The sequence below is a fragment of the Protopterus annectens genome, chromosome 4.part0, assembly GCF_019279795.1.
Source record: "Protopterus annectens isolate FY-2018-M chromosome 4.part0, PAN1.0, whole genome shotgun sequence".
Taxonomy (NCBI): domain Eukaryota; kingdom Metazoa; phylum Chordata; order Ceratodontiformes; family Protopteridae; genus Protopterus; species Protopterus annectens.
The window spans coordinates 814,784,246-814,856,334 of NC_056733.1; positions in this window are offsets into that span (position 1 = coordinate 814,784,246).

Consider the following 72,089-nt stretch of genomic DNA (forward strand, 5'->3'; position numbering starts at 1 on the left):
TTCTAAAATTACAGTTCTATGGCTGACCTTTGATTATTGGAATAGATGTGATATATCCAACATTTCAGTACTTAAAAATATTTACAATTTACACTTCACAGATATGAATTAGCATACCTGGACAGAATTGATTTGTGGTCAACATTGGGTGTTAGGGTTAGAAATATTTACATGGCAGAATGCTAATGTAAGGCAAGATATAAAAGTTGGTAAGTTAGAATAATACAGGATAAATATGTATAGGAAACCCTGTCGAAGAAATGCCTTCTTACATAGAACTAGTATGCATCCCCCACATATATATAAAAATGTGGTGAAGAACCAGGCATCAAGATGCTCAAGATTAACTAGTAAACAGGAAACTTTTGAAAAAGCCTTAATGGACACAGAAAAGGATCTATCAGACAGGGGTTATAGTAAAAAAGATTTAGAGAATTTAAATTATGTGGATCGAACAGGTAAAGGACGTCCATACATAGAAGGTGTTGAACAACAGAGTAATAATATGGTAGTTCACCAGAAAAGAAATAATACGACTGGAAAAAGAGTTAGTATTCCTTATACAAACTGTAATAGAATGATAACATATGTTATTAGAAAAAACTGGGGAATTTTGAACCTAGATGAAGAGATTAGTAAGATAGTAGGTCAACATCCGAGTTTTAGTTATAAGAACACTAGGTCTTTGAAGAGACTTCTATGTTATGACCACAAACAGACAAGAACATTTTCAGTAAAAAAGGGAACTTTTCCTTGTTACAATTGTAACCAGTGTCAATATATATTTAATAGAAATACTTTTATACATCCTGACACACAAGTATGTTATGAGTTTGATTTTTATGCCAGTTGTGCTTCCAGAAATGTTGTTTATTTAGGTGTTTGTCAGAAATGCAATATGTATTATGTTGGTAAAACGAATAGAACATTAAGAGAAAGAATTAGGGAACACCTATATGCCATAAGTAAAGAGAATGAGACCAACGCCCTAGCCAAACATGTGATTCATAATGACACCACACATAAATTTAAGTTTATGGTTCTAGAACTGATACATACCACTACAAGGCTAGGAAACACCAGTAACTTTACTGAAAAAGAAGAGAACAAATGGATAATCAGACTACAAGCTGATATTAGACATGGCCTCAATGATAGAGTTTCTCTAAAACCCTTCTTGAAAGATAGACCATTGAGACACTAACAACACTCCTTCTTCCAAACAGTTCTTCACTCGCATATATAAGCATTTCTCATTCAAGTATACATATTGCATCTAATTCACACATTTTAACACTTATATTTTAATAAAAATACTTACACGTATTTATACATATATGTGATTATTACATACACATATATGTATATATATATATATATATATATATATATATATTTATATATATTTTTATATACCTATTTTTACACATATATCTCTTACACATATGTTAAATTTCCATTATATATTAAATATTACATTTTCACTATGTACTCATATATATGTATATATATATATATATATATATATATATATATATTTTTTTTATACATATTCATATGTTTACACATTATATAGAGGCACATATAGAAGCACATATAAATATACATATAGATATATATATACATTTTTATATTTTCATACATTATTATATTTTTATATTGAATTTTATATATATTTATATATATATATATATATATATATATATATATATGTATGTTTGTTTGTATAAAGGCATTTATGTGCATGAACATATCATTTTAAGAACTTCATGGAAGCTCACAGTAGACTTAGAATTTTATTAGTCCACATTTGCTCACTATAAAGATAATTCTATTAATCAACAACAGTTTTTTACAAAGATTTTTCTAAGACAATAAAATTATATGCTGAAAATTAGAATTAATTAGCTAATTAACTTTCAGAGATTTCATTGGCTTAAGAAAGTGTTAGGTAGAGATATAATGGTGATTTTACTTTTTATTTTCATTAAAGTCTGAAGAAGCGCCCTGTGAGGCGTGAAAGCGCTTACTTTTTACAATAAAGGATATATCAGCTTTTTAAGTTGGCTTCGATTGTCGTGGTATGCTTCTAATCTCTCTCTTTTTTCTACTGGAAGTTTGGCTTAAGCAAATTTTATGACAGAACAGATATGAACTCAGAGTAAACTGAATTAGATGATATAAGTGCTATAATGAGGGCTAGTTTAAATGTTCACCTCTTTAGTTTAAACAAAAAAGTATACTTGAAAGAAACACTTACTCGTTACTAAATGTTTTATTGCTGGGCTTTTATTAACCATCATCTCTATGAAAGTGGCATTTATTATTTTTTAAAATATTATCTTAGCTTCCTTTTTAAACATTCTCTTAGCTTCCTTCTAAAATTAGAGTAGTTTGTTTCATACTGGCAATTTATTCCAATTTGCTTGGACTACTTTCCCAAAACCACTCTTGCCTATTGTTAATATAAAAGATGATCTATGCAGTGTGAAGGATTATTGTACATTATACATTAAAATGTACAGGGAGGCTTTTGCAATTAGTCTGTCAGCCAGATTCATTAAAGCCTACATGGTCCATTTACACAGTTTGTGTGTCGAGGCACATACGCACACAGTAGCACAATGGTTTGGATTCAGTAAGCAGCATGGCCTCCTGAGCAAACAAGGTAAACACTGTGACATGCTAATTACAGCATAAGCAGCTGAATTGTATGCTAATCAACCAATTCAAGATGGAGGAGCTATTCAACAAGCTATAAAGCAAGTGTGTAGACTCAGTGTTGTTTTTTCCTGTGAATTCCAAAGCCTATTGGAATACAGCCACAGAAAGGAGTCTACAAGAAAAGAATGTTAGGGAACACTGTTGCTTTAATTTATGTGTGTGTGCAGCAGGCTAATGTCTATGCTGCTGCTGATGCTAACAGATCAAGGTGAAAAAGGAGAACAGTTTTCAGACCCAGTTTAACTTATCACAATCTACATGATGTAGAAATTGTAGACCACTACAGGGTGGATAATACTTTACAGGAACTCTACAACCTCTATCATCCTTAACACAGAACCAGGGCAAACTGAGGAGAACCCATCCCAGAGGAGACAAAGGTATGTATAGCACTTAGAATCTTAGCTATAGGTACCTTTCAGAGACCAACAAGGAACATGCTGGGGGTGTCACAGGCATCAGCATCCAGGATCCTTCATCATTTCCTGAACGCTATGCTCCAACATGCCAGTGACCACATATATTTTCCCCATACTCATGAGGGTAGGGGCAGAAATATGCAGGAGTTCTACCCTATAGCACACTACCGTAAAGTATTGAGTGCCACAGATTGCACACATATAGAAATTAAGGCACCACCTGAGGAAGAAGGAAGGCTCTACATAAATGGAAAGGGCTTCCACTATATTAACTGCCAAGTCATGAGTAATGCCAAGAGAATCACCTCAACTGTGTGTGCTGGCAACCCTGGCAGTTACCACAACTCACATATCTGACACACCTCCCAACTGTATCAGATGTTTGCTAGGGGGGCATATCTCAACAGGGTCATTTACTGGAGGATGCAGGTTATGCACTGGAACTGTGGCTGATGACATTGTTCAGAAACACACACACACACACACACACACACACACACACACACACACACACACACACACACACACACACACACACACACACAAAACTACCCCACCATTAACTGGGAAAACTACTCATGTACCAACTCTTTTGCTCAATGTTTTCTGGAATTCATAAATTCCAGTGCCTTGGATCAACTTATCCACACCCCCAACAGGGGTAGCAATATCCTAGACCTGGTCATTACCAACATGGACGACCAGTGTTCCACACCAGAGGTCAAGTCCTCATTGGTCAAATCTGACCACAAGCTAATCACCCTAGATATCCACATCCCACCCCCACCCCCCCATTAAGGAAACAACCGTAAAACATTTCTCCAAAGCCAACTTCACACTTCTCAAGACAGAAGTGGCAAACTTCACAACACACATGCAGATGGGCAATAGAGGTACGACTGCTGAATCCTACACAAATACACTTTATAAGTACTTACACAAGTGCATGGATCATGCTATCCCTAACAGAACCAAGATGCTATCTTCCAAAAAAAGGAAGCCAATCTGGCGGTCTTCTGCCATAAACAAACTCTACAACAGAAGAAAGAAACTGTTGCAAAAAGGAGTAAAATCCCATGATTGGAGGAACTCCCTGGTCAGCCTCAGTAAGAAGCTGAGATCCCTCATAAAATCCTCCAAAGTTAGTTATGAAAACAAAATTGCCACTGATTTTAAAGACAGCCACAAAGCATTCTATAGCTATGTCAAGAATCTCAATGGCAACACTCAGATCTGCTCTGAGTTACAGCACAATGGCACTAAATATACAAAACCAACTGATATTGCCAACATTCTGGCAGATAGGTTCAGTGCTAACTTTACCCCACCCCTCTCACCCCCTAAAGGGCCCATCTCTATACTGGAAGAATGCAAAGTTCCTGTAATCACGGCTGCACAGGTAAAAACCTCACTCTCCAAACCCAAGAACACAGCATCCATGGTACCTGACAACATCCCAGGCTGCATTCTATACAAACTACAGAATGAACTGGCACCCCACCTAAGTACCATGTTCAGTCATAGCCTCACCTCAGGCTTTGTGCCCATTGAATGGCGCACTGTGACGGTTATCCCACTCCACAAAGGGGGAGCCGTGACAGATCCTGGGAACTGCCACCCCATTAGCCTGATGAGCCTGGTCTGCAAGGCCATGGAACATATCATCATGGAACTCATAAACAAAGACATTGGTAATCTCCAAACTCTGGACCCCACACAGTCCGGGCTTGTAAAAAAGCAGATCATGTCTCCTAAACCTGATAGACTTCTTTGAAGCCGTCACCAAAGCCATAGATGAGGGTAAGGTGGTTCACACAGCCTATCTAGATCTCGCCAAGGCTATTGACACCACCCCCACTCTGGAATTATAGATAAACTCACTAAACTAGGTATAAATCCCTATGTCACAAGATTGGTTGCCAACTGGCTTACTGACAGAACCCACACTGTGAAAGTAGCAGACTTCAAATCCGACTTCAGACCAGTGACAAGTGGAGTACCACAGGGTTCAGTCCTGGGTCCTCTCCTGTTTGGTATCTACTTCTCTGAAGTACAGGCTAACACAGAAGGTCTTTGGCTGACTATGTTCACAGATGACTGCAAACTAGGAGCCATAATCAAAACTCCTAACGATGTAGACATCCTACAAAAGGGTCTCACTGAGACAGATACCTGATGTCAAAGCCATGGCCTCAAGCTCAATGCCAAAAAGTGGATTGTCATCCCCTGTGGTAAAAACTCTATACCCATGAACTACTACATATGCAGTAGTCTACTTAACACTGAAAGTGGGATAAGAGACCCTGGGACACAGGAGGACAGTAGTCGCTCCTTTGATAATCACATTGCCATAATGGTCAGGAAATCCTTCTATGTAGCACACCTCATCACAAAAGGTTTCTCATCCAGAAAAAAAGAGGTCATTGTTCCCCTCTACTCATCACTCATTAGACCCATTATAGAGTACAATGCCCCTTTTGGTATGTACCTCACAAGACATCTACAACAACTGGAAAGGCCACAGAAATACCTCACAAAGAGGATTACTGCCTCAAACAGATGCCCTACGCAGACCGTCTTAGAAAACTCCAGCTTTACTCCATCGCATATTGCCTACTCATAGGCGATCTCTGCCTAACATACAAAGCTATGTCAAACCCAGAGCTGTTGGACATGCTCCACTTAAAGAAATCCCAATCCCTCCGAGCTACATGCTCTAGGGACCTAAACCTTGTCACCACAATAAACAGAACATGCTGGAGGAATAGATTTCTGTCCCAGAGACTTCCCATACTCGGGAACAGACTACCTATCTATGTCAAACAGAGCTCCTTATTAGCACTCTTCAGGAAAAATCTTGATGATTGGATGGGAGATGGGAAATTCACCCCGGAGATCACTTCTGTGGCTCTGCTTGACAGGGGCACAAGAAAATAATTTTCTTGGGTGGCGAAAGCCAGGGTACTTTTTTGGCTAGGCTTATATAGGCCCTAGGGCCAGTAGCCTAGTACCTACCTATGAACCTATGAACCTACACACACACACACACACACACACACACACACACACACACACACACACACACACACACACACACACACACACACTGAAGAATGCCATAATGAGGCACATGCTCAAACCAGAAATATCATAGAGCATGTATTTGGGCTGCTGAAGTCATGGTTCCAGGGCCTAGATACATCTGGGGAAGCCCTGCAGTACAATGCATGCAGATGTACTGAAATATTCACAGTATGTGCCATGCTACACAGCATCATCATGAGAAAACAGCTTCAGCAGGATCAACAAGGGGAAGGAGCCCACATCCCACCACTAATGCCAATGTCAGCAGAGCCACACACAGATGACGAGTGAGTGGGTGTAGGCAGATGTAAGCGTGCTCAATATGACCTCACGCTGGTTAAGAGACAACACATAGCCCACTCACTCACCACCTAAGGGCCTAAAACCTTCCTCTCATACATATAGTAACATTGAAGCAAGGCAACTCTCACAACCTTTACCTCTCCATGTATTGGCTGTGCACTGCTTGTATCAGACAGAGTCAACCCTGAACTAAAACTGTTGCAACTGCTGGATTTACAAGGTATGTACTGAACCTCTGGTGTAATCTGTAATAGTATGAATGAGTGGCATATCCTTGCATTTCATTACTCACTAGTGTAAGCAAGTAAAAGATGGGGGGTTTGTACAGAAATGACCTTGACATGTAACAGCAGATACTTATTTGACTAATATGTGTCCAATATTAAATAGTGGGTCAAAGGCATCAAAGATTCATACAGTTATACCTCTCAAAAGTAGTGATGGTCACTGCATGCCCTCAGTTTGACAAGTTTGGAGTCAACTCCAACACCCCGGTGCAGGTGCTGAAGCATCTGGCTCCAAAGTACTTGAGGCCAGACAGCTCAGAGAAACCATCAGAGTTGAAGATGCCAAAATCTTCAGATATGAGGGAAATGATGCCAAGATTCTTGGATCTGACAGCTCCAAAATGGAAGGATGGATTGGAGGAGAAATGATAGGTGGTGTGGTTCTATGCAGGCTCTTTTATCCAGATGGAGTTGGAGTTGAAAGGACACCCATTTGAATTTCTGCCCTGAGGAACTTCCTCATCATCGTATCCATATCTGCTTTGAATAGGCTCCTGGAAGACTGAAAAGATGAAGCAGTAGAAAAAGGCCTTGAATCTCATCGAGGAGACTGGACTAGAAATTGTGAAGGGAGTCTGGATGAGACAGACTATGAGATCAGAGTTGGAGAAAGGATCCAAGCGGATCTTTTGGATCTTAACTTCAAATCCGAGGCAGTCAGATCTGATTTTTTTTAAAGTTTAGCTGGTGGATCTGTAGATGGGGCTGAAGACAATACAGAACATTGAGCAGAAGGGCCTGGTAACAGAATAGTCCTTATCTTGTTTCTTGGGGAGGGTTGAGCCCCAACACCCATTGATGAATGTTTAGAGGGAATTAGACCCTTAAGTATCAACTTGTTTTTCCTGTCTATTAGTGCATGGGAGTTGAAACCCTTGCATATATCACAAATAACATCTAGGTGCTTAGGTCTTAGACAATATACACACTCTGTGTGGGCAACTGAACTGGAGATTTTATGCACGCATGCCACACATTTCTTGAAGTTAGACAACTTGTCTCTCATAATGACAAATTAAATCTAAGTAAAAGGAAGAAAAATATATTTTTAGGGAAAAGGGTAAGGAAATTAAAGAAGAAAGAATTACCAATGATGTTAAACAAAGAGTGCTATAAAAGTACAAGAATTAAAAGAGAACTAGCAGCTATGGTATTAAGAGTACTCAAATATTATGAAAAAAAGAAAGACCAATGTCTGTAACAAATTGATAAAGGGTAATAAGGTAAAAAATAAAGTTAGACTTACTAATAAGTGAAAGTTAGCTGAAAAGGTTAACCCAAAGCTTGAGAGCCCACAATCTATGCCTGATTGCAATGGCAGCAAACCAGATCTGAAGTATATTAGGTGGCTGGGGCACCGTGAACAAAGGGAGAAGCTTGAGAACCCAAGAACTCCATGATCTGGAAGTAGCAGCTGAGCCGGACCCAAGGATTGGATCCGATCCCAACTGCTGAGGAATGAATGAAAATGACACCATCAGATTCTAAGTTTTGTGGCAGACCATCAACCATCATAGCGTAATTTTTCATTCATAGCTATTATATCGTTACATAAAATCATGTTACAGGTACAGGTGGTAATAGATCTTTTTTTCAACATATGCATGCTGGTATACGGTTTCAAGTCCCAAATTCTAACAATAACATAATCCAGTGTTACCTTCTCCACTATTTTTCATGATTTGAAAATAAACTTAAGGGTTTGTCCTACTCCCCTTTCTCATAAAGATAGGTTTAATAAGTGAATAACTCTAATCTTCAGGAATATCCCCATACTTATACAACCTAGTAAATAATAGATATAATGGTACTATAAGTTCTTGCTGAAGTGTTCTCAGGTCACTATTACTAATTCCATCTCCTCCGTGTGCTTTGTTTGGATCCAGATTGCATAGTTCTTCACTGTAATCACTGGGTGTAGCAATTTCAATGATCAATGCTACTTTTGTCTCTTTTTCTGAACTACTATATCTGTTTTTCTCACATCTGTTTTACTATTGGTAATGGGTGATCCCATCTGATATAAACATCATTGTTTTCTTTAATACTCTGTGGCTTATGTCAGAAAATCTTTCTATGTGGCACATCTCATTACCAAGGGTTTTGCATCCAGGAAGAAAGAGGTCATCATTTCTCTCTACTCTTCCCTCATTAGACCAATCATAGAGTATAATGCTCCATTTGGCATGTACCTCACTAGACACCTGCAACAGCTGGAGAGGCCACAAAAGTATCTTGCAAAGAGGATCCTAGGCCTTAAACACATGTCTTACATGGACAGACTCAAAAAACTCCCAACTATTCTCTGTCTCATATCATCTACTAAGAGGCGATCTCTGCTTGACTTACAAAGCCATGTCTGACCCAGCTCTGTTAGAAATGCTACATCTAAAGAAATCCCAATCCCTCCGCACCACACGCTCCAAAGACCTTATCCTCATTATCACAATCAACAGAACATGCTGGAGGGACAGGTTCATAACTCAGAGACTACCCATGCTCTGGAATACACTTCCCATACATGTCAAGCAAAGCACCTCACTAGCCCTCTTCAAGTGAAATCTTGATGAGTGGATGGGAAATAGAAAGTTCACCCCGGGGATCACTCCAATGGCTCTACTTGCTAGAGGCACTGGGAACTAAAGACTGGTGGCACAATGCCAGGGCACTTCTATGGGCTAGGTTTGTAAAGGCGCCAGGGCCATTAGTCTAGTACACACCTATGAACCTATGAACCTATGTATCCAATGCTTCTCAGCTACTTCAATATTACAAATTTTGCACAATCTCAAATGTTGCAGTCTTGCCACATTATTATGCCTTTCATTATACAGTCCTTGTGCCATTAGTGTATCACATCTAGCAACAAGACATGCAACTGTTTCCAATTCTGTTTTACAAAAACTTTCATTTGTCTGCTTCTCCCACATGTTCAATGGACTTTGTGAACCAATGTGCTCATAGTCCACTATCCTGGGCAGCCAATATTAACCTTTCATCTTTTGGTTTAAATTCACCTCTCTTTAACCATTCCTACATTTAGTCCTGACTGACATGAGGTTGTTCCAAGAGTTTTCTGTACTTGCAACTATATTTATGCATTTTCCACATTTCTTACCTTCTCATCTGATCCTTCATCTCATATTCTTTCTTTTGTGTTTTGCCATATTCAGTTGCTGCCTGATTTATATCTACTTCTGGTTTGATTTCCATTCCCGCTTGACATCAATATGCTTCTGCTAAACTAAGCAAAGGAATCATCTTAGACCTATTCTCCTTATGTTTTAGGTTCATAGGTTTATAGATTAGTCCTAAGCTAACTGCCCTTGCGAGCCATTTTAAGCTTAGCCAATTATCCCTTGTGAGACTCAAACCCTGCACCTTGTGTTTGTAAGATAAACACCTTAACCATTAGGCCACTCTCCCAACCCCTAGTTTTCACTACATTAGGATCTTGTGAGGTCAGCAGATATGTATTCAGTTGTTCAATTGCAGATCTATACAAGTAATCAATTTCGAGTAAGCCCAAACCGTCTTCATAACGGGGAACATATAATCTTAGTATACCTTGATTTTTATAATCATTTGATAAGCATGAAGCATTTTTCTTGTTTTCCTGTCAACTGATCCAATACCTTTTGGGGCCAGTCAATCACTCCAAAAGTATAAGTTAGGACAGGAAGAGTAAACCGGTTTATTGCCTGGTTTTTGTTCCTAGATGTCTAAGCTGTTTTCAATATTAATTTTTGTCTTCTAAAATATTCCTTACTAAGTTTTATCTGAATTTGTTCATGTTTAATGGTCAGTTCTTCATGAATTCCCAAATATTTATACACTCCCTCTTGCTCACGTTCTTTTATATCATACTCCTGTTCCAAACTGATATTTTCTTGGTGCTGCAGCTTTCCTGCTTTAAAGATTGCTTTGGAACATTTATCAAGGCCAAATGACATTCTTATATCATCTGAGAAAGTTTTGACCACTTATTATTGTGCTTTCAGTTCCTCATCTAATGAACTATATAGTTGTAAATCATCCACAAAAAAAAAAAAAAATGAGAAATCTTTACACTTTGTTGTTTTCTGAGAGCCAAATGGTAGCCGTGACCTAATTTGTTAAGTAGACAGCTTAATGGGTTAAGGGCAAGACAAAAGAGGAGCGGTGACAAAGAGTCACCCTGGAATATGCCCCTTTGAATTGTTATCTCTCTAATAATAATTTGTCTTTTATCGTAGCTTAACTGCAGATTGGTTTGCCACTGTTTCGTGGTCATTATAATGTAATCGATCAGTGTAGGGTGTGTTATACATTTATAAGCTCTCTTTTATCCACAATGTTTGATGTTGTCAATTTTTTATAGTATATCAATGACATACTTAGATTCTCCCCCTTTTTAAAGTTTTCCATTATCACTTTAACAACAAATGATCTGTTGTTCCATGTGACTTTTATTTGTTACCCTTTTGTTCTAATGCCAAGATTGAGTTTTCTTCTAAATGACTATAAACTCTCTCAGCATCTGTTCCAGTGTACAGTTTATACATCATCGAAAGGCAAGATATTGATCTATAGTTTTTAGGATAACTTTCAGTTTTGCTCTTAAGGAGGAGTATTGCTTTTTTCTGTTGTTAACCAAGTTGGTGTCTGCTCAGGGTGAGCATATAAACATTTCTTACTCATAGCTAAATCTTGATGTAAAGATATTAATACTTTCAGCCAGAAGTTAGGTACTGTATCTGGGCCTAGGGTTTTCCAATTAGGAGCTTTTTTTAAATTTGTTTCAATTTCTCTGGCCGGTACTTCATCCCATTTCATATCCTGTACATTTAAACTTTTTATTATTTCTTTTATTTCTTCTATCCATTCCACATCTTTGTTATATTTCACAGGATCGTCATAGATATTTCTCCAAAATGTGTCTATTTCTTCTTTGTTTGGTGGTGTTTCAGTTCCCTTTGCCTTGTTTCCCAATTCTCTATAAAGCTTTTTTGGATCATCAGTAAGTTGCATGTTTTGTACTTTTCCTTTATATTTATCTGCATATCTTCTAAGTTGCTCTGCCTGTGCTGATATCTTTAGTTTATTTGCAATAGTATATGATAGATCCTGATCTGTTCTGATACTGTGCATTGCTTTTATTACGTCTATTGTTATAAGTATTATTGCTGATCTTTTCCCTCTTATGTACTCTTGTAAGAGTGACACTTCTTGTCTTAATTGCTGTATACTTTTCTATATTTCATACTTCAAAGATGGCATTTGACTTCTCCCCTTCCTTTCCATTATTGCCTTTTGTTCTTGTGGAAAAACTTAACCTGTTATTAATTTAGTTGCTCAGTATTATATGCTATTTACTTCTGTTATATCGTATGAGTTTCTATGCATAGTCCTGATTAATGTGTTCATTTGTTTTATCAAACTTCTAACATTTTGGTTCTTATTGCCTTTCTGTAGTCTATTTCTTTCATTGATCTTAATATGTTTATCCACCTCTATTAAATCAAGCAACTCTTCCCTTAGATCATTTCTGCTAAACTGAGGCAGGGTTGGCTCATGGTATTGGACTGCTGGGCTGCAACCTCATCCACCTTTCTTCAAAAAAAAAGGAAAATCATTAATTATTGAACTTTACACACTAGTAGCAGTTTTAACTGCAAGCTAGTGTGTAATGGCAAATGCTTGTGTTCCGTTTTAAAAATATATATATTTTTGTCTTTGGACTGTTTTAAAACCAGTCTGGATTGGGAAGACCACAGGCAACAATGAAGATGCCCAGAAGTCATTGCAGTTTTAACACCAGGAAATAGGATGCTGACCGGACTGTGAAGTCAGCAGCCTGTCATATAATCTGAGTACGTGTGTGACGCAGCTGCTGATTAGTCCTGTTACTCTCGTGTTCTCTTCCTTCTCTTTAGTTGCGAGGGAGAGATCGAGAGACTGGAGAGATGAGCAATGAGCAACCAAAGAAGAGAAAAGCAGCAATCGGAATGGATTAGTGTTTAAACTTTAAGGTAAGTTTTCAGTTTTTTTTTTTTTTCTGGCAGGGCCAACCAGATAATTTCTGCATTTCTTTTTTTTCTGACAGGGTCAACCAGATTATTTCTGTATTTAATTATTTCCTAGCAGGGTTGACCAGATTATTTCTGTATTTAATTATTTCCTAGCAGGGTCGACCAGATTATTTCTGTATTTAATTATTTTCTAGCAGGGTTTCCCAGATGCTTGTTAAGTCTTGGTGCAGTCTCCTGTATAAATTATCTCTCTGACACCCTGGGCCTGTAGGCTGGTAGGGTCAAGCAGATAGTAGAATACTGAATCTGTAGTGAGATGTGAGTTTTAGGGGCAATTTGTAATGTTTTTCTAACAATATCCTGACATAGTCAACCAGATACTAGTAGGTAGTCTTATGTGTTTTGGGGGCTGTTGAGAACTTTCTGTTTCTTTTTTTTTAAATATAATATTCTGGCAGGGTTAACCAGATACTATGAAGGCAATGTGTTTTGAGGACTGTTGATGATGATTTTCTATTTCTAATATAATAAACTGGCATGGTCAACCAAGTATTAGTGACTGAGCACTTATTTTATGTAAACTGGTAAGCATGGTCAGGGTTGATCCCACTGTAACATTGCTTTTCCCCTTTCTAGTTGGCCCCTCCCCTTTCTAGTTGGCCCTACCCATTCAGCTGCCTCCTGCAGCCCCCCCCTTTGACTTGAAGTCACCAGATGCCACTGAACTGAGGGCAATTCTTTGTTCTCCATTTCCTGTGGGCATTCTACAGAAAGTTTCAGAACACTTTCCTGTGACATATTCTTTTTAGTTTCATCCTATGTCATCTATTGTTTTTTTTTCACATGGGAACTCACTGACTTATCACTCCACAACATTTATTGCATCAGAGTTGCCACAGTTTCCTGTTCCTTCCTTTGCTGTGCAACTCCAACTGAACTTTTATACTGCTTTCCTATTGAAGTCTCCAAAGTATCTTCATATGGCAACTAATCAGATGTTTCCTGCTCCACTGGTTTCCCCTTAATTTGGGAATTCATTATTCTATCCTGATATGGTGTTATCAGAGTTAGATTTTCGACAAGAAATCCTTCACTTTGCAGGTAATCCATAACATCAGTTTCTGTTTCTTCAACGTTTCCATTACCAATCCATCTTTCTGCTTTGCCTCTTTGATTTCTTATTTTTTATATTGCAAAATTTTCCATATCTGGATGCCTTTGTCTGTATTTCGCTTCACATTTCTTTGGCGCTGTTCTTTTTGTATTGATTCATTTTGCTTTCTCCTTTGCATAAATATTGCATCATATGAAATCTCTTTTTCTTTCCCATGTCCATATTTCTACTTCAGATGTCACCTGCTGCTATTGTTTCTCCTTACTTGGGGGATTCTCTGTTCCATCATGCTGTGACATAATCCATGTTAGACTTTCTACACTACATCCTTTACTTTACAGGTATTCCATAACTTCTTTCTTATTTTTTAACTTCTTCTTCTTCTTCTTTACTAATCTTCTGTTCTACATCCCCCTTTGCCGTCTTAATTTTGTATTGTGAAATTTTCCATATCCTGGTGCCTTTCCTGTATTTCTCTTTCAATATCTTTGGGGCTGCTTTTTTATGTTGATTAATTTGGCTTTCTCCTTTACATAAATATTGCAGCATATCAGATCTCCTTTTCTTTCCAGTGTCCACATTTCTTTTTTATACCTTTCAAAAATCTTTACATTTTGTTTTAAAGTTTCACAGTTCCTAAATCACTTCTTTTTCCAAATGGCCAAAGGTTTCATTGTCTATATAATGTTTTTTCATGAATCTATTGTATTAAGGAACACACATTTGCATTTGAAGCTTTTGACAGTTTTTCTTGTGCAAGTATTTTTCTTTTCTCTAATTTCTCTCTTCATCTTTTTGTATATCTTCTGTCCAGAAATTCATGGCTTCTTGCATAATAGTAATAATACAGAATTAATTTCTTATCCTCAATAGTCTAGCCTATCATCTTTATGACTCTTCTTTGGCCTATCGGTTTTTGTGAATTTGTAGACTACTACTTTCTTCTACAGTGGGGGCCATCAGCCCTCTAAGCCTGGCCTAACTCCATTGTAGGAATGTTTCTGTGTCTTGAGGATTCAACACTGTCATTTTTTTCAGTCCTGGCACCAGTGTGCCTAGGGGGTTGGGCATATTTTTATCCTGTGACTTGTGCACCTAGCTGTTTATTTTATTTTTTAACCTACTTCTGTCCATGATAGATGTTATATATAATACAGTCCATACATCAGTGTTGTCTTGATGAGATTTTGTACAAAACAGAGTCCACCTTGTAAAGGTACACACCAAGACTTGAGGATGAACTCAATTCCAGCAATACTACTCTCTGTCACTTGCCAATTTTATCATCTCGCCATTTGAACCCCCTAACTCTTTGAGGTTAGAGTAATCAGTCTATAGATTTTAAAAACAGTAATCTGGAAGAGCATAGTATTTACCTGAAGTTTACTGCTATTAATGGGAGACGATACATAAGCTTATACATTAATACATTTCTTACTAAAACTTTTCTGTGTTCTAAAGAGACATGATTGGATAAAATGTAGCTTGATTTAGGCTTTGTTGTTACCCTTGCCTGCCAACAGTTCTGTATGATAGAACTTAATTAAGAAAGAGATGTATGTATTAGCTACGGACTTTTATCTCTAAATGTTTTCTTAATCAAACATCTTAAAGAGATTTTCTTAGCTCCAAATTTGTTTTTTACTGTTTATGGAGAGCATTTTTTCCTTTAATCCAGTTAGATACATTGTTGTCATTCCATAACATATTTTCTAATGAGTAAAGAGTCAGTTAGGACATATGTATGAGAATATCATCCATATATATTGTCTATTCAATTCTCTAACCTCTTTCATGGAAAGTTCCAACTCATCCCTTTCAAAGTAGACCAGGATACCGTATACTTTCACTTAAGTGGAGAGACACTGAATCCCATCTGTATCGGTACCATCCTGTAATTCATTTGTTGAAAGCAGTAACCTTTTGCATGTATTTAACTGTCATTTATACTGAAGACAGGAGCTCACTAACCGTTACATACTTACCAGTCTGCATAAGAGTATTCGCAAAGTCAGCCATATAACTCATCATCATAGGTAAAAGAATCGCCCAGTGTTATAGATTTTCACATGCACAATAGCAAAGTTAAATGCATGCAATAATCCACTTAATAATATTAATGGCATCTCCAATCTTAGCTCCAGGAAGGCAAAAAACTGTTTGTCTGCTTTTCTAAAATATGACTAATTAGTAATATGTTGCAGTGATGGGCTGTACATTTGAGAATAAGCTTGCTGGAGCTCTTCAGCAAGTGAAATGCATACTAAGAAAAAACATGATAAAAATATCAAGGAGGAATGTGAAAGATTTAAATAATAATGGGTTTCATAAAATAAGATAATAATACAAAAAGGAGAGTTAGTGTATCTAATCACAGAGTTTTACATTATGAGGGTTTTTCCAATATGTTCTTGTCTGATTTTAAGAATAATTTAGAAGATGAGTTATTAACATCTTTCCTTTAGACTGGTGTTAGTGACTCCATATGTGCTACATGGTGGCTTGAGGAACATGTGCAACAGAACTAGATGGCTTAGGAGAGTAAACACATTACATGTCCACTAGAACTATAGGACTTGGAGGGAGTGATCAGACTAGCACCTTAGTTCTGTTGGAGTTAGATATGTGCTCACTGACCACTTTGAATGTGGAACTTCAGTTCTAGTTTAAGTAATACATATCTCACTACTGGGATCAGAGGTCTCAATTAAAATTAAGTTGTTTGTGCTCATCAAGTAATTTAAGAATTAAGAGCTGAGTGAAGAAAGGTGAAGATAGCTCAGGTGTGCTTCAAATTGCCTGGTCTTGGAAAGAAAATGAAGAATTAGGATATGGACTCTGGGTTGTGTTCAAAAAGTTATGGGGTGATAATTTTACCACCAGTCAATGAGGACTTACAAACAGGCAGAAATTCAGTCAAAAGATCAAATGCAGGTAGGTACAGTGAAACTTTGCATCCTATGCTATAGTTTTTTAATGCAACAAAAACTAGATGAGAGCAATATAAGATGGGAGGAACTGCTTGAGTGATGTACCTTATTAATAAATTCTGTTTAAGCATTTTATCTGGAGAGATTGGCTATGGCTATAGGTATCTATGAGTAGTTAGAATTCTGGACCTATGGAACACAGTGAAAGGACCCATTAATTTAAACAGGTAAAGAGGATTGTCATCACAAAATTGTATTACTGTAGCCACTAATAACAGGCAATGAAAAAAGATTAAGCAGAAATACATTTTAAGTCCAATTAACAGAAAAGGATGGACAGCTCCAAAGCAATTGGCTTTAAGAATGCAAGAGGGAAAATGGTGGGTGAGTGGCTCATACAAGAAAACAATTTGATCCCTGAAAACCAATCTGTTTGTTTTTCTCACTGAACAGTCAAACTTGTGGCAGAAGTAGTTCAATTTTATCTTTCTCAGGAAAACATGGGAATGGTTTTGTTTCTTCCTAAATAAAAAATTCTAGTTTCCAGCTCCCCTCCCTCCACAATTCACAAGTAACTTCCATTTTGTATGACTCAGTAAATGAGACACAGACTTTGTTTACTTTACTAAACGACTAAGTTTTAATATTAAATGGAAAATAACTTTGCATAAGACCACACAAGAATAGCACATTAAAATAAAATATCACACTATATTAACAAAAAACAAAAACTAAAAAAAAACATGCTTTTCTCACTGAGAAGTCTGTGATGGACAGAGGATGTCAGTAATTAAAATGTTCTCCAACTGACATCACCCCTCAATAAATCCCTTAGTTTCCTCCTTTCTAACATATTACTTCTCCTAATAGATGACCAAGCTACTCTTAAACAAATTGTGTTGGGGTGCATAACTAGGCTTAAAAAAACTGCAGTGACCATTAACCTAGTAAGAACTAATGAACCTATGAACATATGAACCTATGAACGTACGAACCTATGAACCTATGAACATATGAACCTATAAATGTATGAACTTAAGAAATGTATGAGTTTATGCTGTGGAAGAAGCTGTTCAAGTCCATTTTCCCAGAAAAAAAGCTCTAAATGTTTTCTTTGTTCCTTAAGCAAAATGCAAGTCATCATCAACTCCCAGAAGTCACAAGAAATTGACTACATCTAGCTTCTAAGATTCTCTAAATGGAACAAAGATGTTTTCTTCCCTAATCCAAAACTTTTAGTATGGAACAGAAAAAAAACTTTAAATAACACACTGCAATAAAAGAGCACCCTGAAGTTAAACAAGAATGCAACAAGAGCTGCTCAAACTAAGACATCTGCTTTTGTCACATAGCAATCTATCATGTGGTAGAAGCTGTTTAAACATAAATGTGATACTACATAACATAGAAACATAGAAGCAATGCTAGGCAATAACCGCCAAGACCATAAGAGGCCTAGCCATATACACCTTTATGTATACACATTTAAATGTTCTTTCCACTCTTTATGAGTACTAAATCATGCCCAAATACAAAATCAGACAAGGCTGCACATGATAACCCTGATGCATGTGCCTGTCCACCTATCTAATCATCAAGACTAACCTTAAAGGCAGAGAAAGTGGGTTTATATTAAAAAACAAACTTTCAAAAGTTCGAGTGTCATATAGTTGACACCATATGATCGAATTTTTGAAAGTTCGAACGTTTAAATGGAGATCTCCGTACAGTGCAGAATGAGAAGATTTCCCTTTTCTGCACTGTAATACAATCTCAGAGTTGGTATATTTAAAGAGTGGGGGGTGCTGGGGGACCTGCGCCCTGCTTAAAATGTTCAGGTAGGTTATTTGTGTAGTTTATTTTTTTTTATTAGATGTTCTAACTTTTAAAAGTTTGATGATATGGTGTAGACCATGTGACAGTCGAACTTTTGAAAGTTCGATTATCTAATATAGACCCAGAGAAAGCAGTACTTTGCTTTACCTGCATTAGTAAATTATTTACTGAGCTGGAAATACATTGAGTTAGGAACCTATCCTTCCAGTTTTGTTTATTTGTTGGTGTAAATTTAGGTCATCAGTACTCAAGATTTTATTGCCACTGGTTTTACAGTGCAATAGGAACCATAATAGGAATGGGAATGGGAGTCGGAATGGGAATAGGAGTAGCAATGGTGGGGAGAATAGGAATGGGAATGGGAGTGGGAATAGGAATAGGAATAGGAATGGGAGTGAGAACAAGAATGGGAATGGGAGTGGGAATAGGAATAGGAATAGGAATGGGAGTGAGAACAAGAATGGGAATGGGAGTGGGAATAGGAATAGGAATAGGAATAGGAATGGGAGTGAGAACAAGAATGGGAATGGGAATGGGAGTGGGAATAGGAATAGGAATAGGAGTGAGAACAAGAATGGGAATGGGAGTGGGAATGGGTCCTTCTTGTATTGAAAAAGTGAGACACAGGCCACTTCGGAGCAGTCAGTACATTAATTAGTATATTTTATTTTATTTTATTTTATTTTTGGTTAAAAATCACTGGGGCCTTTTCAGTTGACTGATATGCCTGTGTTTGTATATACCAAAGGGGACATTGTATTCACTGATAGGTCAGATAAGAGAACAGTACAGTGGTGAGATGACTTCTTTGATTTTGAAGATAATCCCTTGGAAATTAACTGTGCTAGATAAAAGGGCTTCCTGAATGTAATGGAAACATAATTGAATGGGAAAGAGTTTTTCACATAAATATACAGGTTTCTTATAACTGCATCTGTCTGATGAGAAGTACCACTTATATCATATGAGGTGGGAACACCTCTTTTGCTGAACACTCCTATGCTACATGTTTTTGCATTTAGGTTGAGACTATTTTCATTAAATCAGGTATGTCCATATTCTAGTCCTTTTTGTTGCAGTTTAGTAGGATGAGCAGATTACAGTACCTGGCTTACAGTCATAAGCCAACTCAGTGAACCGCACTTTGGAGCTATTGGCTTGGATATCTGCAAAATAAATCTCAAACAGGAAAAGGTCCAGCATTGATCCCTGTGGTACAATACCTCACTCATTACAAGTTGCAATACAGCCAACAAAGTAGGAGTCTGCATTACGTTTTCTCTAACTTTTCAATAATACCACCATGGGGAAGAAAATTAAAAACCTTGGCCAAGTCAAGATAAGCCACATGCACAGAACGACCACTGTCCATAGCCTCTGTAACCTCTTCAAAAAAGTTTACTAGGTTCAAGACACAAGACATGCCTTACACAATCTAAACTGAGTGGTGTCTAGATCAGTTAAGTTTGCCTGCATCACTATAAATGAGTTCTGTTTTGATATATTCCATGTCTTTGCATATGAGTCTGGTGCAAATGATGGGCCTATAATTACCTGATAAGTCTAAAGCATTACAATGAATGCTGTACAGGTGACCATGAGCTCAGTATGGCACTATAACAAGTGAGATGCATGCTGAGGCAGAACAGGATAACCAAAATAAAATGGAGGAATGTAAATGATTTTAAGTACCAATGAGTTTCATAAAATGAGAGAGTAAATCAAACTAGAAAAGATAACCGATGGAGAAACAAGATATGGTTTAAACTCAGCAAAGTCTATACTGCAACTGAACTTTATGGAACTTCTTCATTCCATATGACATGAAAGGCTAATCACTGTACTTAGTTCATTACTACTTAAAAATGTATACACTATATCTAACATCCTACCCCCTTTTATTAAATCTACAAGTGTGTGGGCATGTATGCATGTGTGTATATATGTATGGTTTCAATATATTTAGTCACATATTTCTTTAGATCTTGCTTCGTGGATTAATTATAACCACTACCTGTTACTGTAATGTGTATGCCACACCCTAACTCCACCGTTGCTGCACATACTTTGTATTTTTACCTTTTGCTTGTATTTAGAGAGCAGGACACCTGATTTACTGTTGAAACATTTGCTTCTCTTTGCATAAAACAATGTCATAAAATTTGCCTGTCTGTTCAAAATATGATATGCATACTATACCACTAGTCTTGTTCTTGTTAATATCATATATCCTTAAAGATCAAAGCACAGTTATTGTTTCAATACTGTGCAAGTTTCTCAAACTGGTGCTTACTTACTATTTGCACATGTACCCGATTTTCTCCTTGACATAATATGCCTTCTATATTTCTATCAGGGTATTCATTTCAGTATCTGAAGCAAAATTTGAATTCTGGACATTTTACTTTACACTTCTGATATATATATGTTTTTTTTTCCAGGGCTTCTATTGCAGATAGGTTTTGAATAGTTGCTTCCCATGATGAGCATACATAAATGAATGAAAGAACGATATAAAGGAACAATTACATAAATCCCCAAAAAAAGTTTCTTTATTTAGTGATATGGGTTTATTCAACACACATCATAATAACATTTCAAAGCAAAATCACTACAACATAATGAAGTATTTTAACTAATGCCTTAGAATAATTCCCACTTAGACTACTGCAGTGCTGAAACTGAGTAACCTGCATCTTTTTATTTTGTACGATTTGGGAACATAGGAGACACTCTTTAGTCTTTTTTTTTTTTTTGCAAGATTGCTCAGTGCATTATGATGGTGCAATTCAAAGACTTCTGTAGTATTAAAGCAGTAAGAAAGCTCTGGAATCTAGCATTAAAGTAATGCTGCAGGAAAAAGCTGCATGCATCTGCAGCAATCCAGGTCATAGCTAATGCAGATTAGTCATGTGTACTTCCTCAGAGCCTTTCACTTGCAATTGAATAGCTCAAGAGAGTGATTCAAAGATAAGCTCTGCCATACAATTTGGGGAGTGAAGCAATAAAAATGTACACCATCTTTTGATGGTACATACTCATCGATGTCTATGGCAGCAGCAAGTCTGCTAGCACTGTAACAGGTCAACAATGAAATGCTGTTTTGTGTGTGTGTGTGTGTGTGTGTGTGTGTGTGTGTGTGTGTGTGTGTGTGTGTGTGTGTGTGTGTGTGTGTGTGTGTGCACATCACTGTTCATGTGTATTGGTACTTGCGTCCATGTCTGTAGGCTCCTCTGCAACAGAGTTGCATGGGTTGGTACGGGAACACTAGCAATGCTACTTATAACTGTTGTGTGTTCAATTTAGAGACAAGCTAATAAGTCACATATAAGATCTTGCATGTCTCTGAATTGCCCTTTATCAAAGAACACTACAAGCTCACTAGCAAAGCCTTACATTCTCTGAATCCAACTCAGAATATCTTATAGTCTGTAGTGACAATTTGTAGGCTATATTATTGTTTAATAGTCAGTATGTAGTGATCCAGAATATTTAATACTTTCTTGGAATATACAGTATTATAGTTTGATGCCTGTTTGACTGAAGTCTTTTTGTTAACCAGAATTGATCAAATAGGACACAATTAACAACAGAATGCCTATTGTTTCTTTCCAGCTACTGTAACAATCTCTGAGACCAAGCCTTGAGCAAAGTCACTTTTTATCGGTCTTGGCCTGTTCAGTAAATTCAGCTTGACCAAATGGGCTTTAATCAAACAAGTGCTGATTAATCATCTGTATAATTTTTTATTAACCTGACTAATAAAAATATGATACATTCTGGCAAACTCAAAACTAATGAGGAATGTAATAAAAGTAGAGAATGCCACAAAGGAATGATGTTTGTCGTTTAGAGGGGGGCAGCTCGGTTGGCGGATGTAAAATGAGAGAAAATATGAAAAGGTGATATACTTCAAAATAAAGATATGTTTAAAAGAATCATCCACTGAGGAAAATGCAGTTGAGGTCTATATTAGAACATTGACTTTTTAAAACGTCGAATGTTCTAATACCGACCGCTATTCAGCGAGCGCTGACAATATCGAACATGCAGAACAGCAAATTTTTTCCCCAGGGAAAAAATTTGCTCTTCCGACACACATACACACAACACAAACACACCAAACAAACAGCAATCCACACACATACACCTAAAATCCTACATCTAAACCTACACTAAACTGTACACACACCACTAGCTATCCACTTACTTTAACCCAAACCCTAACCCTAAGGTCTGTCATTATCACACACTCACCTCACCCGCGCCCTAACCCTAACTCACCTACCCTGCCCTAACCCTCACGTTCACACAATCGCACATGTACCTGACCCATGCCCTAACCCTAACTCACCTACTCTGCACCCTAACCCTCACGTCCACACAATCACACACTTACCTGATCCCAACCCATAACTTTCCACCAGAGTGCTGAACATAGCGAAGCCACAGGAACGGCCAACCGAATTCCTTCCCTAGGAAGAAATTCTGTGTTCAGCAGCTTGGCTATTTTCAGCATTCGCTGAATAGGGGTCAATATTAGAACATTCAAAGTTGTGAAACTTTGATGTTCTAATATAGACGCATACAGTTGGTCTGCTTATCCTACAGCAGTAACGGCCATCATCAGCACTACTTGCATACATTTTTAAGTAACATAAAAAATAGCATAAAAACATATGTCTTAAAGTATATCTTTACACGTATATGCACCTGACTGACATGTAGTATGGTAAAACGTATGCAGGTTGTATAATACTAACTAAAATTTAGACTGCTTAAATCAAGCAATATTCAAAGTAATCCAGGCCCCATACAACAACCCGTTACCTCACTACCTTACAGCACTCACCCCACAAATGGTATATTCCCATTCCTATCTAAAGGCCTTAAAGTGCCTGCAAAAACACAGGTAGCCTCAGCAACAAATAGGCTTCTCTGAAAGCCTGGATCAGTGCCCAAAATTCACATATACTAGCTTTATCTGAAACGTGGCTGGAGAACAATTTCTGCACATCCTCAGAACATCTTCTGCCCCTCCTCATACACAGTATCAAACTATAAAATACTTTTTTTGATAATAAACGAGACACTAGACTAGAAAGTGGTGTCATGCTCCTTATTAAACTTAACCGCACTGCATCCTAGCTGGACTCAACAAATGGCAGCCAAACCAATGACAGAGGCCCAATCTGGACAAAAAATGCCATCACTCTAGGAAACCAAACTCATCTTACAGTAGCTGTTATTTATATCCGCACTCCCTCATCTCTGTCTGATATTAAAGTCACTCTGCGAGAAATCTTCCCCAAGGATTACAGCAAGAACACCATTATATTCGGAGATCCAGCCTACAAATCTTACACCCTATATTATCACAGGTTGCTCTTTTCCAGAAAATAAACTAGTTTTATTAGACCAACAATTAGACAACATTAATTCCTCACCACTATACCTCAATAGTGAACCAACAACAGCCTTAGCACCTTTTACAGATACTCTTATCTATACTTTTGGATTCACTATTCCCAACTACTATAACAAGAATTAGAGGGCATATTTGCCATTGGTTAATAAATGATATAAAAAAGCTCATAAAGTTAAGAAACAACACCTGGACAATATGGAAGCAAAACTAGCTAGATGAAAATGTATGCCAAAGGTGCATCTCTTAGCAGAAACAAACTAGAACAGCAACCAACTCAGTCAAATCTCAGTAGTGGCAAAACAAACACATGTCAGCCTCAAGTTCCCCCAAACAATTCTGGGGGGAACTAAAACAACTTACAGGACAGTCTACAAATAAAACACACTCAAGCTGTACTTTAGCAGGTGATTCTAGATTTAACAGTGATTACAAGCATGTTCATATATCATCCATTCAAGATCTATTGCTGAATGTCAAGTTCCCCAGCTCTGGAAAAAAGCCTTTATTATTCCACTTCATAAAGGTGGTAATAACAATAATATCACAAACTTTTGACCTATCACTATCTTATCCCCCATTTCTAAACTTCTCAAAAAATGCATCCATCTACAACTTCTGCCTTACCTCATAAACAACCAACTTCTAAGCCCTATTCAACATAGTTTCAGAACCGGCCACAGCACTACCACAGCTCTCCTCTCCTTCCTAGAAACCATTAATAAGGCCCGTGACACTGGCCACATCATGTCCACTCTCCTCCTTGACCTCTCTAAGGCATTCAACACTGTCTCTCATAACCTTCTTTTCACTAAACTCTCCAAACTAAATCTATCCCATTCCTCTATTAACTGGTTTACCAGTTACCTCTCAAACAGGCAACAAGCAGACAGATGTAAAAAAAAAAACCTCCCCTTTTCTCAATAGTACCACAGGTGTCCCCCAGGGTTCAGTTTTAGGCCCCACTTCTATTCAATATATTCATAAACGATTTCTACCAAGCCATCCCAAATTCCAACCTTGTCCAATATGCCAACGAATCAACAATAATCTGCTCTGCCTCTTCTATACCCACCCTAGTTAAATTAACCCAGGATGCCTTCTCCTCCACTGACCAATAGATGATGGACAACCATCTAGCACTTAATGCTACTAAAACAAGACTCATGATATTTACTGCTTCCAAAACCACCACCGTAGATAAAACCTCATTCTCAGTCACCAGTCAAAATAATACTCCTCTCGAAATAGTCTCTAATACTAAACTACTAGGAGTCCTGAACAATGACCAGCTAAAGTTTGGTAATCATCTACAAGTAAATATTCAAATAACGCACCAAAAATAGCCATGCTTTACCACCACGACTGTTACATCTCCCCCTCCTCTAGGCTCACTCTTGCCAACACTTACCTTATCCCATACGGTGCCTCTATCCTTACTAACCTGCTATCCTTCCTCAAGACTAAACTCTCCTCTTGCTATAATAAAATTAAAAAATTTGCAACCGGCCATAGATCCACTTCCCACCACTGCACTGCGCAACACCAACTGAATTGGCTTGAGCTGTCCAATTACCTCATCTATATTCAACTTGTCCAAGCACACAAACTTATTTTCACCTCCTCTATCTGTCCCTCTCTTGCCACCACCTTTAAAATGCACCAACCAAATAGAATTTTGAGATCTAATTTCCAAAATCTAATTGAACTGCATTAACTTGCCTATCCACCAGGCAAAAATCAAATGTCCTTCTCTCTAGCAAGCAATTGGAATTCCCTCCCACTTCCCATCCGCATCACCAGCAGCCTCTTTTCATTCATAAACTTACTTCACATACACCTAACTTCACTATGGGAATGCTTTTACTCCCACCCCACATAATTTCCCTACACTATAGCTACTTTCTATAAGCTATAATTCACAATAGCTTCCCATTGTTTTGTACCCCTAATAAATTCTAGGAATTAGCATAACTCTTAGAATGGTGCAATTCATTAACTTAGAAATTAACTGCATGAATTAGTATAACTGTTAAAAAACTTAGACTGCTTCTGTTATTGCATTGTGCTAATATGTTAAACTGTTAAAAACTTTGACTGTTTGTAAATATTACTCTTATTGCATTGTACTAATATGTGCACTGTTCTAATATGTGTTTTTCTATATCTTTAATTTTGCTTCATTTGTGCACATTACATTTCTCTAATAACTTGGACATCCACGGTGGTGCAGCGGTAGCATTGTTGCCTCACAGCAAGAGGTTCTCCCATTTGATTCTCGCCTGGAGTGTGGGAGTGCCTTCTGTGTGGAGTCTGCATGTCCTCCCCGCAGTTGGGTGGGCGTTCAAAAGACATGCGTAAATGGGCATGCCTTTGTTGAAGGTTGGACGTCAAGCTGGAACCTCAGCGTTCGTGAAAATCTACTGCCAATCATTAGCGTACCGGAGTTCCGCTGTGGTGACCCCTGACCGAGAAAAGCCGAAAGACAACAACAACACATTTCTCTAATAACTTACTCTTATGTTAAATCTGTAATTTGTAAATTTCTGGAGCTTTTCTCCCCAAGACTCCATTGAAAATGGGCTCTTCATGGCCCAATGGACTATCCTGGCAAACAAACTATAAATAAATAATAAATACTAAATAAATATAGCCAACCCATTTAATAATTTAGTAGCAAAAATGCCAATTTGTCTACCAGTAGTAGCACACAACTCCAACTATAGCCTTTGGCTGAATAAGTTGCCATTTTCCTCTTTAAAGATCTCTACAAAGAAACAAATATGCTATTAAAAAACCTTAAAAGCACCTCCAGAAAATCTTCTATACTTTACCTAACCTCCTTAAGGAAAGCTGGGAATTTTTTTTAGCCATTAACCTACATCTTCACCCTATCACTCAGCACAGGTATAGTGCACCACCATTGGAAATGTGCCATAATCACACCCCTCCCCAAAATATTTCCTGCCAAAATCACTCAGAGAATGTAGACCTATCTCTACATTATATCCACTTGCAAAAATATTGGAAAACAATCTCTACAAACAACTTTTCAAACATACAAATGACTATGGACTCCTATCAGACAAACACATTGGATTCAGAAATGCCATCAACACTAATATATCTACATCTACAGTCAGTGGCAGAATCAATTTACAGCAACATGTATTCTGATCTTTTCACAGCTGGAATATTTGTTGATATGACCATGACATATGAAACCATAAAACACAACCTACTGTTTTCAAAATTAAAAAAAATTGAACTTTTGACAAAATACTTACAGCTGGTTCAATAGCTATCTAGAAAGCAGGACATTTCAAATCCTTGCTAATAACCAGTTTCTGGCAATGGAACCCCCAGCAATGGAACACCACAAGGTTGAGTACTAAGACCCCTGCCTTTCTCATTGTTCATTAATGACCTCTCAGATAATCTGTCATCACTGAATATCATTCAATGTGCAGATGACATTCTTCTGGATAAAGAAAAATCCTTTCCAAGGCTAAAAATCCAAAAAGACAATCCTTCTCAAAACTATGCCATTAGGCCTAATGAAATAAACTACTGATAAATTACAAAGCAAATAATATTACGATATTTGCATCTCCCATCAAATGCCAAAAACTCACAGATATTACTATTTATGACAATAAAAACAAAACAATACCCATAGTCTCAGAATATAAATATGTAGGACTTACCCTGGGTCATTTTTTTAATTTCTATGTACACACTAACATAATAGTTAAGAAAGTCCTTTCTCAGCCTAAACTCTGTTATAAGATTACTCAGCGTGTACAGCCATAGTCAAAAATATACTTTTAACTGAACTGGAATGTGGACTGCCCTTTGTTAACTTTCATTTTGCCCATAATACACACCATCTACAGACTACAGTAAACAAAATATGCAGATATGCATTAGCAGACACAGCCGCCCATGCATTATTCTAAATGAAGTACGATGGCTTCTCAACTGAAACAGCAATGCAGCTTCGGGGCACCTTGATATTTAAGCTATTAAAACATAGATATTGTCCTCCCCAGAAGGAAACTCCCTCTTAGAATGCAAGTATACACTCTAAGGTAACCTCAGCAACACCATCATTCTAAACAGACCTCCTTTCTGACTGTTACAGAGGAGCGGGCATTTGCCAGGATACTGCTAGCATTATGGAACAGACTCTCACCTGAAATTAAAGCTAAATACTTCCTTCATTTGCTCAAAAAAATTATATCTGATTACCTCAAAGTGGAAGTGACTTGCAAACGTTTTTTAATCCAAATCTTTGTTACACAATATATTCAATGCATGCAAAGCATAAATAAAAAAAATGAAATAGAAACAAAACTGAACATCAAAGCACCAACAATTCCCAACATAGGCACATATAACCATTATGTAAATAATTAAATTACACTTAAAGGAAGAACTTCAGAAAAGCCTTTCCAAGACATCCAGTTAGACTACTCCCCTCTCTCTCACCAAAAAATTATTGCTAAGCCAAAAATACAAGTATAGTCTTCAACTCAGGCGTATCTATTAATTTGTTTAGATAGGTGAGTTAACAGTTGGGTCCTCTAATGGCTCATAAATGCTGTATGGACACTGGGTGATCAAATATTCCCTTACTATTATGCATAGTACATAATTAACTGTTTTGAACTTTGTGCATATTTACTGTGTCTTGAATTTGGTTTATTCCCACTTTATATTCTATTTACATTACAGTTGAACTGCTCGGCTCTTTGATGTATATTTACTGTATGTTCCTCACAGGTCATGGCTGAAAGTTGTTAATAAAGCTTAGTTATGTCCACAGCTGCCTCTAAGTCATCTCCAGAAGGGTGTGAATAATTGTTCTTGCACTTATACAGAGCATTCTGGGTAAGTTTATTAGAAATGTCAAATATATGTTCACATATATCTTGCCTCCATTTCCTACCTGCCTTAGCCACATAAAAAAAAAATCAAAGTCATTTTATTGGACCACATAAATTACCCAAGAAAATATGAAAATACAATGTTATTAATGTTCAGGATTGGGAGTCCCCCATATAAGGAAAACAAATGTATATCGGGGACACACATCTGGCAGATATTAAAACTTAGAAAAGACTGTACTATTTTTTTCAGCATATAACATAATAAGTAAACAAGTGAATGGTTTTACAAATGTTATTGAAATCTCCATTTTGCACTAATGTTTCTAATTAACTACTGCCCATGGATAGGAAATGGCAATTTGAAGTAAATACCTGCACAAACAGAAACCTGAATGCAGATATTTCTATTAAACTTGTACTGATGAGCATGATAACTAAGAAACCTGTGGTCATATGACTTGTATTGATTTAGTTTACTTGTTATTTTATTCTGTGATGTCACCCGTCTATGTAAAATGGGTGGGCTTTTTTCTTTTTTTTTAGCATGCCTGAAGGAGAACATGTAAGTTTGAAAGTTAGCTCTTGTTCACAATAAATTAATTAACCAGGTTATTTGTAGATTCTTTATTACTTTATTATCAATTCTCCTTTTAGAGAGTACTTAACCATCCTTTCTCTTCAAACTAGGTTCTGCAATAAAAGCTAATGTATGAAAATGATTACACATAAGAAAATCATTATTGAGCCCTACTGAATTAATTGGTCCCTGCCTTCCTATACACACACAGGTGGCCACACGTATCTGACATAGGGTATATGCGCTGAATGAAAACATAATGACAAAAAAAAAATGGAACCTGTCATATAACCATAGATATTTGGAAATTTGAAATGTTCTTTTTATATCTTATACTTAATGATAGTTTTCAATTTAATAGTTTGCATTTGAACCAAGAAAAAGGGGGTTATTGAACAACCAATTAATAGGTAAGGATATAATGATGTCATAGTAGCCGTATTGTATTCATTGACCCATGCTGATTAATAGGTTAGGAATGCAAGTAAACACAGCTTCAGAATCTTACTGGAAACTGATTTCTCTCCCAGCTTGTATAGCAACATAATGTCCTACTCAGCAACTATTTTATGGTGTGTATTGATTGCAGGAATACAGTTACACTCCTAGTAAAGCACTATACTTTCCTAAATAGCTGGAAATACTACACAATAAATGAAGGTTGCTGAGAACTGTGTTTTGCTCATACAGCAGTAAAACTTTTTTTTTTTTTTTGCAAATGAGTCACCTACTTTCAATTTTAATCCACAGTTTTCCTTCTTTCTTTATGGGATAATAAAAGGGTTGACTAAGAATTAAATGACTATGAATAAAATGCATATTTCATGAATTACCTTTCTTTCAGTATAGCAGTTACCATGAAACGGAAATATACAGTTATTTCTGCAATTAATGATACATTACTCATTGCTGAAAGAAATGTACTCTGCATGGAACAGATTTTACATTACTATAATTTCAAGAATCCTTTGTTGGCTCTAACCACACAGTTGATTAAATGCTACATACAAGAAATGGAGTGTTTGATTACTTGAGTCGGACTATCAATCTCATTACACTTAGAATATTGTAGGCTGACTATTTCTCCTGTACGAGGCTTGACAATGGTCAAGCTTGAATAGCCTGCAAGTTACACCATTTAATTTTTGTCAAAATATGCCTTCCCCTTCCAGGTCCATAACACAATATTCTGTAAAACTGAATGAGCTGAAGAAGAAGAAGAAGGTTATTTGACAAAAGTAAAATAATAACATGAAAAGAATTTAAGAATGCATTGGTCTCTGTTTTCAGTTTATGGAAGTTATGGAGAAAAAGATAAGCATAGGGGGCTAATGAAAAAATTACTAAGGTCTCTGTATTTAATTGTTTACAGATTTTGGAAAAAATATAGTTTGAGGTGAGCACAAAAGGCAGGTAGCATTTAACTGGGAATGGGCAAACCTAGGAAAAGTTTGAAAATCTATGTGAAAAACACATAAAGCTATGAATTATTTTAGAATAATGGAGAACATTGGTAAACAGAGACGATAAGGATGATTCGAGGATAGTTTGTACAGAGGCACAATTTATTAAAAACATTTAAGAGTTTTTCAAATAATTGGTGCTGGAGTACAAAGTTGGCATAAATATTGTCTCAGAGACTTGAAATCGAGACATGACTGGATTATATGGAATGAGTTCTACAATATGAATAATCGATCTACGGACGAAAATAGTGAAGAAGTAGCCCAATATGCATAGGAAAACACTATGTATATTGTTGTGAACAGTGAAAACTTAAACAACCTACAGTACAGAAGTTATTCAAGTCAACAGTCTTCTTAAAGCCTGGCTCAAAGTGAGCATTGTTATCTTTTATACATCTCCTTATTTACAGAGTATTAAGAAATGAGAAATTATTTCATTGAGGGCAGAAAAACATTATACTTTCAAACCTAAATAAGGTTCTTCTACACAAGTAATAGTATTTGTTAGAGAGTAGTCTGACAATCTGCACAAAGATTAAAACTTTGAACTGTCAGCTGTAATCCAGGATAGAAAGTTGGATTCCATCCACCTACATTTGCTTACTACGTGGCTGTGCAAATCACTGAACCAGACAGTGGTCCCATGTTTCCAGTGAAAAGAGATATTTGTATCCAGTGGACTTACCTGGTTAACAAATGAAAAAAAAAAAAAAAGAATTCAAAGACTGTGGCTACAGGGGGCCAGTGATGAACTAGATGTTGTCCCAAACAGGCAATTCATGGTAGAAGGCTGAGGGGAGACACTCCAAGCTAGCAATATCAGCCATGTTTGCAAAAATGAATGTAAGAATGGAATGCAAACAAAATACCTGAGACAGAAAGCAGTATAAAATATGGATTGTATGGACTAATTATAATGAACCTTTAAAGCTAGTTATGGCTTTGGATGATGGAACTGTGCTATAATTATCAAGGGACTGAGATATTAGTATTAATAGATGCATGTACAGTACAGAGTGAAGATTACATTACTGAAGAACTGGAAATGATAGGGAGTAATGGATGTCACAGTTCGGGTCTGGCAGTATCAAGTTACAAATAAGCAATTTGTTATCATTAAAATGGGCTTTTAAAGTGTTTTAAATGAGGAAATGCAAGGTGAGTTTCTAAAGACTAGAAACAAGGAGTTGCAGATGTCTGAGCCAGAAATACAGAATGCATTGAAAATAGAGGAAAATGTATGTAGAGAGACTTGTAGAATATGCTGGGATAGTGCTAGAGGATATAACTGTCTTGAAGGAGTCTTATGAGAATATACTTTTTACTGGTGAGGGCTAATATAACCTTAGCGATTTGGATAGGTTAATAATGAAATATTATTTTTCATTTCTTCAAGATTCAGTGCAGCATAAATACAGCTATTTCCTCAATATGAAATGCATCATAAATGCAGCATCTAATCTCTATAACATCACTGGCACAAAATGTCATAAAATGTTTAAATAATGCAAAACCCAAAAAAAAGAACAATTACAGACACCCCACACTCTCAATCTTTGAATTTATTAATTCAAAGACAATAAAAAAACTTGTTGTAAAGAGAAAAGTTAATTTACTGAACAATTCACCCATTATCTTTACTCCAAACTGATTGACCTCAGAGTGAGTATTACACATAAAACACAGCATATGCAAAAAAAATATGACGCAACAGATTCAATATTCGGTAAACCCAAAACATAACCAGAATGCACTCAAGCCTTCCAGTCTCCATGAAACAAGGCACAACAAACCTTGGTATTCCTGCTGGGACTTTACATCAGCTGCTACAAGATATGCTTAAAGGTGAACTGACAGACTGCTGGCTTTCAGTAAGGTTAGGCAACAGTGTTCAGTTTTTGGAGAAGAGTATAAGAAACAGCATATGCTTTGTTTAAACATGCTTGCAGTTTAATAATGGTTTAAAGAAGCTGGAACTGACTTTTAGGCAATAAAGTAAGGTAGACATTAGATAGCTGCTGATGAGAAGTTGATGAGTTTCCACATGCAGTAAATATTTAATGTGAAGAGAGTCACTTCTTTCAGTTGAATGGCATAAGTCATAGGAAAAGTATAAAAATATAACAACGAAGCAGTAATAAACAACAAGAATGGATTGTACCAAATAACACGAAAAATGTAAATAATATAAATTCTATCCATTGGTCAGCTCATCAACTAATTCACAACCATTCTCAAAAGATAGTAAGAATTCCAAATATAATTTCCATTAAATTTGCAAAGGAGAACTAGGTCTAAGATGACTTTCAGTTCACTGCATAGCTGCCATTTAAGCCAACATCATCTTATCTGAATATACCTTACCAGTTTCATCAACAATATCTAGCAATGATACAAGTGCCAATATCTTACATGTTGCCCCCAGTTTTTAGAAAAGTAATACTGTTTTCTCCCAACCCTGAAATATTTGGGAACATAATTACCACCAGAGACACAGGCCAGCAAGATAATTGTCACAATACCATCAAGTGAGCTCTACTCTATACTCCATCAAATTCCAGCAGTAAAAAGAATGATGAATGGCATAAAACATTTTTAACTGTATGAGCACATTATATTACTAGAAAAGGGGGATCTATATTGGATTACCAGTTATACTTATTTGTTCAAGCTGTTCAAAGCTGCAGAGAGACTGGCCTTCTGCCTTTTGCCCTGCTGTGATATTGGAATAAGATAAGTGTTTATTTTCAATTGTTTTCTGCAATTCTGCTTTACTACATATCTATGTAATCTGTACAACTGTTTTTTTTTTTTGCAATTGGTGCAACTGTTTTTCGTCTCCTTTTTGTTGTCTGATAGAGCTGAATATCTGTTACTGTTTGTGACCCTTACAGCTTGTAGTGAAATCTTTTGTCTAGAGAGGCCTAGCTGTTTTTATTTGTGGCAGCAAATAATCAGTCTGCTTTAATGTAGCTAAAAGCATTCCTGCAAAACTGTTATTTTTGATTGCATAATTGGGCTGTTTTCTGTTTCTCTGTCTTTAATAGCCAGTATTTTAAATGAGTTGTACTTGTTTGCTCAAGCTGTTCATAGATGCAGAGAGAATGGCCATCTGCCTTTTGCCCTGCTGTAATATTGGAAAAAGATAAGTGTTTGTTTTCAATTGCTTTCTGCACTTCTCTTTTACTGCATATCTCTGTAATCTGTACAACTGTTTTTTTCCTACCCACCCGCCCAGCTCTTGTGGTGGTCTTAAATCTTGGTGGCTTTGAGTTGCCCACCTCTGGTATAAAGCTGATACTGGACACTCCCCCCAGTCACATTACATCAACTCATTCTACTGTTTATAGTGAGAACGTAGTAAAGGCCCACCCCTTTAGCTTCTGAACCTTGAATTATCTCATTATCTTCTGTCTCTTCACTTTCTACTAAAATAAAAAATGTGTGCCTCTTTCTACTTCATTTTGATGTTTGCCATATTTCTCACTGCTTGTTTGTAGCCTCACTAAATTGATGACAGTATTCTACTGAATCACTGCTTTATTAGTGCTGCCTGTTACTGTTGTGATTTGTGAGCTATTGTTTCAAAGCAATCTGATTAACTATATTTCATTGCTATCTCTTGCAATTCATTATTGCTTAATTGCATTTTACTGCATTTCATTGCTGTTTAACTGTATTTTTTCATACTGCAAGTGCTATTCTTTTGACTATAATTGATTAATTTGTGCTTCATTGTGAGTTTGTTCTTACTGAGTTCTTAACTTTAAAATTGACTAGCATAGTCTAAATACAGGTCTGCAGTATTCAGAGCCTCAACTGCATGGTTTTAAACCCTTTTTGAGGTATTCCAGCTACAAGTTAACTGTTTTTTTCTGCAAAAAAAAAAAACGTTCTAAGCTTGTTTCCTGCCTTTCCTGTTAGTAGAGTAGTCCAGATACAGATTTGTGTATCCAGGACTGTTTTGTAAGTTTCTGAGTTCCCCAGACCTTTCTGTGTTAGAAGGAAGCCTTCCAGCTTATCAATGGGAGTGGTAAGCACTAGGTAGCCTATCTACCAGAAGAGGAGTGGTTTATGGCTCTGAAATTGTAGTTTATTGGCCGTTTGGGCAGATTTTCTATCCCTTTTAACTTTCTAATTTAAAAGCCAGTGTTTGCATGGGTTTGCACTTATTTAAGCTCCGTGGATCCTGTTTTGGCATCCTGCAGACTACAAGAGCAACAGCAAGTACAAATCGAGACTTTAAGTGCCTCCATTTTGATTTTTCTTATTATGCTGCTTTCTGCACTTAATTTAAGTAATTTTTTTCATTTAACTGCATTTATTTTAACTGTATTTGCTTTAATATTGCTACACACTCAAATGTGCTAGCTTGCACTGCATTTAAAGTATTTTTATTACTGTTTTAACTGTTTTTTTTGCAAAAAAACAAACAAAAAAAGTTCTAAGCTTGTTTCCCACCTTTCCTGTTACTAGAGTATTCCAGATACAGATTTGCTGTATCCAGGACTGTTTTGTAAGTTTCTGAGTTCCCCATTCTTTCTATGTTAGAAGGAAGCCTTCCAGCTTATCAGTGGGAGTGGTAAGCACTAGGTAGCGTATCTACCACAAGACGAGTGGTTTCTGGCTCTGAAATTGTAGTTTATTGACCATTCGGATAGTTTTTCTATCCCTTTCAACTTTCTGGTGTAAAAGCCCATGTTTCCTCAGGTTTGTGATTATTTAAGCTCTGCAGATCTTGTTTTGGCATCCTGCAAACTACAAGAGCAACAGAAAGGAGAAAGAGAGACTTTAAGTGCCTCCATTTTGATGTTTTCTGATTATGCTGCTTTCTACACTTGATTTAAGTCATTTTATTCATTTAATTGCATTTATTTTAACTGTATTTGCTTTAATATTGCTACACACTCAAGTGTGCTAGCTTGTACTGCATTTAAGGTATTTTATTACTGTTTTAACTGTTTTTTTTCTGCAAAAAAAAAAAAAATTCTAAGCATGTTTCCCACCTTTCCTGTTACTAGAGTAGTCCAGATACAGATTTGCTGTATCCAGGACTGTTTTGTAAGTTTCTGAGTTCCCCATTCTTTCTATGTTAGAAAGAAGACTTCCAGCTTATCAGTGGGAGTGGTAAGCACTAGGTAGCCTATCTACCATAAGATGAGTGGTTTCTGGCTCTGAAATTGTAGTTAATTGGCCATTTGGGCAGTTTTTCTATCTCTTTCAATGTTCTGGTTTAAAAGCCCATGTTTGCACAGGTTTGCGTGCCACTCAGCGCTGCTAAGCTGGGGTAAAATCTTAACGGTGACAGAAAGTCTGCTCTTCAATTTTTGCCTTAGATCTTGCTAGTTCTCTTCTCACTTGCACTTTAATTAGCTTATTCACCTAGCACTTCACCAGGCTTTTTGTAGCAATTATTGTAGCACATGTAAGTGCTATCAGCACTAGATATCCTATAAGGAAACAGCTCCAGTACTTAGTAATGATGACCATCCCTGTTGGCATGTCTAAAGATCAGTTCCATGTGCTTTCTCCTATTAACCTGGTGAACTTAGACATTCTGAGGCAGTGTAGCAACTGTCTCATGTATACAGACAACCCTCTCCTCTTACCTCCCAACACTCAGACTTGTGAGAGATGCACTTATATCTCCAAATTGGAAGCCGTGCAGTCTCCAGCCAAGACTGAAATAGCTGTTCAAAAGGAGAAGGACAACACCTACACCACACCACATGGAACACATAACCCTCCAGAATACCCACCATCACAGCAATCATATAAAAACACAAACCACACATCCACCTTCACGGAGGCTCTCAATAGAAATCTACCCAAACAGCAGAGACCTCTAAGGCAGAAATGCACTTGACCACAACACAGCACAAATCACAAGATGCATAGCTCACCTACACAGTGTGCCCCTCAACCTAATCCCCTAAGGCAAAACAGCTTGCCCAATACAATAATCATAGGTGACTCAATAGTGAGGTACACTGATGTCAAACTCACTGGGTTGAATAAGGAGAAGGTAACAGTCAGCTATCAGGTGCCAGAATCCAACACATAACACATGCGCTCAGGTCACACTGCAACAAGTACAAGTATGACTCTGTCATTGTCCATGTGGGTGTGAATGACCTGAGATGCACCTCCTTTGGCTACATGAAAAGAGACATGGTGGAGCTCTTGGATTATGTGGTCCAGGCATGTATGACCCTAGCCCTGCACAGCATCCTGCCATCACCCAGAATGATACCGTAGTACAAACAGAAAATTATTGACTTCAACAATTGGCTAAGTTTCTGGTGTCATGCTAATGGGATCCAGTATCTGTTTGCTTGGGATGACATGATTGACTGTCCTCGATGCTTTGTCAGAGATGGCCTGCATCTGTCACCCCTGGGTTTCTGGGTACTGGCTAAGGCTCTTGCCACCCCTATAGTGCCTTTTTTATTCGATGTTCCAAAGACCAAATTACCACCATAACAGCTATAAATAAATTCAATCTGAGGGTCATGCTGCTGAACACTAGAAGTCTAAATCTCAAGATGCACTCACTCAAAGCACTCCTCAAAATGGAGAACATTGACATTTGTGCTGTAATGGTGACCTGGTTTAAAGCATCAGAAAGCACCCCTGTGCTACCAGGCTATAACTAATTCCACACCTTTCAGCCCTAGAACATGAACCGAGGCTCCAAAGGCAGTGGTATCTCTGTATACATAAAGAATATGCACACCTCCAGACTAGTAGCCCAGCATAACTCATCTGAGATACTCCAGGTACAACTAACACTGGGTAAGATGGTGATTCAGGTTGTAGCCTGCTATAGGTTCCCAACCATGTCCCAAGACTCTCACTCCACATTTCTAAGTACCCTGGAAACTATTAAGATCCAACTGAACACTCTCATACTAGGTGACTTCAACTACCCCTCCATCAACTGTGAAAACTACTCATGCACTAATGCACTGGCCCAATGCTTCCTGGAATTCATCAGACTGCTGAATCATACACCAATGCACTGTACGAACACATACATAAATGCATGGAACTAGCCATACCCAACAGAACCAAGGCACTCTTCTCCAAAAAAAGGAAGCCAATCTGGTGGTCCCTGCCATTAATAAACTCTACAACAGAAGGAAGAAACTGTTGCAGAAAAAGATGAAGTCCCAAGACTGGAAAAATTCCTTTATTAGCCTCAACAAAAAGTTGAGATCCCTCATCAAAACCTCCAAAGCCAGCAATGAAGGCAGAACTGTGTCAGACACTAAAAACAACCATAAAGCCTTCTATAGTTATATCAAGAATCTCCACGGCAATACCCAGATTTGCTCTGAGTTACTGCACAATGGTACCTGCTATACTGAACCAACAGATATTGCTAACATACTGGCTGACAGATTCAGTGACAACTTTACCCCCCCTCCCCAAAGGACCAATCTAAATACCAGAAGAATACCAGGCACCCAGCATTACTGCAGCACAGGTTAAAGCTGCATTGTCCAAGGCCAAGAATATAACTTCCATGGGACCTGACAAAATCTCTGGCTGTGTTCTACATGAATTACAAAATGAACTGGCATCACATCTGTGTGCCGTGTTCACTCACAGCCTCACCTCAGGCTTTGTCCCTACCGAATGGCACACTGCTACAGTCATCCCTCTCCATAAAGGAGTGAATACAGACCCTGGAAATTATCTCCCCATTAGCCTGATGAGTCTGATACGTAAGGCTGTGGAGCACATCATCATGGACCTAATTCACAAAGATATAGGGAATCTCCAAACTCTAGATCCCATGCAATTTGGTTTTGTAATAGGTAGATCATGCCTGCTCAACCTGATTTACTTCTTTGAGTCAGTCACCAGAGCTGTGGATGAGGGTAAGGTAGTTCATACAGCCTACCTCAATCAGGTCAAAGCCTTTGATACCATTCTTCACATAGGAATTATTGATAAACTCACCAAACTAGGCATCAACCCCTATATCGTTAGGTGGGTTGCAAATTGGCTCACAGATAGAACCCACAGTGTGAAAGTAGTGGACCCCAAGTCAGACTGCTGGCCAGTTGCGAGTGGAGTCCTACAGGGATCAGTCCTGGGTCCTCTCCTGTTTGGCATCTACTTCTCAGAAGTCCAGGCCAACACAGAGGGACTCTAGCTGGCCAGGTTCACAGACGACTGCAAGCTGGGAGCCATTATTAACTCCCCTAGTGATGCAGACATCCTACAGAAAGGCCTCACTGAGACCAATGACTGGTGCTGAAACCATGGCCTTAAGCTTAATGCCAAAATATGCATTGTCATCCCCTTTGGGAAAAACACATTTCCCACTAATTACCACATTGATGGTAGCCCACTGAACAATGAAGGCGTTATAAGAGATTTGAGAACACAGGTTGACAGCAACCTCTCCTTTGACCACCACATTGCCATTGTGGTCAGAAAGTCCTTCTATGTGGCACATCTCTTTACTAAGGGTTTTGCATCCAGGAAGAAAGAGGTCATCATTTCTCTCTACTCTTCCCTCATTGGACCAATCATGGAGTATAATGCCCCATTTGGCATGTACCTCACTAGACACCTGCAACAGCTGGAGAGGCCACATAAGTACCTCATGAAGAGGATCCTAGGCCTGAAACACATGTCCTACATAGACAGACTGAAAACAACTCTAGCTATTCTCTGTCTCTGCTTGACTTACAAAGCCATGTCTTACCCAGTTCTGTTAGAAATGCTACATCTAAAGAAATCCCAATTGCTCCACACCACATGTTTCAGAGACCTCAACCTCATTACCACAATCAACAGAATATGCTGGAGGGACAGGTTCATAACCCAGAGACTGCCCATGCTCTGGAATAGACGTCCCATACATGCCAAGTAGAGTACCTCACTGACCCTTTTCAAGAGAAATCCTGATGAGTGGATGGGAAATAGAAAGTTCACCCCGGGGATCACTCCAGAGGTGCTATGTGATAGAGGCACTGGGAACTAACGTTGGGCGGCACAATGCCAGGGCACTTCTATGGGCTAGGCTTGTAAAGGCTCCAGGACCATTAGCCTAGTACACACCTATGAACCTATGATGCACTACATTAATATTTTAATACTGTGAACCTGAAACTATTAAAACAGTTCGACCCCATCAAATACAGCAACTATTCAAAAAACAGTGCCCATTATAACCATGCAAATTTCCACATACTAACTCTGAGATCACGTAACTGTAGAAAAAGGGCAAACTCTGTTACTCCTCTCTCTCTCCTAGTCTCATGGAGTACACATGTAATGTCATCTCTTAACAATGTAAATGAACAAAACATACTTACTCACTTATCAATCTCAACGTGAGAACTGCAAACAGAAACTGCACTTCACTGGTCAATTGTATCCTTTGATGCAACCAAATTTGATAGAATGCAGTTTGAGTCAATACATATCTCCGAGAAATATTGGCAGAGCTTAATTCAGCAACTTTATTGGAAAATGATTTACTCCTAAACATTCATTCTTTAATGATGAAATTAAGAACTGATTACAATCATAACATTGACTAGAGAGGAATAAATTTTTTCTACTTTATATAACTTACACAACTGACATAAATGTTTCTTATATATGGAATTAGGAAGTGATCCACTTGCTAAGTGAATAAGATCCTGATGGTTATAAGAATTGTAATAAAAATAAAAGCTTTCATTATGAACTTTGGCCAAGGAATTTTAATTAATCTGTATGAAATGTCTAAAATATAATCTATAGAATATATCATTATATTTGAGATAAGAATAACTTTCACTCTGTCATTACCACATTGATAAAAACATATTTATATACATTTTGTGTACTACTGTATAGGATAACAGCTATTTCAAAAGGTTTGAGCAATGACATGCTTTCTCAACTCAAGCATATTTAATCCTAGATGATTTCTTTCAGCCATTGAAATCCTTCATGGAATTTGAAGATATCCTACCCTCTAAAAAACTGAACAAATCGATATTCATCATTTGCCCTCCCTCATTTTTTGGCATTTTTGGTTATCTCTGAGGGTAATCCAGTACTGGCCAGCTTTCATAAGCATAGACTCTCATCTTTCTCTCTTCCTGTGGTGGCTGATTGGCTGGGCAAATCTGGAAAGTGAAGCCTTCAGCTGTCACAGGCAATGAGTGATCAGTCTTTTTCTGCCATCCAGAGAAGAAGGTCCTCTGCGTCTTCACAGGGCCAGTGCTGATATTTCTGGCTTACTGCTCAGATAAGCCCTATTTGAGGACAACCTTCTATTTTTATGTCTATTTAAAAATATATTTATTTTAATATTTTATTTCTTTCACTGTTTACAGTAATTCCTGTGGGGATTTCTGCTTGTAGCAGTATTTATTTGGCTTCTATCTTTGACAAATGCTTGTTTTTTCTGTTTGTTTTTCTTAGGAAACTTTCAATATTTCTATCAGATGTGCTATGTGTATGTATGTTGTTGACACAAGGGGATGCCTCATGTAGTCACCTGTCGTTACTCTGCTTGATTTTTATCTTTTAAAGGTTCATATGTTCAGATGTAAGTTCTAGGCTGCTGCCATTACTATCCATTTTATGCCTAGGCAATTTCCCTTTTTTGCAATCAAAATAACCTCCCCCATTTGGCTAAAGACAGGACTTACCCAGCCATGGTCAATAATTATATTTTACCCCTAATGAGAATAACTGGGATCATACCATAGATAATTTGAGGGGACCAATGCACAACAGGAAAATATTGCAGAACTTGAATTTTTCAGCATTTATGCATTATTTACAATATGCATTGCTCTGCTCTGTTTGGTTTTAACATCAGATCGTGATTTTACCACAGATGAAGTTATCTGAATGTATTGTGGAGATTTTATACTCTCTGACAAGAAAATATAGTTTAAGTTGCTATTATTTTTATGGGTGTTTAATAAGGTTAAAGCTTGTGGCACTAATTTTTAACAATGGTTTGGCATGTACTGGAAATTCTTTAACTTTTATTTGTTTTAAAATATTTTTTTTTCAATAATTTTTATTTATTCTTTTCATCAATACAGAATAACAAGTAAAATGAAACAAAGAGAGGGAACACATATGTACAATAAACAGTTGTTATACATTGAGAGTAATACAAAAAGAAGTAAAACAATCAAACAATGCTATCTACACTATATACATAGATGCTTTCAATATTCAGGAGAAAGGGTGTTACAATTCAGCAAGGGTTATTGTGAGTAAAAATATAAATGAGAAAAGGAAAAAGAAAAAGAAAAAAAAGACTTTTGTGAGTTATGGATATGAATTGTTATGAGGCCTCTTAGTTGTAGTTAAATATGAATATTTGTGTTGAGCTAAGCAAGAAAAATATTAAAAACTTGTTCCCATAACTTCCTGAGTTTAATATTTTTGTTCCCTTTGTCGATTAGTATTTTATGGGCTAATAGATGTTTGGTCGCCATCATTCCAAAATTCTCCCAAGAAGTGTTAGTTAGGTTAAGCCAATTGGTTGCTTTATAAAGTTTCATTAAGAGAAAAATAATAATCAGAGTAACTGCTTGAGTTTTAGAAATATTGTTTGGGAGGATATGTAAAAGAGTGAATTCCCAGATGAGTGTAGATGTCTGATAGCCCATTTTTTGTAGTTGAAGTTTAAGGGAGTTCCAAAGTTTAAATACACATTTACAGCTCCAGAAAAGATGGAGTATATCAGCAGTTTGGTCTTTACAGTGTGGATGGAGTGGGGATTTCATAGGGTTAAATTAATGTAAGGTAGCGGGTGTGAAATATGCGTTGTTATAAATCATAAGTTGAGTAAATGCTAGTTTTTTAAGGGGTATAGCGTTAATTGTTAGGTTAATTGCATGGTTCATTTGATGGTTATCAATGGATGAATTAGTCTTGCTCCAATAGTCAGAGACGAGTATGTCTTTGTGGAATTTAATGTCTTTGATTATTTTGTAAGTATTGGTGGTAGATTTCATAGTTGAGAGCATGGTTTTCCAAAGTAAATTACAGGTTATTATATCTTTGTTGGTTATGTTGTAGTAATGAAGATAACTGGTACATAGTTCTTTAATTTGCCTTAAAATCACTAGATAGGATTTGGGGAGGTTTAATTGGTTCCTCATTTTCTTGTATAGAACAATTTAGATGTGGGTATATATCTTGGATGGTTGTATTAATTAATCAAGGAAAGGGGTTTAGGTTTAGGGTCTGATTGTTTATTTTAAAGTTGGGATTTTTGTGTAAAGGTTGTAATGTCATCATAGCTTGTGTAAGGTTTAGGTATTTAAAGAGTTTTTGTGTTAGTGAGATGGAGTGTTTAAGGGGTTCTATTATATTACAAGATTTTATTAATCTGGTATTTAGGAATGGTAAGGCTTTGGGGTTGATATCTAGGCTTTTGATGTGTCTTTGGTATATTATTATCCAATGTGGGGACCAATCTTTGTTCTTTGGGTTATATTCAGCTATTTGCAACACTCTATTAGTATTCATAATGAAGTATATGTCTCAAAATTGGGAAGGTCTAGGCCACCTTTATTTTTTGGGGTCGTGAGTTTGTTATATGTGATTCTGTTTTTTTTTTTTGGTTCCCATATAAATTTTGCAAGCAAGGTGTGAATTTGTTTAAAAAATTTATTGGGTATGGTTAAGTGAGTAGTCATGAAGATATAAAGTAATCTGGGTGACACAATCATTTTAATTACAGAAACTTTGGCCAAAAATGGTAATTTTAGGTTTTTCTATCTATTAAGGTCTAAAATAATATTCTGCCATTTTTGAGTTATATTGTTTGAGTAAAAATCTTTATTGTTTGTGGAAAAAGTAATGCCTAAATAGTTGATTACTTTTTTTGTTTTTAAATTTCCTACCAGGGGTAAAAGAGAGAATGGTTTAGGGGGGTTTAAGGGAAAGATGTTAGTTTTTTTGAGATTTAATTTGTAGTTTGATATCTTCAAAAAGTGTTCAATAGCAGATAATATTTTATTTATATCTGAGATTGGCATGGTACAATAAATATTCAAATCATCTGCAAAAGCTGAGAGGAAGATTTTGGGGTTATAAATTATTGGGGGGTTATGGTATAGATTTTGTTTAATACTTAGGAAGAGTGGATCCAAGTATAAGTTAAAGAGTATAGGAGATAGAGGGCATCCTTGATGGGTTCCATTTTTAATTGGGATTCTCTTTGACCAAGTTTTGTTAATATAAAGAGATGTAGAGGTGTTGTTGTATCGTATTTGTAGGATCTGGATAAACTTTTGGGGTATATTAAAATAAGGTAACATTTGAAGTAGAAATTCTATATTTACTCTATCCAAGGCTTTATGAGCATCAATAACTTTTATTTTATTTAACATTTGTTGACCGGGAAAGTCCGACTAGGTTCCACCACAGCTATTTTTTTTCAGCGGAGAGAGGGGAGAAATGCTCCAGATGCATGTCTTTGGAATAACTAATGCATATATGTTTAAGTTATTATGATTAGTGTAAGAAATTAGTGTATTAAGAGTTAGTGTATTATCACTCATTTGTCTAAGTGTTGTAAAACCAGATTGTTCATGGGGAATAATTTTATCTAGTTGGTTTTTCAGTCTGTTTGCAAGTATAGATGTTAAAATTTTGGTGTCCATGTTTAATAGTGAGATAGGTCTATAGCTATCTGGGTTTTTTGGGTCAGCTTGTTCTTTGAGTATAAAATAGTTTTGGATGTATTAAAGTGTATATCATTGATTTTATTGTTTATTATATAGTATGTGGAACAAAATTTGAGCTAAGATGGGGGAAATGGTTTTATAAAATTCAGCAGTGAGGCCGTCTGGGCCTGGGGCTTTATGTGATTTCATTTCTTGAATTGCTGAAGTTATTCCATTAATAGAAATAGGTTCGCTTAATTTTTCCTGTTGATTTGGGTCTATTTTCAGGAAATTGAGTTTTTGGAGAAAGCGTGTTCTATCTTCTTTTGAGGATGGTAGTAGCTGATCTCCATAGGTCTGTGAATATATTAGTTCATATGTTTTAGTAATATCTTCAATTTTAGTGCAATGTTTGTTTCTGTAAAGTATTTCAGATATTTGAGAGGGAGAGTTAGTTTGGGTTATAATTCTGGCCAGTGCTCGAGATGGTATTTGTACTTCATTAGCGTAGTTGGCTAACATTCTGGTTTCATAAAAGGATAATTTGTTGTTAAGTAGGAGGTATATGTCTTTTTGAAGTTTCAGGATTTCTGTTTCTGTTTGAGTTTTATAATTAGTTAATAGGTCATGCTCAAGTTTTTGTATTTTGGTTTCTATGTCCTGTTCCTCTTTAAGTTGAATTTTTTTATAGTAAGCTGCTTTTTTAATGAGTATTCCCTTAATTTGCGCTTTGGTTGCCACCCATTCAATATCCAGAGGTAATTAAGAGTTAGGAATGTTAGACAAGGTTGATTTGAGGTAAGGATTGAATGTCATTTATTATCTCCTTTTTGGTTAGAAGGTTGGAGTTCAGGGACCAATTGTAGCCTCTTTTCATTGTATTATTCTTTGGATTTCCATTAAGGTTTAGAGTAATTTTGGAGTGATCTGAGAGGTATCTAGTGTGGGTGGTTATTTTTGGGTCTAGCCTGATGAATAAGTCTGAGATTAGAAAAAAGTCTATTCTCAACAACATTTTGTGGCATTGCGAGTAAAATGTGAATTTGCTAGATTTATTTGGACTATCTCCATATTTAAAGGGTTCATAAAGTTTGTAATCCTGTATAAGTTCTTTTAGGGCTAGATGTGCTTGTTTGTTAGGTGTTATAGTCATACTCGATTTGTCTTGGTCGGGATTTTGATGTGTGTTCCAGTCACCACCTAGGACCATATAATAATTTTGGAATTTATTTATGATGGGGTATAAAGAAGCGAAGAAAATGTGTTGATTTTTACAAGGGGCGTAGACATTGAGGACCAGAAGAGGTTTAGGAAGATTTGGGGTTAGAAGGGTTACATAGCACCACCTCCCCTCCTTGTCCACTTTAGTTTCTAAAATTGTGTCTTGGAATTGCTTTTTAATTATTATAGCTACCCCTGCACTGTTAGTTTTGCCTTCAGAAGCTATAATATCTCTTATCCATTTTTTTTTAAATTTCTAACCATTGTTCAAGATTTAGATGTATTTCCTGAACTAATATGAAGTTTGCTTTTGCTTGTAGGATGAGATGTAAAAAAAAGTTTTCTTTTTATTCTGGAGCCCTTTGATATTCCATGTGTCAAATTCCCACATGTATGTGTTTGAGATGTTGGTGAAATAAGTCTTGTGTATTAGTTTCAGTTAATAATTTTTGTTTATGTATTGGTAAAATAAGATTAAGAAAGCATCCTATTATTCCCGTCCCAACCCTGTGCCTAACCACTAACCCCATGGACCAGGAATAAATCAGGGAGTGAGTAGTTATTAAGTTTAGAGATCTATAGTTCAATAAAGTATTTACATATTGGGTTTTAATATTTAAGCAAGAGATGTTTACGAGTAACCCTGCATAGATTTTCTCTACATTGACAAAGCTTAACAAACTAATTCCCCAAAAAGCACCACTAAGATATCCCTAACCTCCTCAATAATTTTTATATGAACATGTTAGAACATCTAAAGTGTATATCCTAACAGATTAACGATAATTAATATATATAATTTTGAAAGGTGTTAGTAGAACCATTATTTACAAGTATTAATTCTGTATTATATAACAGTTGGATAATTATTTTTAATCTTGTTGTGTCTATAGTAGTTATTACTCCAAGCATATCAAAGAGAAAGAAAAAAAAAACATGAACAATCAAAACTAGTAGTATAAGGAAGGAAAGAAGGGATTGTCCTCCCATTACTAGGAAGAAGTCTATCTAAGTTACTAAAATTGTGGTATCATCTTCATTGTTCCCTATATAGTATCAAGATAAGCAATTTCCAGGTAACAGAACAAATTCCTCTCATTCCTTAAACAAGTTCAAGTCTTTTGAAAAGAACCTTTTTAAATCATAGCAGGTTCCAAAATTTGTATAGGAATGTATAGATGAGTGTTAGTATGGTAGTGTATCATATTAGAATCTGTTAATAGAACTGTTAACATTTTTTAACATTTATTGCTATCAGTGAACTGTTGCTAAGCTCTAAAACTATTTCATTTATATCCTTTGTATTGTTAGGCTAAAGGTAAAATGAATATTTGCAATATGAATAGTGTTACATGTATCAATATATGTACGTACGTGTGTGTGTGAGCAGGCATGTATGTGTGGATGGTTATATGTCTAGAGTCATCCTGTACATTTCACAAAACAAGTTATTGGCTTGTTTTGAACCACAACAGTTTAAGGATCAAAACCTATCTCCCAAAGCACTTGATATTATACTTGTAGAAGTGATCCCATGCACGACTGAACACTCACTCTAGTATTTATATGAGACAAATATTATGGTTGGTGCCCTTACCAAGACAATTCCATTATAGTCCCTATTCCTTATTTTAGATCCTCAACTCTGAATTTCCCTACTGCATACAATGTTTGAGATTTTTGGATCTCATACACTAAGGATACAAATTAAAGATTTTCTTCAGTTCTATGAACTTTAAGTACTGGATGTCAAGATCTTGGAATGTATTCAGGCATTCATCTGTATTTTGGGGTATTACCCATCCTAATATTCTTGCCCCACTGTGTGTAAAATATTAAGTATGTTTTTGTGAAGCATCACAGTAACTAGGTTAAATCATTTGCAGTATATGAGGCAAAGAAAAGTAATTTAATGGTACCTGTCTCATTATTTTGAAATGTTGAAAATGGAAGCTGTTTTTATCCTTTTCTTTTTGTTGTCATTCAAGAGACCATAGAACGTTTAAAAAGTATATATCTGTCCCTTTATCATAATATTGAGCTTCAGAAAGGGGAATGTGGGAGTATAGCATGATTGTTTTTTTGAACATAATCTCATTTGAAGCAACATCAAATGTTGTCTAGATATCATTGAGTTGGAAAGAGGCAATTTCCCTGCACCCCTGTCCATTTGGCCATACTATTGCTACCTCTAAGAAGTTTCTCGTATTTAAGCTGCCCAGGGGAAATTAAATGAGGTTCAAGGCAGGCTTTGATTTTTTTTTTGTTTGTCAGCTCAATTATGTAATATTGATGTTTCTTGTATCAAATCCATAGAAATCAAAGTTCTTAACCCCATATTTGTATTGTTTAATGACTGGCTGTCTAGTTCAGCCAGGTGTTATAGATGGTTAAGGCTGTGATTTGTGGATCAGCTAACTTTACAATGGGTTGGAATGAGATGTATCTTTGATTATGTACATATACATGCTTAAGGACATATATAAAAAAATGTGCACACATAAAGAAGCCCACTTGGAGAAATGTACAAGGATATATGTATAGTTATCCAGGCATAGAATTATCTTCTTCTGACAGTCTAAGTATATGTTTAAAATATATAGATTGTAATTGGAAGTCAATACAGCGAACTGCTAACTCTTTAGGAAAAAAGGCAGCAGAAATGGCAGTAATAACAATGTCAGCAGAATTTTAACAACTAAGTAGAAGACTTTTTCACCAGTAACTAGTTAATGATGGTGTATACTACCCTTTATTGGATTTCCTGAGCTTACTGGTAAGGGCACCTGTAAGGCTGCGTACCTCCATGTAATGCAGAACATCCAAAATTTCTATTTGAATTCAATAGGACACAAGGGAGCAATAATAAATCTTTGTGTATAATTAGTAAACTCGGGTAGCTGGAATTGTTTTTGTAGAAAATTGTCTATTTACATAAAGTAGATAGTCGATAAAAATAAGGTTAATCTTATTTCTATTTCAAGGGAAGTGTTACAGTACAATGCTTCTTATCGATTAGAGGTGTTGCTTTTTCTGTTTAAATGACCAGAATTGGCACTCGGGAGTGTAGAACTGCTGCTTCCTACATCGGCTTATAGATTGTGTCGAGCTGCATTAAAAAGAACAGATTTAAGCTTTTCAAATTCAGATATAGCTCTTATTTAAAGGTTCCGTTGCTGAGAGATGATCCTTTTAACAGACTCGTTATTTTTTTTTACCTGTATCCAGGAGATTTTCCGGAGTCTGCGCTGTGAGTATAGAAGAGTTCCAACAGCATAAGCGGGCGTAGGGGAACCATTTAAGCATGCTGGATATCCCAAAAGTGTCGTGTTTTAAAGATGCATAGCATAAAGTATGCAGCAGCATTTTGATTCCTAGTGTGGGAAAAGGCAAAGGCAGAAGTAGATCTGTATTTCATCGACAAAGCCTCATGGCTTGGCAGATGGAGAAAAAATACTAAAATACCGTTGGTAGAGGCCTAAGAAGGCCCAGCATGTGTCCAGAAGTCAAGAACCAGACTTGGAGTGCAGAGATGTGTGCAATCATCCATTTGATACCCAGTCATCACTCCAGTGAGTGTATTTAATGTTCCAGTGGGGGAATTTCTTTGAAAACAGCAAGAAATGTTTCTCTGGCTTCTTTTTGATTTGCAATCATATATGTAACTCCTTCCATGTGGCGGCTGATTGGTTTGGGTAATTCATTTGAAATTTTTTTTTTCAATCAGAAATTTGCAGTAAGGGGAAAGAAGCTGTCTTGCTTGTCTTATTTGAAGGGGAAGATCTTGAGCCAACGATATTGTGTTATTGTTCCAGTTAACAGTTCCTCCACTTTTTTTAGCAGTCAACAAAATTGTGTTAACATCTTGAAAGTTTAATAGTTTTGCATATGCAGGAATGGGTTTATATAGTACTTGGGTTTCTCTCAGAGCTCTATGAGCTCTTTCTATTATTATTTGTTTAGCTATTCCAAGTTCTTTGAGCAGGATGCTGAATATTTGGGTGATGGAAGAAATCAATTCATTGTGAGTTACAGATTCTGGGATGCCTCTTATGATGATATTGTTCTTTCTGGATTTTGCTTCCAGATCTGTAATCTTTGCTTGTATATTTTGGATTTCTTTATCATGAGAGTCATTTTTTTTTGTTATTAAAGTTATTTTCTCCTCATTTTTGATGATTTTGGCTTCAGACTTATCCAATCTGTCCATTATTTAGCTAAAGGTATCTCCAAATGATTGTAGTTGCACAGAAAGATCTTTTATTGCTTCTTGGATGGGAAGTAGAGCTGTCTTAATATCCTCCAGGTTTGCTGGTTGTTCAGACTTGTTTTTGTTTCCAGTTTTAGAGGCATCTGGTTGTTTTGTTATCTTCTGTCTCTTAGAATTTATATCTTTTTCAGGAGATAGTAAGTCAGAAAGTTTGGTTTTGGATGTGGTAGTGTCCATATTTGTATCTTCTTTCGACATTTTGCAGTGATGTTATCTCCAGGTTTGAGTGTAGTTTTCAGTATGCAAGGCTACAAAAGCACACGGCTTGTATTAACCTCACTGTATCCTTTTCAATCTTAGTTGTTTAGAAGCTAGACCAGTCACTTCTTCTTGTTGGTTTTATTTAGGAGTTATTTAGAGTTGATATTCCAAAATATATTGTTGAAATTGGTTCTGGTTTATCTTCTGGGTTCATTTTATTCCAGATAGTTAGAGGAGCTAAGGATTAGCAGTGCTTACAGAACAGCGGCCATCTTTGACTCCTCAGTTGTAAAATAATTCTGAACTCATTTCAAACTGTTTTCTTTGATAATAGCATGATAATAGCTAAGTTCAGCAGAGTAAACTTCTATTGTGGCATACTTATTACTAGATATTTTGAGTGCTTATTGTGATACATGTCAGTTTATTATTCTGGCTGGTGTTTTCCCCCCTGACTTGATGAATGCTAGCTTTGGTACCCCTCTGTCAAATCTGGTTGTACCTAAAAAGAACAAAACAAAGTGAAAACATGCCTTATCCCACAGTTAATGTTTCTGTTGGGGCCACTGCTTGGCCTGCAAACCACTTACTTTTACCGTGCCTCCCTCTAGTGTAGCTTTGCCTGCTACTATGGAATGGTGGTTAGGCATAACCTCCTGAGCTGTTCCAGCACCTGCCTACCTGGCACAGGTATGGGAGTACTAAACCCTTTAGGTACAGGAGGAGTCCAGGTAAGATATCCTTAACCACAGGGAATACTTTGTCCCCATATTTTATCTAGTAGTGTAATTCACAAGAAAAAGAAACAGAAGCTTCATCGTACAGCTGATAATCAGATTATCAATGTTTATAAGGCTGATGTGGTTTCCTTGGATAAGAGTGTTCTTCAGACAGCTTATTCTGGTGGTTGTGTAACCATATGTGGTTCTATTGCTATTTTAGCTAGAGGCCTTTCTGTTGTTTTAGAAAATGAGTTGGAACCTGAGGACAGTGGTGATTTCCTAGTTGACATTCAGTCCAGTCACTCTCATCTTTTAGAAGGTAAACCTGTGCTTAAAATCAAACAAGTGCTCAATTTTCTTCAGACAATTGCTATATTTAGTGATGTTTTTGCCTGAGAGCAATTGGAAAATACACAGGAGATACACAGAATATATGACCTTATAGAGAACAAGATGCCCAATTCTGTGGCTATCCCCCCTTTCATATCTGCCTTGGAAGATGTTTATAAAGCTGCCTGCAGGACATCAGTATTTATTTCAGCAGTCACTAAAAAGGCTCAGAAAAAATATATAGTTTCCTCAGATGTCAGGTCTCTTTTCTCATTTGCCTGCTGATCTAACTGAAGTCTCCCCAGCTCTCTGCTCAAATAACAAAATAAAAAGTCCTTGGCTTCATCTAATCCAGTGATCCTTAATAAAAGGGAAAATGTCAGATCTTCAGTGCAAAAGAATGTCTCTTTCTAGTAATCTGTCCTTTAGAATATTAAATTATCAAGCCTATATGTGGAACTTTATTTTGGAGTGTGCATATAGTTTGGATGATGTTGCTGCATCCTTACCTGCAGATCAAAAGTGTTATATGAATGTAATTGTTTCTAATTTGACTTAGATTTTGAAACAAGCTTTGAGAGGTGTGCTTGAATGTGTAGATACAGTCTCACGAAATGCTGCTTCTTCTGTTGTATTAAGTTTTGAATTGTTGTTTAGACCCACTGTTAACACAGATTCTCAGACAGTGGGATGATAGAGGCATATTAAATACATCAGGTATCTAGGATATTTCATGTGCCCAAGTTCTCCCCCAAACAACGTCTTCTTCAAGGGGCATAACAAACAAAAATCCCAGGCAAGCAAAAGTCAGGGATCCAAAACAAAATGGTGGGAGGATAGTTCTTTGAAACCAAAGAGGAGGGATTCCTTTCTGTAAAAGAATCAGCCCTGCAAAGGAATGACTATGGTGAGTTACAGAGCAGTCCCACCCCAACCCCTCCTCCTGCCCTTCCTTCTTTTCCCTCCTTCCCCAAGGGTTGTTCTCATCCCTGCAGCCTGGCTGCAAGTAGTCCTGGACAAATGGGTTTTGAGGATAATTCTGAGAAGATACACTTGGCAGTAGATAGAAAATCCTCCCACCTTTAGGGGAATTTTCCCATCCCCTCTAGTCTGAAAACAGCTGTTTCCTCCAGTGCTCCATCACATGGTAGAAGCAGGGGTCATAGAAACAGTGCCTGCAATGCACAGACAAAAATAATTTTACTCCAGAATCTTTCTGGTATCTTTCTCATACAACAAAAGCAGCAGTCCTGCAGATTCTTACTACATTTGTCTTTTCCAATCATCTTTGGGAAAGTTTTGAAATTCAAAATGCTCACCTTACACTCAGTCCTAGTATTACTTACAGATGACTTTTTCATGGTGACTCATGATCATGAGGATAGTTCTCATCATATTCCTGTTGTTCCCAGTTTCATGAGATTTGCTGTGTCTGGCTTACACTATCAGTTTCCTGCATTACCCTTTGGCTATCTACTGCACCTCATATCCAGGTGCTGGGAGTCCTTAGATAACGTTGCATCCCTCCTTTCCTACCTGGGCTTCAAATTGAATCTTCAAAAGTCCTTTTTCTCACACTCTCAACAAATTATTTTACTGGGCTGTTTGATCAACACAGTACAAAGGATGGCCTTCTTGCTAGAAGACAAAGTTCTGACTTATCAGGGCATTTTCTTGGATTTCTTTGTCTTCTACAGACAGGGCTTCAGCAAGAGAGTTCCTCAAAATTCTAGGTCTTATGGCATCAGTGATCCTCATGGGGTCTATATTAGAACATTGAAGTTTCACAACTTTGAATGTCCTAATATCGACCCCTATTCAGTGAACGCTGAAAATAGTGAAGCTGCAGAACACCGAATTTCTTCTTAGGGAAGGAATTCGGTTGGCTGTTCCTGTGGCTTCGCTATTTTCAGCACTGTGGTGGAAAGTTACGGGTCAGGATCAGGTAAGTGTGCGATTGTGTGGACGTGAGAGTTAGGGCGTGGGGTAGGGAGTTAGGGTTAGGGCACGGGGGAGTGTGTGACCTCCCAACTGTGACTGATTTACAGAGATGTCCCTGATTTGCAAACAAATGTTAACTGTGCCCCACTGACTCCCTGTGAAATGTACTCACAGTAGGCAGAAAGGTGGGGAATCCCATGTAATGGTAACTGTCAATAAGTTACAGTAGACACTACTTGCATGTCAGAAATTGTGTAGTAATACATATGCTCAAAATACCCCACGGTCACAACTGCAGAATATCTGAAATATATCACGGGTGTATCCCACTGATATGTACCTTTCCCTGAGGCTGGTCAAATATATACCTGAGGGTATCTGAGGCCTGGAAGTGTCAGAAACACACAGGCATATCAGCCTGTCTGCTGTTAAACACTCTGCAAATAGCTGTAGAATTACTTTCACAAGCATACCCTTATGTAGGAGTACAACACAGAAATATCAAAGGATGTAGCCATCTAACATACTAATGACAGTATAGCAGTTCACAAGCACTGCATGTGCCTGATATACTTGTTAGTACAATGTACTTAGTTGTCCTCACCCCTCTCTCAGGGGTGGAAGGTTTCAAATGTCACAGCAAATGTCAAACATATGTACAGCTATTGCAGTTAAAGAAATGTGCAGCTATGGACCTTCCCTACACCCAGCCTGCACATCCCTAGCTGGTGTCCCCACTGACTTCCTGCTTCCCGCTTACAACTGTTTAAAAGTGCCTTGTTCACTCTGTATGACAAGGCCCCAGTACTGCTCAGCAGCAAAATAAAATACCTTTGTAAGTGTCAAACCCCAGACCTTGGGCTCACCAGACTGCATGAAGTACCACCAAGCCACAGCAAACATATAAGAACTTAGTGCTGAAATAAATATATCATGCATTACAAGGAGTGAATGTAAATGGAAAATGGGAAAGCCACAGCAACACATTCCAGTAAAGACAAATATCTGACATTCAAGGAGTGAATGTAAAGGGAAAATAGAAAAGCCATAGCAACACATTGCAAGAACTACAGTTGTATGCCAGTTAATCCACAAATCCCACAGGAAAGTACACACTCCGATGTAAACAGTGTTAGTATTAGCAGGTGTGAGTTAACATACACACTGAGAAGAGTGCACTGGAAGAAGCAACAGTCAGGTTTCAGTACAACATGCATTTCAGTGGCTACAACACAGCCTCAGATATGAGAGATATACCAACCTTCTGACTGAGACAACAGTGTCCACAGCAAACCAGCATGGTCTCTACCTTGCAAAACTGAAAGGCCTATGCCTACCTAACCTATCATTTTATAGCAGTGTCCTGAAATCACAGTAAGAACTGCAATTACCACACAGCAGGCTGCATGCAATTACTAAATGCTGGCCACCAATTGGTGCAGAGGCCATCACATGCACATGTGCAGATACCTACAAAAGCAGCCTGTACTGCCAGTCCACACATGCAATAATATCATTGCAACAACTGGAGGGAGGGAGAGAGAGAGAGAGAGAGAGAGAGAGAGAGAGATAGATAGATAGATAGATAGATAGATAGATAGATAGATAGATAGAGAGAGAGATAGATATAGATAGAGACAGAGACAGAGACAAAAAAAAAGCAAGCAAGCCAGCCAGCAAGCCAAAAAAAAAGCTGTCAGAGACAAAGGTAATGTAAACTACATAATCTAATAATCTACATACTGTGAATCCTCCATATGTGTTAGCAGTCTGTATCAATATGTATATGCAGATGTGCATAGGACAAGGGACATACTGCAACTGTTAGTGAAGGCTGGACATACATATGTAGTTGAAGGTTGCATGTGCACATATCAATATAGGTTGTAGTGTGTGGCATTGAAAACAGCATGCAGTGCAGGTATATGTCATGCGGTGGTGAACTTCTGTGGGACTGAGCCAGTGAGGCCTGCTACAGCTATATGGCCTGAGGACAGCATAATGCATTCTACACAACACTGTGCAAAACCATTACAGAATGGTATGTCTCATAACTGTTTCAGAAGTGATATTCCCACCATGAAAAGTGGGCAGTCTATGTGCCTACATGTGCATGTATATGTACAGCAATGGATGTTTAGAAGTGTGTGTGTGTGTGTGTGTGTGTGTGTGTGTGTGTGTGTGTGTGTGTATATATATATATATATATATATATATATATATATATATATATATATATATATATATATATATATATATATATATATATATATATATATATATATATATGTACATAGATAGAGAGGTATGTCTAGATAGACAGAGATATATAGATAGATAGATAGACTATGTATATACATATAATATAATAGATGCATACATATATAGATAGATATGTAGATACATACATATATACAGATAGATATGAATGTCTATAGATATGTATATATATATATATATATATATATATATATATATATATATATATATATATATATATCTACATGGTTATATAGAGCGGTGCGTATATATATATATATATATATATATATATATATATATATATATATACATATATATATATATATATATATATATATATATATCTATATATATGGTTATATAGGCGTGTGTATATGTATATATGTATACACACATATATATATATATATATATGTATATATATATATATATATATATATATATCTATATATGTAGATATATATATATATATATCTATATATATATATATATATATATATATATATATATATATATGTAGGTATATATATATATATATATATATATATATATATATATATATATATATATATATATATATATATATATATATATACGGATATGTATATATTGATATATATATATATATATATATATATATATATATATATATATTTATATGTGTATATATATATATATATATATATATATATATATATAAAGAGAGAGAGTGAGAGAGGGGGACATGGGGGCAGATGTACTGCAACAGGTGCCTGGTGACCAAGGCATGGACTGAACACCAGTGTTGATACTGCAGTACCATACCCCATTCCAAAATATGTTACCCACTAACTACCACATAGGTGGTTGCCTGCCTACCACTGGAGGTGTCAGAAGGGAACATGGGCCACAGGTGTAAAATAGCCTCCCCTTTGATATCCACAGTGGCACATTAGTCTTGTAATCCCTGTACATGGTACGTGTCATCACAAAAGGTGTGTCAGCTAGGGAAATGTAAGTCAGTGTGCCCCTCTACACCTCACAATGTCCTATGCAGTATGTAACTCCCATGAGAACTACAGCAAGTGGAATGGCCACAGACATACCTAACAAAGACTGATAATGCCCTCAAACACATTCCCTATGCAGACTGACTCACAAAACCACAGCTAGAGTGCCTTGCATATTTCCTACACAGAGGTTACCACTGCTGGACATACAGAGTTATGTCACACCCATGCCAGTCGGCCAACCACCATGACAATACCTTACAATCCATCCAGCCTACATGACTTAGGGCCCTAATCCTTGTCACTGCACTAAACAGCACATGCTGGAGGTACAGGTTTCTATACACAAATATGCCATACCCTGGGCTAAACCACCCAGCATTAACAAACAAGGCTCCTTATTAGTAGATGTCATACATTCCCCTGATGAATGTTATGGAGATAGGTAATATGCCCTGTGAGTCACCTCTGTGTAACCGTTTTACAGGAGCTAGTAAAATCACATTACATGTGTCCCAAAGGGCAGGGTAGCATATGGCTAGGCTGCCCTAGGCCCAGGGCAAATAGCATAGTACCTACCTATGACACAATTCACACACACATGTACTCAGTGCAGTACCAGCTATGTGAGGTTGAATGAGTGTGACACTGACTGTGTGCAAGGTCTGTAAAGGTGGGATAGCTTAGCGTGAGTTTGTGTCTGTCATGGTAGTTTGTGTCGTAGGTGTGAGGCCAGAGAAAGATGTGTCAGTTATCGGGATGCAGACATAGTAGATTGGCATATGTTGTGCTGTAGTTCCCTGTGTACAACTGCAGTGTCCCATCGTAGGCAGAAGCAATACATGTATGCTCAGTAAGTGGTACTGCTGTTGAATCCAGCTCACATATGAACTGTTGTACTACCTGAAGTTGTAGGCCTAAACACACAGTATGGTGTATGTTCACATTCCCTGGTAACACTGTCTGGTGTGTTTCCTGTAGTCTGCACAGATTACATACCTCTTGCATAGGTATCTGTAAGTAGGGGCACACAGTACTATAAGGTACACAGTTAATGCTTATCTGTGTCATCATAGATTTGTGTGTTGTATGCATGTGTAATGTGTGTGTAATGATGCCTGTACCATGGCCACAATCACATGTGTGTTACAGGGTATGTGTGTGTACCTGGCAGCATGTATACTCTGTGACAGCAGTATGCTGGCTATATTAACAACTGTGCACATATGTCAGGTAGGGGTATGGCATCAAAGACTAGGGTGGATTGCCGTTTAAACTGTAAATGTGCATTGCATTCATTGCATGGGATGACAATATTCTTCATCTATTAGCTTGATACATACCCCCAGAGTGAGGTTGTGCATTGTATCCCAAACAGTGTGCCGAGTGCTGGTGTATACTAGTTTGTTGTATGCAGTGTGGCAGGCACTGTCAGACAGTTGTGGGCTGAGCACTGATATGTGGTATCAAACATGTGTATCCCCTGATAGACAGACAGATGCTATATATGGCAGTTAAGTGATATCAGTACATTAGAATATTAAGTGTGCCACATGACTTGCTCACATATTTTTCTTTTCCTTCCAGGGTGATGGTGCATCAGCATAACCCACCTTATACAGCAGCAAAGGATCAGGAGATCCACCAGAGCCTAGTGCAGAATTTCTCTGTGCTGCTTTCCAGGACCAGCCAGAACCATCATGAGAGGGCTGCACTGTGGCAAGATCTTGTCCATCAGGTAAATGACATAGGCATGCATAACCGGACATATGAGCAGGTACGCCATCACTGCAGTGATTTAATTAGACATGTCTGGCAGCGTGCGTCTGATATCCACAGACAACAGCTTGCCACAGGTGGTGGGGTACCTATCCACCCCCCCTTCACCAGTGTGGAGGAGCACCTCCTAAGTGTTGTGGCTCTAGGCCAACAATAACATCCACAAACGTGTCATCATGGAGGCCGGAGCCACCCAGCATGTTGAAATGGAGTGTGCAGGTAACATGCCATATCTGTAGTTGACTGGTCTCTGTACTGGTAGTTTATGCATGTGTGAGATATGTACTGTGTGTGCAGCTGTTAACCTGCCTATTCTTCTGCAAGATTGATATTCTGAGCATAATCTGTACACCTCTGAAAGCCTCCTGTTGTACTACTGTACTTTATCATACTCACAGTATCAATGGCACAGTTGTGGCCACTGGCAATCACTGTCATATTTTTGCAGGTCCCTTTGGAGTGACAGCAAGGCAGCCAATCCATGCTGGTGAGTGTGTAATAACAATACTATTGCTAATGACATGTGCATGTCATATGGAGGTGTAGTCTGTGCACATGTAACACACCTACGCATAATGCACGCTGTGCATGTTTGCTGTGAGACTATGCATATCCCATTATTCTCAGTAGCTGCCTCACTCACATGCAATACACTCTAGCATGACACACATGTGTGGCAACACAGTACTGGACATTGTATAGGCATATCTGATACACATGTACACAACACACACATGTTTGGCATAGACACTACACCTTAGCCTGCTACACATGTCCAATTATGACACCTGCTTTATGGCCGCCCATCAATATCCCACTTATCCTCTATGCAGCACACATAATATACCTGAGAGGTAGAGGCCTACCATGTCTTTGAGCAACAGTCTTGAACAAATAATACATTCCTGTTAGGCAATGCTCACTATTGGCCACCTTACACACCCATGTAACAAGTGGCTGTGTAATTGTGGATGTAGTCATGTTACTGCACTTCAGGTACAGCATGCTAGCTGCCTGTCTGGCACACATTATAATTGTTGACTGACCACAAGAAGCATGTTGATCATGGCTCATGTTACTACACCACATCCAGTTCCACTGACCACAAAAGTACACATAGCAGTTATTGCGTAGCACCGTCATTTATTGTGTGTGTGTGTGTGTGTGTGTGTGTGTGTGTGTGTGTGTGTGTGTGCGTGTGTGCGTGTGTGCAAATATATGCACCCACAGCTTGCAACACTTGCACAACATTGTTATGTCCTTGTACACATTGTGTCCCAGGGTGGAGACAATCACTGAACAACTGCACACAACCATCAAGTACACGTATACTGTTATTAACAAGGGCTGTCTACACTTGCACTGCATGTTCCTGTGAAACACATAATCTGCATGCTGACACGTGTGCAGTGATGTTTTTCCTTGTGATACTGTCACCCACCCTCAAACAGTATTGTGTATGTGCTGGATTGCTGGTGTGTCTGTGTTTGTATCTGCTGTACTGAGGAGTGTGCCTGTGTGCCTGTGTGCATGTGTGCATGTGCGCCTGTGTGCATGTGTCCATGTGCACCTGTGTGCATGTGTGCATGTGCGCCTGTGTGCATGTGCACCTGTGTGCATGTGTGCATGTGCACATGTGTGCATGTGTGCATGTGTGCTGTGTTCATGTGTGCATGTGTGCATGTGTGCTAACATTGTGTACACATTTGTAAACTGTGTTTCCTATCTTCCTCTCACAGGTTCTGATGTTGCTCTGCTGGAGTGCAGCAGGGAACCTGAAGCCACTGCTGGGGATAGTGATAATGATGATACATGTGTAATGGCACAGGGAGGTGTGACAGGGTCTGTTGTTGGTCAGCCAATCGACACTACACAGCAGTCAACCCCATCAATGCACACAGTCATCCTGCCGATACATCCATTGTCACCAATGTCATTAGCTGAGGGACAGCATACAGTGGGCATTGACCAGGGTAGTTTGGTATCATTGGCACATGCATCCCCTCACAGCAGCCATGGCCAGATTCCTGACATGGTACCACACAGGCAGATGTCCAGGGGTTCTCGTGGGAGCATCCGTGGTCATACTGCCCCTGTCAGATGTGCCCACAGAGGTCTTTCAACCTCAGCTATGTTCCGGGCTGTAATGCAGGCACAGGCACGTATGGAACGGTACACCAGACAGGGTCTGAGGGAGCTTAGAGCACACTGCACTGCTATGAATGACACTATGCATGACGTTGGGGCTGCCATCCGTAATTTCAGCGAGGTCATTGATAGACATCGGGGGACACATTAGATCTCTTCCACAACTACATGTCCAGGAGCCAGGACAGTGCAGGACAGTTGAGGTGTCGACGTGGACGTATGCCAGCAACATCATCAGCTGGCAGTCACTGCAGACGACAACAAACCCGCAGCTGCTTCCATAGTGCCAGTACTAGCCCCAGCAATGCTGGGTCTGTGCTGTCATTACACCGTCCTAGAAGACCACGTGCATGTGGCTCTGGACAGTCCCAGCAGGGACATGTGTCCAGTCAACAACCCACTGCTTCTGATGACAGTACCCAGTCTGGCTTAGTACCTGATACTGTCCGTAGCACCCCTGCCAGGCACAGGTACAGTGTCCGTGGCCAGAGACAGTGATCTGTATGACCTGGCAGGTACAGTCTGTGGCTGTCTGCAAACACCCGTATATGGCAGCCAAGTGGTGGAACTGTGTGCAGGCATACAAAAACACATAATGCTAACACCTAGGGCTAACACATACACACACACATTGCATCAACATTGCCCCAAGTTGTACTGTTGTCCCTCACTAACACACACACATACATGTTGATTGGATGTGTCAATGGCAGACTCTGGCAAACCAAGTACACACCCTGTGCATATGATGAAACTGTGCCACCTCCTGCCATCTGTAACATTGATGCAGGAACAGGATAGCATTGTGCTGATGCACAGGGTGACTACATAGCACTGTAGTAATAATATCATGTTGTTAACAGTACAGTGTAATGATATCGTTGTGGGTATATTTGAGCATGCATGATGCATTAACTATAATTGTCATTGTAGTTTTGTATACACCAGTGTTAATTCCCAAAGTGTACTGTCTGCACATGTGCCACATGGCTGTTGTGTATACCTGTGCCTGCATGTGTTGGGATGTGGACAGTACATGCGTGATGTTTGCAGCACAGAGTTGCAGGTGTACATTTGTGAACATGGTTAGCATGGAACATGACATGGTATGACAGTATGCTGTGGGTGATACAGTTTCCATATGTCATTGGTCTGCATTCTGGTACTATACACAGCCTACACAGCCTGACATTCCATGGTCATTACATGCTGTCTCCTCAACTGATACACAGATATAGGAACCTGGTGTCAGTGATATCCCTGCAGTACTACACTATACCATTAGTCATTCTTACTGAGCCCCACACATCCCTGGGAACAATACTCTTTAGCAGTCTCATGTACATGTCAACACACTACGGATATGTCCATCCATGACTGCAAATGCATACAGTGGCCTACAATGCATTCTACACATGACACACCTAACCACCACAAGGGTATCATACAGACAGATACCTGTTGTCCAAGCCATGCTGTATTGCTGTAATGCAACTGTAGCATTGTCATCGGCATGTAGTTAACATAGTATTCCAACAGTACCATGTAGGTGGTAGCACCCATCATGTAGAACGGGTAATGGTGTGTACATGTGTACAAGTGTTATCTTGTCTATCCTGTGATATTCACATTTCCAAAGGTATTCTGCAGTCCCTCAGCGTATCACCTAAGTAAGATGGTGTCTGTATGCATATCGGCAACAGTTGCCATACACCTACACTGGATGTCCATCACTCACAGACTTTGCTGTGTTTTAACATGTCTGACATATACTCCAGACATGAACCCTCACCCACATTAATCTATCAAAGCTTTCATGGGTGTGTGTCACATAGTTGGCCTAGGACACAGATCACTGCAGTAGCCTGCATTGTCACCAACATACATGTATGGCCTAAGGTCTGGTAAGCTGCGGCACATGCTGCAAAGGTAACAACTGTAATCATATGAGGCAGGCTTCACACATAGGAACTATTAAAGGTCACAGGTACATATCTGTATGTGGCACACACATACATGATGTGTACATTGAAATTACTGTTATAATAATATGTCATACAATAATAAAAGCAAAACACACAACACATTGACAAACTGTGTGATAAACACACACGTCATTTGTAGGATTCAAACCCTTACCTATGTTATGATACTTGAGAGAGACACATTAACACAGCTCACTATTTGCATTACTGGATGATTTTCCTTCTCCTGCTGTATTTATAGGGTGCTGACATCATCGGTCTTTCCAAAGAGAAATGTACATCTTTTAGTGTGTTATCCCAGTCTTCAAAAAGGCCATTCTTTTCACAGAGACTTGCATACATACACACCCCCTGCCACCCCACACACACACTCTGCATTTGCAGGATTCAAACCCCTACCTAACTATGTTATGATACTTGAGAGAGATGCATTAGCACAGCGCACTATTCGCATTACTGGATGATTTCTCTTCTCCTGCTGTATTTATAGGGTGCTGACATCATCAGTCTTTCCAAAGAGGAATGTACATCTTTTACTATCCCTCAGTATGGGGGATAACAATATCTGTGCATTAACAGATGCCTAGTTCAGGGTCACATATGCATACTGGCACTGCCAGGTTATGTTCTATACCATGCTTCATGACCACAGGACTTGTAACACACAACACAAGTAGGGGTGTACCCATATACATCACAGATACACACACCTCTGGGTTGGTACCACTGCACTAAGCATGACAGCCATACATATACAACTATCATTGTGCAAAACTGCCTTTTGGTTTAGTGTGTAGTTCAGACCACCCTCCCATACCCAGGAACCGCACCTGGCTTTCCTGGGAACAGTGTAGGATATGAAGGTCTTCACACACACCATTAAAGTGGTTGACTTCAGGTACACAAATATTGACTGGGAATACTACTCATGCCCTCAACAACATCACCCTACAGCCACTACAATTTGTGGATCCATGTGCTATGGCACAACCAGTCACCACACCCACAAGGGGGAATACATATTGGACCTGAACATCACCAACATGGGGACTCTATGTTCCACACCAGAGGTAGAACCTTCATTGTTAAGATCAGACCATAAACAACTTTCCCTGGACATCCATATCCCGTCCCCACCCCCAGCCAAGGAAATCACTGTAAATAATTTCTCAAAAGCAGACTTTGCACTTGTGAAGACTGGGGTGGAATACTTCAAAGGCCCTGTGCTGGAGGATAATACAACCCAATCTGCAGAATCCTTTACAAACGCATTGTATGAGCACCTGCAGGTATGCATTTATCATGCTATCCCAAATAAAACCATGACTCCTCCAAAACAGGAGACCTGTCTGGTTGACCCCGGCCATATATAAGCTGTACAACAGAAGGAGGAAGCTACTACATAACAGAACAATATCCCACAGATTGAGGATATCTCTGAACAGTATTAGCAAGACACTTCAATCCCTCATATAATCATCACTTGCACATTTTGACAGTGAAATTGACCAGACACTACAGATAATCACAAGGCCTTCTTTAGTTATGTCAGGAATATGTGTGGAAACAACACAGATATGCCCTGAATTGTTGCATAACAGCAGAAAATATGCCAAACCTACGGACATAGCCTACACACTGGCAGACAGAGTCTGCACAAACACCCCCCTTACCCCCAAAGGGTACAGATGACCATCCCAAATGAATGTAACCTCCCTGACATCACAGATGTACAGGTGACAGGTGCCCTCTCCACAGCAAATAACACAGCATATGTATGGGACCGGACAGTGTCCCAGGCTGTGTCCTACACGAGCTCTGAGTAGAACTGAACACTCACATTAAGTCACTGTTCCAACTTAACCTTACTACAGGATATGTACCCTGAGAATGGCATACAGATACAGTGCTCCCACTCCACAAAGGTGGTGCCACAATGGACCACAGGAACTATCACCCCATAAACCTGACTAGTGTGGTAGAAAAAGCTATGGAGCGTATTATCATGGAAGTCATAATCAAAAACATTGTGAGCCTCCAGACAGTGGATCATACACAATTCGGCTTTGTTAAGGGCAGATCTTGCCTCTTACACATAGTTCATATCTTTGAAATGGTTACTGAAGCCATAGATGAGGGCAAGGTAGTTCACACAGTCTACCTGTACCTTGCAGAAGCTTGCAACACAATACCCCACTCAGGCATCATACATATGCTTACCAGCTTAAATATCAACCTCTATATCACTAGATGTGTTGCTACCTGTCTCAGGGATGGAACCCACATGTTCAGAATTGCAGGTGCCATGTCCAATTCCAGACCAGGTACAACTGGTGTCTCACTGGGCTCATTTGTGGGACCTGTCCTGTTCGGTATGTACTTCTCTGAGGTTCAGACTAACACGGAGGGATTATGTCTAACAAACATCACAGATGACTGCTAACCGGGAGCCATAAGCAACACTGCAGCTGACACATGCTTCCTCCATAAGGGTCTCACAGAGATGGATGCTTGTTGCCAGAGCCATGGCCTTGTGCTAAATGCTAAGACATGCATAGTCATCCCCTTTGGGAAAAACAAGGTGCACACAAATCACCACATAAGTGGTAATCCATTAAGTACAGAAGATGTATTTACAGATTTGGGGACCAACATAGATTGTAACCTCTCCTTTGCTAATCACATTTACAGAGTCATTGCAAAGACCTTTATATAGCCCTCCTTATCACATGGGGGTTTGCATGTAGATCATGGGAGGTCATTGTGGCCCTCTACTAGTCACTCATCAGGCCCATGTTTGACTACAATGGCCCTTTTGGGGTGTACCTTACCCAACACCTGCAGCAACTACAGTGTCCACAACAGTACCTCCCCAAGAGGATCATGGGCTACACACAGATGTCCTATGCAGCTCAACTAATGGATCTCCAGCTCTACTCAGTTGCTTAACGCCTACTCAGAGGTAATCTATGCCTGACGTACACAGCCATGTCAAACCCAGAAGTAATGGACATGCTCCATCTCATAACATCCCAGACCCTTAGAGCTACACACTCCAGGTACTTAAACCTCAGCACAAAACTAAATAGGATATGCTGCAGGGACAGATTCATTACCCAGAGGCTCCCCTCACTCTGGAATTGAATCCCAATTAAGGTTAGACATAGCCCCTCGCCAACCCTCTTCCAGCAAAATCCAGCCGCATGGATGGGAAATTGCATATTCACCCCTGGGATCTCCACTATGTCCCTGCTTGACAGAGGCACAGCAAACTAGCCTTGAAGGGTGCCTTCTGTGACCTACTTTACAGAGGCACAGTAGGCTACTCTACTGGGGAGGTGGACACCAAATGCACTCTGCCTAGGCTTATGAATTCCCTAGGGCAGACAGCCTAGCATCGACCTCTGCACCTATGTTTATGTTGGGGATGCAAAATATTTGTTGCTGATACTGTTTGCAGGTCTTTATTGCCGTAGCTTTCCCAGTTTCTATGAACAACTTGTGTATCTGCGTAACATGTTTGATCATGACAGGGTTCCAGTATATTAATATATGTGTCTGTTTTCATTTAACTGTGTGCTCAGGGCAGATTGCTGGATCGTGGGAGGTTCCTGGCTTAACACATGCAACTGCCAGATACGTGTGGCTGACTGCTATACTCAGACATGGCCTAAGTGTGTGAGCATGCCCAGTTCAGGCTTTCCATGGTTTGTTGCCTGACATATGTCTCATTTATCCAAGTGTGTGAGCATGCCCAGTGTGACCTTTCCATATGTTGTGATCTGAAGTCCAATACATTTGTGGCTGTTTGTGAACATGACCAATATTGACATTTATACTGTGTGTGTTGGAAGTCATGTTGTGTTCTTACTGCCAGACTCCTTTGTGTCATAACTCAACAGGGATTGGGCGGTGCCTGCAGGGTTTCCATGGGATAGTTTGCAAAGACTTGTCAACATTCTTTCATACTGGCTGAGCACTGCAATACTGTCATGGTGCGGTGGTTCAGTACTTTCACTATGGTGCACAGTATCATGGGTTTGAGTCCCATCACTGCTTTAAATGTTCATACTAAGCAGACCAGACTGATTAAGGGCCAGTTGGGCAACTACGAGCATGTTGCATTTTGTTTAGCTATGGCCTACTTAAACCAGGCTTGTCCGACATTGCTGTGTATTCACCAACTTGGGTGGACATTGCCATACATTACTCCACATTGACCACAGTTGTATGTGTGACTCTGTTCATAGGTTCATACTAGGCTATCTGCCCTAGGGCATTTATAATCCTAGCCAGAGTGTGTTTGGCTTTCAACACACATTTTAAGTGGAGTTTGCCATGACATTTTTCAAGGTTAGTATACTGTGCCTCTGTCTAACAGTGACATAGAAGCGATACCCAGGGTAAACCTACAATCTCCCATCCACTCATCCAGATTCCTCTTGAAGAGAGTCAATGAGGGACTCTGGCTAACCTGGAGTGGGAGTTTACTCAAGAGTGGAGGGAGCCTCTGGGTTATGAATCTGTCACTCCAGCATGTCCTATTTATTTCAGTCCTGAGGTTCAGGTCTCTTGAGCACGTAGCTTGATGGGATTCTGATTTTCTAAGGTGCAGCATGTCCATTGATTCCAGGTTGGACATGGCTTTATACATCAGGCACAGATCACCTCTGGGCAGGTGGTATGCCACTGAGTGGAGCTGCAGTTTCTTTAACCAGGCAACAAATGGCATGTGTTTGAGCCCTTTGATCCTCCTGGTGAGTTACTTTTGTGATCTTTCCAGCTGCTGCAGGTGTCTGATAAGATACATCCCACAAGGGGTATTGTACTCAATTATGGGCCTGATGAGGGATGAGTAAAGAGGCACGATAACCTCCCCTGATCTAGATGTGAATACCTTCATGATTAGGTGGGCTATATGAAATGTTTTTCTAAACACTTTGGCCACGTGGTTGTCAAATGAGAGATTGCTATCAACTTGGGTCCCCAGGTCCCTTATCACTTCTTCCATACTTAATGGGTTACCACCTATGTGGTAATTTGCGGGCACTTTGTTTTTGCCAAAGAGGATGACTATACACTTTTTAGCATTTAGCTTGAGGACATGGCTCTGGCACCAGTTGTCTGTTTCTATGAGGCCCTTTTGTAGGATGCTTGTGTCAGCTGGAGGGTCGATTATGGCACCCAGTTTGTAGACATCTGCAAACTTGTTCAGCCACAGTCCTTCTGTGTTGGCCTGTACCTCCAAGAAATATATACCAAACAAGGAAGGTCCCAGGACTGAGCCTTGTGGGATGCCACTTGTAGCTGGTTTGGGGTCTGACATGGCTCCAGCATTTCTGACCATGTGGGTTCTGTCCTTGAGCCAGTTTGCAACCCATCTAGTGACATAGGGGTTTATATTGAAGCTGGTGAGCTTATCTATAATGACCAAGTGGGGTATTGTATGGAAGGCTTTTGTGAGGTCCAGGTAGGCTGTGTGGACCACCTTCCCCTCGTCAATGGCCTTGGTGACTGTTTCAAATGACTCAACCAGGTTTAAGAGGCAGGATCTGCCCTTAACAAAGCCAAACTGGGTAGGATCCAGTGTCTGTAGGTCCCTAATATCTTTATTTCTGAGGTCCATGATGATCCTTTCCATAGCTTTGCAGACCAAGCTAGTCAGGCTTCTGATCCAATAGTCTGCAGTATCCATTGGGGCACCACCTTTGTGGAGAGGGACCACTGTTACTGTACAATGCTCTTTGGGTACATATCCTGTGGTAAGGCTGAGATTGAACAGTGGTTTTATGTTTGTGTCCAATTCTTCTTGGGGTTCATGTTGGACACAGCCCAGGACACTGACTGGTCTCATTGATGCTGTGTGATTTGCTTTGGAGAGGCTGGCTGTTACCTTGGCATCTGAGATGTCAGGGGCCAGCACTCTGCTGGGATAGATATTTGCCCTTTTGGTGGGGGGGGGGGGAGTTTTCACTGAACCTGTCAGCTCAGATGTAGGCAATGTCTGTGGGTTTGGTGTATTGCTTGTCATTTTGGACTAATTCTGAGCATATCTGGGAATTCCCACCTAGGTTCCTACCATAACTAAAAAAAAGCCTTGTGATTATCCTTAGTGTCCTGTACAATTTTTATCTCAATGATGGCCTTAGATGATTTTATGTGTGGCCATAGTTTTTCAATAATACTGATCAGAGATGCCTTCCCTTTTTGGGATTTTGCTCTATCATATAGTAGCTTCCTCCTTGTATTGTTTGTTTTTTTATGGCTGGGGTCCACCAGACAGGATGCCTGCCTTTGGAGGATTGGATCTTGGTTTTATTTGGGATTGCATGATCCATGGATTCCTGAAGGTGCTCATAGAATGCGTTTATAATGGGTTCTGAGGTTTGGGCCATATTTTCCACAGGCACAGGGGCTGTGAAGGATTCCACCTCGGTTTTGAGGAGTGTGACATTTGCCTAAGTGAAATTTTTCACTGTGGTTTTCTGGCCATGAGCTGGGGTCGGGATGTGAATATCCAGTGAGATTACTCTATGGTCTGATCTTACCAGTGAGAAATACACTTCTGGTCTTGGGCATAGAGTCCCCATGTTGGTGATGATCAGGTCCAGTATGTTTCCCCCTCTTGTGGGAGTGGTAGCAAGTTGTTCCATAGCATTTGAGTTTATAAATTCTAGGAACCTTTGGGCTAGAGTGTTGCAGCTAGGGTAATGCTCCCAGTCTATGTTTGGGTAGTTAAAGTCACACAATATAATGGTGTTTGGGGAGACCTTCATATTTTCATGTGTTCTCCAGTCAGCCAAGGGTGGTTCCAAGTGTGGCTATGAACTGGAAGGCGGTTTTACCCACTGTTAGTTGCACCTGGATAGTCTCTGATGCTTCATGCTGTGCCACCAACCTGGGGGTGTGGGTATCTTTGACAAATATTGATACTCACCCTCCTTTTGTAGTTTGTTCCATGTTTTGCAGCTGTATATCATGGTATGAGGTGTAACCTGTTAGTGCTAGGGTGCTCTTGGAAGCCTTGAACCAGGTTTCTGTTACTGCACAGATATCAACATTCTCCATGCTGTGGAGAGTTTGGAGTGCATGCATCTTGCAGTTTAGACTTCTGGCATTGAGTAGCATTACTTCTAGCTTCTTATCCCTTGTGATACTTATGGAGGTGGGTTTGTCTTTTGAGCCTTACCTAAAAAAGGCACTATGGGGGTGACAAGAGCCTTTGGCAATATCAAAAAGGCCACAGGTGACAGGTGAAAGCCGTCCCTAGCAAAGCATCATGTCTTGTCGAGCATGTCATCCCAGGCTGGCAGGCATTGGATCCCCTTTCACTGACACCAATACTGTTGTAATTGATCATCTTGTCTTCATATTGTGGCATCGTGTTTGGTGAGGGTAGGATGATACTCAAGGTCATCAAGTTTGCATATACTACATGGTGGTAAATGCTGTTTAGCACTACCTTACATTGCTTAACACATGGCCATCATGCCTCATGTGGTGCTGCAGGGCTGCCTATGTTGGATGCACATACTATACTCCATGCACATGTTTGAAAGCAGGTTGTGTCAACTTCGGCATCCCTTTCACTATATGTGGGAGTCATAGAGAGGTATAATTTCCAGGGTTCCTACTGAGCCAGTGTATGTGCTATGCATTGCCTCTTTGCCAAGGCCAAGGCATACTGGGCACGCCTCCTTCTGCCTACTGGGGCAGGCTCAGGATGTTCCTCCTCCGATTCACGCTCTGCCTGTGATGGCCTTGGCAATGGTGTGGGGCTGTTTGGCCCAGGCCTATGCTGGTCCTGCTGCAGCTGTTTTCGCAGAATCATATTATGTAGCATAGCACATACCATGACAATTTGGGTACATGTAGTTGGTGAGTATTGCAAGGCTCCACTAGATGTGTCCAGGCACTGGAACCTGACTTGAGCAACCCAAACACACGCTCAATTACATTTCGTGTTTGTGCATGTGCCTCGTTATGGCATTTCTGTTCAGGTGTGTGTGCGTTTCTGATGGGTGTCATCAGCCACGGCTCCAGTGCATAGCCAGCATCCCCCACTAAGTGACCATGTGGGATGTCCCCATTGGCAAATGTCTGGTACAGCTGCATCAGATGCCAGATATGGGAATCATGGTAGCTTCCAGGGCAGCCAGCACACACATTCATTATTATGCCCTGGACATCACACATGACCTGGCAGTTGATGGAGGGGAAGCCCTTGCGGTTATTGTAGGCCCTACCCTGCTCACCGGCTGGTGCTTTGATGCATATATGCGTGCAGTCTATTGCACCCACTACCTCAGGGTATTCTGCTATTTGCTGGAAGAGACGCATATTGCTGGCCAATACCTCACGGGAATTGGGGAAATATACATGATCACCGACATGTGCTGACATGGCATCCAGGAACTGGTGCAGCTCACTGGATGCTGATGCCTGTGATATCCCCATCATATCACCAGTTGGTCTCTGGAAGGTACCTGTTGCTAGTATTCTTAGGCCAACACATACCTTGGTTTCCACTGGGATGGGTTCCCCTCTGTTGGTTCTGTGTGTGAGGCATGGCCTGCACAGCTCAACAATTTGCTGCAGGAGGCCTCTGTCCACTTTATAGCGCTCCACTATCTCCAGCTCATGTAACCCCTGGTAGGTGACCCTGGGCCTGTACACTCTTCTCCGTCTCCTCACTGTGAGTTGTCCGGCAGCATTTGCATTGTCACCACCCTCAACATGTTGCATATGTCGCCTTATAACAGCAATGGCAGCCCCTAGCATTTTCTGTCTGAGTGAAACTTTTTCAGTTTTCTCTTCTAGTAGCTTACTCTAGTGTTGCAGTGTCTCTTGAGAGAAAAAAACTGCACTGTTGTTTGCAGAGTTTTAAGTGCTGGGCTGGGCTAGTGTTCTGCCTGTGTAATTGCCTGATTCTGATTGTTTTCACCTGCTAGCTTTACTAGTATTCCCTGGTAGCTTCCTACTGTTTCTTGTGCTTCCTTTTTCCTTTCTGTTTCCTCAGGAGGAAGCGACGTGCATACAAGCGCAAACATGCAACTTGCTTATTTTGGTTAAAATGCGTGCACACCAGCGCAAACATGCTTACAGGTCTTTAAACAGCCTTATACATGCTTACTCTGGCTTACACGTGCGCACTCACACTTTCACATGCACACTCTGTCTTACCCGGGTTTACAGGCGTGCACACGCACGCATACCCGCTCAGCAAGAAACTTAGGTGTTTTCCACAGTATACACCTTCTATTTCTTGGCTTTCCCTGGCCTACCTGTTGACACACCTTTTTCCATGATGTCTAACTGACAGCTGACACATGCCACTCTGCTCCTATGAGCTTCACTACTTTCATACATACCCCCTTGTGATGTCACCTATCTCCTACTCTGTTACTCCCCATATCCTACTCCTACACTCCACTGACTGTGCTCATTTGCTATGTAAAAGTGTGATTCACTATCCTAACACTCATTTACATAGGATTGCCTACTAATGCTTGGTTACA